General features: G+C 45.3%; 1 protein-coding gene and 2 long non-coding RNA genes across 8 annotated transcripts in view; 1 reads left to right on the top strand and 2 right to left on the bottom strand.

Annotated features, from left to right (window-relative positions):
* Window positions 1–1027: 1027 nt before the first annotated feature.
* Window positions 1028–29324, top strand: LBP (lipopolysaccharide binding protein; the record flags this gene model as incomplete). Its single annotated transcript, XM_079944912.1, has 15 exons — window positions 1028–1151; window positions 5094–5208; window positions 6357–6485; window positions 9196–9351; window positions 9946–10009; window positions 13741–13804; window positions 16090–16181; window positions 17556–17732; window positions 19331–19390; window positions 21595–21762; window positions 23146–23213; window positions 23751–23793; window positions 25969–26032; window positions 26802–26878; window positions 28908–29324. 15 exons carry the CDS (start codon window positions 1028–1030, stop codon window positions 28950–28952), a joined length of 1446 nt encoding a protein of 481 aa, XP_079801038.1. The 3' UTR covers window positions 28953–29324.
* Window positions 29325–46846: 17522 nt separating this feature from the next.
* Window positions 46847–54289, bottom strand: LOC307198241. Its single transcript, XR_013831591.1, has 5 exons — window positions 54203–54289; window positions 53490–53650; window positions 52092–52208; window positions 49531–49604; window positions 46847–48891 (listed from the first exon to the last, which is right to left on the bottom strand). It is a non-coding gene; the product is annotated as an uncharacterized lncRNA (long non-coding RNA).
* A 1988-nt stretch (window positions 54290–56277) lies between these two features.
* The window catches only part of LOC307198239, a 14618-nt gene continuing 9947 nt past the window's right edge, over window positions 56278–60948 (bottom strand). For all 6 annotated transcript variants that reach the window (XR_013831585.1, XR_013831586.1, XR_013831587.1 and 3 more), the window contains one exon: window positions 56278–60948. This exon is cut by the window's right edge and continues 3246 nt beyond it. This is a non-coding gene — a long non-coding RNA (uncharacterized lncRNA).

The following is a 60948-nucleotide window of genomic DNA, read 5'->3' as shown; positions in this document are numbered from 1 at the left end:
TACAAATTAAGCACAATCCCTACTATAAATTTTGTTTCCCAAAATAAAATTTTATTTTCTCTACTTACTGCAAATACAATATATCCCAAGAAAATAAAAATTGAAATACCAGCAAACAAAAAGTTTTTCAAAACACTCATAATCCTGCCCATCCAACCAGAAACAATCCCTCGTAACTCCTTGCTAAGAATTTTCCAGATTGGCAAACGTGAGAATAGAACAAAGAAATAGAACCTCACCCTATGATGCCATTGGCAATGGGCCCCTCATAAGCATCTTTCTGAAGTATCAAGAAATACATTTATTTCTACAGTCTCACTTTAAATGTATGAGAGTTAGTATACCCAGTGCGCTTTTGTTGAACGCCTTAGGGTCCCACTCTGACCTTGCCGATGTCACACGGAGCAGCAAAGGGCATCCTACTGCTGTGACATATTTCCACACTGACTTAATTATGTACTTAGAGTCAAGTTCCAGCAGTAGAATTACTGGGTCACTGGGCATGCAGGTGTTTAAGGATTTGCCAAGTTGCCTTCCAGAAGATTTTACCACTAGCAAGGCTTGAGAAGCCTGTTTTCCCATAGGGGATGGGAAGCAGGGGTGTGGGGCGGAGATTTCTTTTTCACATAAACAGGTGAGTATATAACTCAGCTGGCTTGGACTCCCAGCTCTGCCACCTGCCGGGTGTGTGAGCTTGAGCCGGTGACCTGGCCCCTCTGAGCCTCTATAAAACCAGGCCTTCCTGGAAATGAACGTGGGGTCTTTTTGTGGGAAGAGGGGACAAACAGTGTCACCTGGGCCCAGGCCAACCCATCCTCTCACCCGGGGCGGCGACAACAGGCTTTTAAGTATGACCCATGACCCCAACAGTGTTGCAAGCAGGTTCCAGTCACTAGGCCTCCCCTTCCTGATTCCAGGAACCCGCCTCACTCAGGAGCTGCCTCAGGGCTCAGGCCTCAGTTACTTAAGGGAGCTGGGCCCAGCCTGAGGCTGCGACAGACCTGGCCCAGCCCTCTGGGAGCCCAGGATGGGGACCTCGGCTGGGGCCCTGTCCTCCCTCCTGCTGGGAATACTGCTCACATCCACCCCGGGGGCCCTGGGTGCCAACCCTGGCCTGGTCGCCAGGATCACCGACAAGGGCCTGGAGTATGGTAAGGAGCTGTGGTTGTTGGCTGGACTTGGCTGACCCGCTTGGCCCCAGGCGGCGCTGGGTACGGCGGGGGACACAGAGGGGACTCTCTCCCTTGGGGTGGTGCAGGCTTCCCAGCCAGGCAAACCTGGCTCGGGTTCTGGCCTCGTCACCCAACCCCTGGGCCACTTGGGCACGTTACTAGTCTTAGCTGGGTTCCCCACTAGCCAACAGAGATAAAAATTTGGGTGCGAGTAGTTGATTTGGGAGATGATTCCGGGAAACACTGTAAGAGAGTAGTGATGTGAGATGAGAAAGGCAAGGTGGCCAGGAGAGGCGTATCATTAAACCAGCTACCGCCTCAGTGATGGGAACAGTTCCGCTGGAAAATTTTTGCTTGAGTTTGAAAACATATGCCTTAAAACTAGATGTCAAGGACTTCCCTGGCAGTCCAGTGGTTAAGACTCTGCACTTCCAGTGCAGGGGGCACAGGTTTGATCCCTGGTCGGGGAACTAAGATCCCACATGCTGTGCAGCACAGCCAAAAAATAAACAAAAAACAAAAATATATATATTAAAAAAAAAAGAAAACTAGGGGCTTCCCTGGGGGAGCAGTGGTTAAGAATCCGCCTGCCAATGCAGGGACATGGGTTCGAGCCCTGGTCCAGCAAGATCCCACATGCTGCGGAGCAACTAAGCCTGTGTGCCACAACTACTGAGCCCGCGTGCCACAACTACTGAAGCCCGCACGCCTAGAGCCCGTGCTCCGCAGCAAGAGAAGCCACCGCAATGAGAAGCCCGCCTACTGAAACGAAGAGTAGCCCCCGCTCGCGGCAACTAGAGAAAGCCCAAGTGCAGCAACGAAGACCCAACGCAGCCAATAAATAAATAAATTTTAAAAATTGATGTCAGAATGGTGGTTACCACCCGGAAGGGGCACAGGGAGCCTGCAGGGGTGCTGGGAATGAATGCCCTGCATCTTGCTCTGGGCGGTGGCTACATGGGTGCATAAACATGTAAAAATTACCTGGCAATACCTTTAAGATTAGTGCCCTTTAGGTTACACCTCTACGGATGTTATACCTCAGTTTTAAAGAATTGGAATATAGTTGATTTACAATATTGTGTTAGTTTCAGGGATACAGCAAACTGATTCAGGCTTTTTTTTTTTTTGGCAGATTATATTCCATTATAGGTTACTACAAGATACTGAATATAGTTCCCTGTGCTATACAGTAGATCCTTGTGTATCTATGTTATGTGCAGCAGTTTGTATCTGTTAATCCCATACTCCTAATTTGTCCCTCCCCCACACCTTTCATAACCATGCTGTTTTCTATGTCTGTTTGTTTCTGTTTTGTATATAGATTCATTTGTAGTATTTTTTTAAAAGATGCTAAAACAAAGCCTCAGAAATAAACTGTCCAAGGGGCAAGGGATCTAGGGTATTTATATACTGCTCCCCTCAGCACTGGATGGGGGGCTGCTCCCCACATTTATGGAGGTTCGATTGCCTTATCTGTTCACTGGGGTCATAACATTCCCTCAGGTAGAGCTGTTGGGAGCCCAGATTGGCTGGGGACAGAGAGAGGGAAATCAAGGAAGGGTTCTTGGAGGAGGTGAGGTAGAAAAGATACATTAACCAGGGACAAGAGATAGCATTTTCGCAGAGACCGGCTCATGCATTTGCTGGAGGGAGGACTGCAACGTGGTATGAGGCAGAGTCGGGGAGACCACTGGTCATCTGTGTATACACACCCTCCCTGAGGGCAGAATCCTGGGTCTCACATACCTCAGATAAACAGAAGGTCCTACTGAATGCTGTTTATACTGAAACGCTAGATCAGGCAAAATTTGCCTTTTGCTCCTTTCCGCTGTGTAAATGTAACCAGTCCTCCAGAGTTGGACATTTTGGTCCTTTCTATATACATATATATATTTTTTTTTTTTTTTTTCTTTTTTTTTTTTTCGGTACGCAGGCCTCTCACTGTTGTGGCCTCTCCCGTTGCGGAGCACAGGCTCTGGACGCGCAGGCTCAGCGGCCATGGCTCACGGGCCCAGCCGCTCCGTGGCATGTGGGATCTTCCCGGACCAGGGCATGAACCGCTGCCCCACCAGGGAAGCCCCTTTCCATACTTTCAATGACACAAACCCTGCATTTACTGAGTACCTGATGTGTCAGGCACCAAGCAAGGGTGCTTTTTTAAATAAATTAAATTTAATTAATTAATTTATTTTTTAACATCTTTACTGGAGTATAGTTGCTTTACATTGCTGTGTTAATTTCTGCTGTATAACAAAGTGAATCAGCTATACATATACATATATCTCCACATCCCCTCTCTCTTGTGTCTCCCTCTCTCCCACCCTCCCTATCCCACCCCTCTAGGTGGACACAAAGCACGAGCTGATCTCCCTGTGCTATGCGGCTGTTTCCCACTAGCTAGCTATTTTACATTTGGTAGTGTATATATGTCACTGCTACTCTCGCACTTCATCAGAGCTTCCCCTTCGCCCCCTGTGTCCTCAAGTCTGTTCTCTATGTCTGTGTCTTTATTTCTGCCCTGCAGCTGGGTTCATCAGCACCATTTTTTTAGATTCCACATATGTGTGTTATTTGTTTTTCTCTTTCTGACTTACTTCACTCTGTATGACAGACTCTAGGTCCATCCACCTCACTACAAATAACTCAATTTCGTTTCTTTTTATGGCTCAGTAATATTCCAGAGTGTATATGTGCCACATCTTCTTTATCCATTCATCTGTTGTTGGACACTTAGGTTGCTTCCATGTCCTGGCTATTGTAAATAGTGCTGCAATGAACATTGTGGTACATGACTCTTTTTGAATTATGGTTTTCTCAGGGTATATGCCCAGTAGTGGGATTGCTGGGTCATATGGTGGCTCTATTTTTAGTTTTTTAAGGAACCTCCATACTGTTCTCTATAGTGGCTGTATCAACTTACATTCCCACCAACAGTGCAGGAGTGTTCCCTTTTCTCCACACCCTCTCCAGCATTTATTGTGTGTAGATTTTTTTTGATGATGGCCATTCTGACCAGTGTGAGGTGATACCTCATTGTAGTTTTGATTTGCATTTCTCTAATGATTAGTGATGTTGAGCATCCTTTCATGTGTTTGTTGGCAATCCGTATATCTGCTTTGAAGAACTGTCTGTTTAGGTCTTCTGCCCATTTTTGGACTGGGTTGTTTGTTTTTTTGATATTGAGCTGCATGAGATGCTTGTATATTTCAGAGATTAATCCTTTGTCCATTGCTTCATTTGCAAATATTTTCTCCCATTCTGAGGGTTGTCTTTTCATCTTGTTTATGGTTTCCTTTGCTGTGCAAAAGCTTTTAAGTTTCATTAGGTCCCATTTGTTTATTTTTGTTTTTATTTCCATTTCTCTAGGAGGTGGGTCAAAAAGGATAAGCAAGGGTGCTTTTTATCCTGTCAGCCCCTTTTTGCTTTGCAATGATCTCTTTTAATTAACCCTCATGCCATCCCAATGAGGAAAGTATTATTATCATTGCTATTTGACCGACAGAGAACACCGAGGTTGAAAACTTGCTCAAGGTCACCCACCTAGAAAGGTGCCAACACCAGAATCCTAGCCCTAAAATCCTTACAGTCTATTCTACACAGGCTAGATGCCATGAAGGACAGGAAAGAGGGCCACCCTCCAAGCACACAGCACTCCTCCCTCTCAGAGCTGCTGACAAAGACATTGTGTCCTCATCCATAACATGGGCATGAACATAACTACCCCACCAGAAATGCAGTGATGCCCCTGTGTGTTTCTCTTGCTACTTGGTGCTCTAGAGGGGCTCAATAACCTGCAACTGCAATTAATGCTAATCAGGAAGTAGACCTCTTTCCCCAGGGCAGGTGGGAGCCACTGAAGTGTTTAGAGGGAGGGAGGCAGGCTGACTACGCTGACTCCCAGCTTTTTCCCATCCACAGTGGCCCAAGAGGAGCTGGTGGCTCTGCAGAGTAAACTGCATGATGTCACACTGCCCGACTTCAGCGGGGACGCCAAGATCAAATACCTCGGCAATGCGCACTATGAATTCCACAGGTGGGGCTCTGAGGTGACTGGGCAGGGGCCGGGGGGTCCAGAGAGGAAGGGAGGGAGAGCCCCAGGACTGGCTCGGGACGTCTCTGGGGCAGATGGTGGGATGGTTCCTCGCAGAATTCAGAGGGAAGTTTTGGGAGGAACTTGGGCCCCTTCATTCATTCATACAACAAATATTAATGAAGACCCGCTAGCTGTGTGACCTGAGCCTCAGCTTCCTTATCTGTAAAATGGGGATAATTTGCTGCCTCTTTGGAGTGATAATCCAGGCTCTGGCCTGGCCACTGGATGTAGCCTGGAAGGGAAGCTAGACCTTAAACATTGTTTATTAAATTTTAGATGTAGTAGCCCTCTTAGCCCTGAGGTTGGCACATCTGGAGGAGTCAGCTAAAGTTTCCTGGATGCAGTGGCATTTGAGCTGAGTCTTCAAAGGATATTTAGACCTGAGCAGCTGATGCTTTTTTAAAAAAGGGCATCAAACACTTTTTGAAGGATTGACAATGGAACGGGGGCAATTGAGCCCACAGCTCATCACGCACCTCTCTGCTCGCCACTGATGGCTTCATTCAGTCCTTTTTTTATTCAGTCCATCAGTAAACATCTATTGGGCACCTACTGTGTACCGGGCAAAGAAGATGGAACTTGACCATTCTCTTCCCACTGTTGGCTCCACGATCCACGTCATCTTGGTTTGCTTCTCTCAGCCCTTTTTTGTCTCTTCTTGAGGCTGCCTTCGGCCTCTTCTGAATCCGATTCCCCCACCTGGAGGTGTGGAGGAAAGTGATGATGGGGTGCATCTATGCACCCTGCTCAGGATCCCAGCCAGGGGCACATGAGCTCTGATCCTGACTGTGCAGCTTTGGGCAAATGCATCCCTTCTGAGAGGTTCTATGTCCCCCTCTGTAAAAAGGGAACCTGAACAGTGCTGAACCCACCTGTGAGACAAACTGACATAATGCATGTAAAGTACTTGGCATGGCCGCCTGGTCAGCGCAGGGCACACAGCAGGTACGTGTTGGGAGCCAGAAGCCTGTCTGATGCAGGCTCAGCTGGTCTAGTCCCCGTAGGATGGGGGCGAGAGCAAGACCCCTGCTGAGGCTGGACCTGCCTCTGCCTCCGGGCTGATGCCGCTTCTGTGGGTCTCTCTCCAGCCTGAACATCCACAGCTGTGAGCTGCTCGGCTCTGCTCTGAAGCCCCTCCCCAGCCACGGCCTGCATTTCTCCATCTCCGACTCCTTCATCAGAGTCAAGGGCAAGTGGAAGGTGCGCAAGCGGATACTGTAAGTTGACTCTGCTTCCAGGCCCTCGGAACCTTGGCTTTGGCTTTCATTCCACCCTTCCTGGGTCCAAGGTGTTCCTAGCTTCCCCCACAGCAGACCCCAAGGCAAGAATTCAAGTGCAAGTACTTTATCTGGGGAGCGACCTAAGGAAACATAGAGGGGGTGTGCAGAAGTGAGGTGGGGAAGAAGGAGGTCAGCTTGGCGGCTACCGGAGCTCAACCCTCCCAGGGACCCCTGGGGACAGTGTAGGCAGAGCACACCTCTGAGGTTCCCCAACCTCCTGTTTGCCATTGGTCAAGGGTAGCTCTCAGGGGCACGACCTCTCCAGCACTTTGAACTGTTCTCTGACCTCTGAGGTCCTTGGATGGAAGGTGGGTGAGTCTCCTTGGGCTGCCATAATGAGATGTCACAGACTAGGGGGTTCAACCAACAGAAATTTATTTTCTCACACTTCTGGAGGCTGCAAGTCCAAGATCAAGATGTGGGCAGGTTTAGTTTCTTCTGAGACTTCTTTCCTGGGCTTGCAGATGCCTGCTCTGTTGCCATGTCCGCACGTGGTCATCCCTCCATGAGCCAGCACCCCTGGTGCTTCTCTGTGTGTCCAAATCTCCTCTCCTTAGAATGACAGATTGGACTCTAGCCCACCCTAATGGTCTCATTTTAACTGAATCACTTTCTCAAATACAGTCACATTCTGGTTACTGAGGGACCTTCAACATTTGAATCTAGGGGGACACAGTTCAGCCCATAACAGGAGGGCAACTATGGGTGACCTGACCATATAGACACTGGAGACCTGCCCTGTCCTACACAGTAGCCTCTGGCCACATGTCCTTACTGAATACATGAAAAGTGGCTGGAACAGATGGGGATCTGTCGTAAGTGTGAAACACCATATTTGAAGATTCAGCACAAAAAAGAACATAAGAAATCTCATTAATAATTTTTACATTGATCACATGTTGAAATGATAATCATATACTATTAAAATGATTCTCACCTTTTTCCTTTTTTTAATGTGGCTGCTAGAAAGTTTTAAATTACCCACGTAGTTCACATTATATTTCTGTTGCACAGCACTGCTTTAGAAAGATGCTCAGTATATAGGTCACCTATATTTGCATATTTATTCAATTTCCATGACAGGAATGAGGCCATACTCTTCAAGATCTCTTATATGAGCATACGAAAATCTACCTCATTCTTTTTTTTTAACTTTTTTTTAAGTTTTTTTTTTTTTTGATGTGGGCCATTTTTAAAGTCTTTATTGAATTTGTTACAATACTGCTTCTCTTTTATGTTTTGGTTTTTTGGCCACGAGGCATGTGGGATCTTAGCTCCCCGACCAGGGATCAAACCAGCACCCCCTGCACTGGAAGGGGAAGTCTTAACCACTGGACCACCAGGGAAGTCCCTGTAATATTTTCATTGAGGTGAAATTCACATAATATGAAATTAACCATTTTAAAGTATACAATTCAGTGGCATCTAGTACATTCACAACGTTGTGCAACCACCACCTCTACCTAGTCCCACAATATTTCCATCACCCCAAAAGATGCTCCACACCTATTAAGCACTAACTCCCCATTTCCCCCTCCCCCAGTCCTGGGCCACCACCAACCCGCCTCTGTCTCTATGGATTTGCCAATCCGGGACATATAAATGAAATCGTATAGTATGTGACATTTTGTTTCTGGCTTTTGTCATGTAGATAATATTTTTGAGGTTTATCCACACTACAGCATGCGTCAGTGCTTTATTCTTTTGTATGGATGGGTAATATTTCACTGTATAACTAGACCACATTTGGCTTCATTCTTTTTAAAGGCTGCATAGCATAGATGCCCACAACTTATGGAACCTATCCCAACTAGTTGACATTTAAGGTTGTCTCCTCATTTCTTGCTATTACCCATGATGCTTCAGTGAGCTGCCCCACACATACATCTTGACTGGACGAGCCACAGAGTAAAGACGTAGAAGTAAAATAACTGGGCCAAAGGTTTGTGGTTAAAATCAGGATAGATCCCACCAGCTTGTGTTCTAGATGTGCTTTCCCAACCGGTGTTTTGTTTTCCCATATCTTCACAAGCACTGGGTATGAAAACTTCTAAACTTTTTATCAACCTGTTAGGTGAAAACTGACATCATTGTTATTTTCACTTTTAATAACTTCTCATGTGCTTATTTGCAATTGAACTTCCTGTTCATATCTTTGATCCCTTGTTTTTCCTTTTGTCCTTTCCTTATTTCTTTGTATAGCCTTGTTCTTTGTGTATTAAGGAAATTAACTCATATATTAGCCCACATGTCATGGAAATTAGCTCTTTGCCTGGATCAAGAAGCAATTTTTTTTTTTACTTTGCGTATGGAATTTTTTTGTTGCTGTTCACTAAAGTTTTAATTTTCAGTGCTGGCAAGTTTATCCACCATTTCCTTTAGGGCTGCTGAGACTTAGATCTAACCTAGAAAGGCTTTTGCCCATCCCTGACCATAAGTAAATGAACCCAAGCTTTCTTCTTGATCTTTTATGGTCTTATTTGTAATAAATCTTTGCTTTGTAATAAATATTTGTAATAATTTTTGTAATTAAATTTTTACTGCAGCTTCACTTATTTGGGGGTAAGAATTGAGATTTATATTTTCCCCCCAAATGGTGGCCGACCCTAGTCTAGGAATCAATTACTACTTCTCTTATCTCCTCTAGGAAACTAGATGGCTCCTTTGATGTGACAGTCAAGGGCATCACCATTTCAGTCAATCTTCTCTTGGGCAGCGACCCCTCTGGGAGACCCAAGGTCGCTGTTTCTAGCTGCAGCAGCGACATCCGTGATGTGGATGTGCACATGTCGGGAGATTTGGGGTAGGTCACCATCGGGACACTCACCAGCTTGACCCCTGGCTGCAGCCAGAGGCCCATTTAGCCCAAGGCCTGGTCACCCATAAGCATGAGGGTCCAGGCGTAATGCATGGGTATATCACGTGCACTTGGAGGTAATTCTTTGGGGGACCTGCTGAAATTAACAGAAGCAGATTTAAGCTCGGAGTACTGGTGTGCCATTGCCACCAAAAGACAAACTTCACCACCAACAGGCAAGTGCAGTCTGGCTACTGAAGAAACACGAAGGCTTTTGGCCAAAGGAGAGTTTGTGGAAAATATATAAACCCTGGAGCAAGTCTTTTCAAGTCTCAGTTTTGTTGATTAGAAAAACATGGGTTCTCCAGCCCCTCCCCCAAATCTACTGACTTTGGGGCACAGCAGGGAGCTGGGATGCCAGATGCACTGAATCAGTGAGTGTGCTGGGAACTGGGACTGCATATTCATCCCATCCAGGGTTCTGGGACACAGCAGGGGACCAGAATGGGGTGGGGAGGGCTCCCTCGGGGACTGGCCTGGCTCTCCCTCCTGCCCCACTGTCCCTGCGTTCAGTGGCACACACTGTGTTTCTCTCCCCAGGTGGCTGCTGAATCTCTTCCACCATCAGATCGAGTCCAAGTTCCGAAGAGTATTGGAGAGCAAGGTAAGAACGTCCAAGCGGCTGGCGCTGCCGAGCCACTCGAGGGGCTGGGCCCAAGTCCTTCATGGGCTCTGGTCTCGAACAGCCCTAGGGGCTGGCCCAGGCACACTTGGGCTCAAGGCCCAGAGAGGACAAATCAAGGTCATGAAGCTGGTGTGCGGCAAAGCTGGGGGCAAAATGTAGGCCTCTGGACTCCGAGTCTATCCAGTTAGACAGAAAAGGGTTAGATGCTTGGCCAAGGGGCCAAATGGGGCTGCTTGGCTTTGCTCACTGCCCGCCCCGGCCCTGCAGGCCACAAACGCAAAAAAGAAAATCAACACCTAGGTGGCTTCAGAGACCAAGCAGGAACCTTTGGGAGTGTGTGGACCAGGTGGGAGTTCTGGTTCCTACCTGGGCGATGAGCACCTGCTTTGTACGCGGAAGCAGCAACAGAGTGTCAGTTCTTCCCGTTAAAAAAATTATGTGAAATGTCCAAATTTTGGAATCTCTGGCTCAAAGAAAGAGGTTTCATGTTAACTTTCAGTTCTCGCACTCACTCACTTCACCCCAAAATCCCATTTCTGGGGTATCATATACCTGGAGCTGTGTCTGTAGCAATGACTGTGCTTGGGAAGGAGAAAGTAACAGAGGAAAAAAACAGGCGCACACACCGCTCTTGGTACAACATCTGGTTTGGCTTTGAGTGCCTCCTGGTGGTTGAAGAGAGAATAGCATGCAGACCCCACAGATTGGATGTAGCAAGCTGCCTTCTGTTCCCTGTCTTATCCTGGTGTCCTGGGGTCTAGGTGAGCTTGGGAAATATGCCAGCCTCCTTCTCAAGCACCCCATTGCCATGTTGCCATGCCTTTCTGAGTGGGACATAATATTCTTCAGTGGTTTGGATTTATACTCCCCTGTTGATGATGGAGATAATAATGATTAATAATAATAATATATAAAAATAATATCATATTACAATTAATAATAATATAATAATTATCAGGGTAATAAGTTACCCTGATAATTATTATTTTGATAAATTAATATAATTAATGTTATACAGAATGTGTCACTCTATATAACTATTCTTATTTATAATAATAATGGTGGTTATTTGTTGAGCCTGTGGTTTGGCTAAGAATAATGTACTAATCACTTCACATAGGCAATGCCGCTGGATCTTAACCACAGCCTCTGAAGGAGATACCGTTTCCCACGTTTGAGGGAGAAGGCTCTGAGCGTGGAGTAACTTGTTCGGTGGTCACCTTGTTGACAGGAGGCTAGGTCAGGATTTGAATTTCCTGGAGCTGGGAGCAGCTTGTACCAAAGGCCTTGTGGGGGCTGGTGTCTCAGGAAAGATGGAGATCTCTCTCCCCTGACCCCTGATCTTTTTTTCTTAAATTTATTTAGTTATTTATTTTGGCTGCGTTGGGTCTTTGTTGCTGTGCGTGGGCTTTCTCTAGTTGCGGTGAGCGGGAGCTACTCTTCGTTGTGGTGCGCGGGCTTCTCGTTGCAGTGGTTTCACTTGTTGCAGAGCACGGGCTCTAGGCGCACGGGCTTCAGTAGTTGTGGCACGTGGGCTCACTAGTTGTGGCTCGCGGGCTCTAGAGCGCAGGCTCGGTAGTTGTGGCACACGGGCTTAGTTGCTCAGCCGCATGTGGGATCTTCCCGGACCAGGGCTCAAACCCGTGTCCCCTGCATTGGCAGGCGGATTCTTAACCACTGCGCCACCAGGGAAGTCCTAACCCCTGATCTTTATAGGGCTTCAGAAATCTTTCTCCCGGGGCAACTAAGAGCCTGGTGCAGGACCGTTCGGCTTCCCCATTCAGGGAGGGATGTGGTATCTGACTAGCAGGGCTAAGAATAATGAGTCCTTGCTGAGTGCTTACTCTCTGGGACATACACACTCCTCTTCTTATAACCTCACCCCACCCCCGCCAAACACCCTGGAAAGCACTGGGCCTTGTCACTGTATCCTGAGGTGAGGACCCCAAAGCAGAGAGAGATTCTGCAAAGGTCACACATCCAGTGGAGGCTTGGCAGGATTTGAACCCAGGTTTTCAGACTTCCCTACTACACCCTTAACCACTGCCCCAACCTGCCTCTCTGGGAGACCTTACTGCGTGTCTGGAGCCGAAGCACCTGAAGGCCTCCCTTCCCCCATTGGGTGAGGTCGACAGAGTTTCCTGGCTCCTTTGAAACCAACCATGAAGGTTCCTCACCACCTCTTTCCTTTATTTCTGGCAGCTCCCCACTACCAAACTCTTCTCCCAGAAACTAGGCCAGCTGCAAAGGGAGGTAAAGATTTCACCCCTTGTCTGCCCAACCCCCAGCCTAGTCCTTCCCCACAACCCTGTGCCTGATTTATGCCTGCTCACCCTTTAGCTTGCCCTTCAAATGCCACCTCTTCAAGGGAGCCATCGGTGACTCCCTCACTAGGCCAGGGACCCATCCATGCTCTTGGACCCCCCTGCCCACGTGCCCCTCCCTCCACTGTATCTGTGCATCCGTTTGCACCACAGGTGATAGCTGGTTAATCAAAAGAGCTGTTTAAAGTGAGGACTCACTCATACACACCTGAACAAAGAAAATATTTACATATGAATCCAATGTTTTAAGATACAGTAAATGTAAATGCAGTTGACCCAGGCCCAGAACTGTTCTTTGCAAACAGTCTCTTGATTGGCATTGCACTGTCCTTCTTTCATTCAACAGGCATCTGCTACAAATTCCAGCTCAGATTTCTTTAACCACAATGAGAATCTAAAGACATTTGCAAAGCAATCCCAATGCAGAATCCTTCTAGATTTTTATGATTGTCTTCCTTGTAAGCTTTTCTGGTCCACACCAATTTACCAGCATTTTCTTTAAGCAACTCACCTTTCCAAAACACTTACCATAGGTTTTTGGGAATTCCCTGGTGGTCCAGTGGTTAGAACTCCGCGCTTTCACTGCCGAGGGTGTAGATTTGATCCCTGGTCAGGGCACTAAGATTCCTCAAGCCCTGAGGCATGGCCAAAAAAAAAAAAAAAAAAAGAAGAAGAAGAAGGAAAGAAAATGTAGGTTTTCATAGAAACGACTCTTGTCTCAGTCGTATTTCATGGGTTTACATAAGAAATAATTTGAGAGATTGCAATAACAAGGAAAGCAAACAGGTTAGAGAACACACATTTCCTTTTCTTGAGACGCACGCCGTTCAACTGGGGCAAAAAATTCTGAGTGCTTAGTGTGTGCGGTAGTCCGCTGGATGGGAGGGTTCAGTCTTCCATGGGCAGCAGGGGAAGTGGGGACTATTGATCAATCCAGCTAACCTGTTAAGTGATGACATTTAAGAAGTATCTGCATTAAGTATACACTTATTTGTGTGGCCATTGCTACTTATTGTCTAGTTCTGCTATTTCAACTCTAGACCCTGGGAGACCAGGGCATCCCAAAGGCAAAGGTCCTTCATGATGGAGTTTCAGGCAGTGCCTCTAGCCATGTCCCCTCATCCGCTGCGTAGGTGACTACCTAGCTCCGATTTCCAGTCCTGGGATGGACTTTGACAGGACCAGCTGGACCCTATTGGGGTCGACATGGGGGCCGACATGTTTTTGATCATTTCTACTTTCTCAGTACATCATAAGCACTTATACATTTTTGTAGAATCAATGACCAGTTAGCAAATAAGTGAAATAATGGAACTAAGGCAATTAGCACAGGGCCAGACCAAAGCCAGGGAACTCACTCAGGCTTTCTCTTCCCATATTTTTCAGATTTGCAAAATAATCCAGAACTCGGTGACCTCTGACCTACAGCCTTACCTCCAAACTCTGCCAGGTAGGACACCCCACCCATCCCTGGGATACTTGATTTTTACTAATTTTTATAAGTGCATACAGGTACCTTATAAAACCTTACATGGAAGAGAAGTGTTGAAAGTTAAAATTAAAATCCCCTTTTCTCCCCAAATTTTCTTCCAAGAGGTAACCTATTTCCTTTGAATGTTCAAATATAAATATACACATACATAAGCATATGACTATACATTCACATATGTATTCCTTTTGTTCATGAATATATGTGAATATGCATAATTATGAATATATATGTTAGTCTATAATAATAGAGACATTGTTCTTTTGTAACTTGTATACTTTGGAGATCTTTCTACATCAGCACATATAAATTGATCTCATTTTTTAAAACTTTTGTGTAGAAGTTAATACGGAGAGAAAAGTGCTCAAATCATAAGTGAAGAGTTTTTAGAAACTTTTCACGAACTGATCACATGCACGTACCAGCTTCCAGATCAATATACAGAACACGACTGGCCTTTCAGAGTCCTCCCGTGTCTCCTTCTGACACTGCCCACCCCTCAGGGTGACCAGTAACCCAGCTTCTGCTAGCAAAGATTAGCTTTGCACTTTGTACATCAATGGAACCATACAGTAGAGTCTTTTATCAAGAGCTGGAGGCTTTCTCTATTCAACTTTCTTTTTAAAGGATACACATTTTATTTATTTATTTATTTTATTTATTTATTTTTGGCTGCGTTGGATCTTTGTTGCTGCGCGCAGGCTTTCTCTAGTTGCAGCGAGCAGGGGCTACTCTTCGTTGCGGTGCACGGGTTTCTCATTTCGGTGGCTCCTCTTGTTGCGGAGCACGGGCTCTAGGCGTGTGGGTTTCAATAGTTGTGGCACGCGGGCTCAGCAGTTGTGCCGCACGGGCTTAGTTGCTCTGCGACATGTGGGATCTTCTCAGACCAGGGATCGAACCCATGTCCTCTGCACTGGCAGGCAGATTCTTAACCACTGTGCCACCAGGGAAGCCCTATTCGACTTTAAAATATGAGGTCAATCCATATTGTTGCATATCGTGAGTTCATTCTCCTTCTGTGTAATCCACCGTGTCCATGTCCCTCCATTTATTTATCTATTGTACTATTGAAGCCCATTTGGGTAGTTTCAGTTTTAGACCACTGTGGGTAGGTGCTGTGAACATTCTAGCTCCTGTGGATGCATGTCTTTGGGTATATACCCAGGAGAGAAATTACAGGTTCTTGTGGTGCACATAGGTTCAGCCTTAGCAGATCCTGCCAAACAGTTTTCCAAAGTGGTTTTAATAGACCTCTTTTTTTTTTTTCCCTTTGGCCACGCCACGTGGCTTGCAGGATCTTAGTTCCCTGACCAGGGATTGAACCTGTGCCCCCTGCAGTGTAAGCACAGAGTCCTAACTACTGGACCATGGGGAATTCATTTTAACAGCTGCACAGTGTTCTATCTTAACGGATGTCTCCATTTATTTAATAAGTCCCCAGCTGCTGGATAGGTAGGTTTGTTGCCATCCTTTGCTATTGCCAACAGTGGGGCAGGGAGCGCCTCACACCACCTCTTCCCCTTCAAATGTAGCAAGTGGAGGCCCCGGATCTCGGCTACACACATAAAGTTGGCAGAAACAGGCCCTGGCAAATTGTTGAGGTGTTCTCTCATGCCTTGGCCCCCACGTCCTCCACACTCACCTGTTGACATTCCCCTTCAGCAGAGACCCAGGCAGGCACAGACACCCAAGTGCTTGGGACAGAAAACTCCCGTCCCTCCAGGGCCTTGGAGGGGAGTCTCTGGGCCCTTTGGACATGGCCCAGCCTTCCTGGTTATTTGGTTCGTACTGGTAGGAGGCTGGTTTTCTGGAAGATCAAGGTCTCGGTTGTAAGCTTGGGGAGCAATAGCTTTGGCTGGAGAGTTTTTCCTATTGTGTGGCTTCCTAGGTGTGGAAGGGCTGCCAGACCTGGGTTCCTCCTGCCCTCAGGGTATGTGTGTGTGTGTGTCTATGTGTCTGTGTGTGTGTGTGTGACTGTGTGTCTGAATATGTGAGACTCTGGAAACTGCTCAGGCTCTGGGCTAAGCATACCAGCCCCCTTGTGGCTAAATCACCAGTGGAAGCGAAGAACCCATGTCAACTCTTTCTTGGCAAAGGAGTTCTTTGCCCCCAGCACTGGGCTGGGTGGAGGGTCTTAAGGTGGAAGGGCAGGGGGCTCTGAAGAAAGTCACAGAGAGTGTGGGTCAGCCAGAGCCCTCACCCCTTCTCACTCGTCTGCCTCCTAATTCTGCCCTTCCCCCGTTCAGTCACCATGGAGATGGACATTTTCGCTGGGATTGATTACAGCTTAATGGAGGCCCCTCAGGCAACAGCGGAAATACTGGACGTGATGCTTAAGGTAAAAGGGTCTGGGGCGGGGGGGCTTGGGCGGGTCCAGGCCCAGTGCGGGGTCGCCTCAGGGTCAGCCCTTCCTGGGGCCTCTTGTTCTCCTGGCTTCAGATCTGTCCTCATCTCCCTGTTGTTCCCAGATTGCTGCGGGGTGTTCCCAGAGCCAGGATCCTCCCACGGTGTCTTTTTTTGTTTTTTTAAGCTTTTTTTTTTTTTTTTTTTGTCTGTGCCTGTAGCTGTGGCGCACGGGCTTAGTTGCTCCGCGACGTGTGGGATGTTCCCGGACCAGGGCTCGAACCTGTGTCCCCTCCATTGGCAGGCGGATTCTTAACCACTGCGCCACAAAGGAAGCCCCTCCCACGCTGTCTTACATCACTTAGGCCTTGAAACTTCCCTTCCCCCTTCCTCCCCTCTTTCACCTTTCCCACCAAGCAGGTGAGGTCAATCAGAGCTGGCCCTCAGTGGTGTAGAGGAGCTGGCCAGGAGGTCCTATAGGTTAATAGACCAAAGCTTCTGCAGATCGTTTCATTAAGGGATTCTGGATACACACTTTGATCCAAAGGAAAACATCCTTTTCATTTTTTAATTTTTATTGGATTATAGTTGATTTACAATGTTGTGTTAGTTTCAGGTATACAGCAAAGTGTATCAGTTATACATATACATATATCCTCTTTTTTTTTTATGTTGGGGGTAGGAGTTTTATTAATTAATTTATTTATTTTTGCTGTGTTGGGTCTTCGTTTCTGTGCGAGGGCTTTCTCTAGTTGTGGCAAGCGGGGGCCGCTCTTCATCACGGTGCGCGGGCCTCTCACTATCACGGCCTCTTGTTGCGGAGCACAGGCTCCAGACGCGCAGGCTCAGTAGTTGTGGCTCACGGGCCCAGTTGCTCCGCGGCGTGTGCGATCTTCCCAGACCAGGGCTCGAACCCATGTCCCCTGCATTAGCAGGCAGATTCTCAACCACTGCGCCACCAGGGAAGCCCCCTTTTTTTTCTTTTTTTAAGATTCTTTTCCCATATAGGTCATTACAGAGCACTGAGTAGAGTTCCCTGTGCTATACAGCAGGTTCTTATTAGTTATCTCTTTTATATATAGTAGTGTGTATATGTCGGTCCCAATCTCTCAATTTATACCTCCTTCCCTTATCCCTTGGTAACCATAAGTTTGTTTCCTACATCTGTGACTCTACTTCTGTTTTGTAAATAAGTTCATTTGTACCCTTTTTTTTTAGATTCCAAGGAAAACTTATTTAATGGTGGAGTTTCAGGCAGTGCCTCCAGTCCATGTTCCCTCATCAGACTCTGTAGGCAACTACTTAGCTCAGATGTCCAGCCCTGGGATAGACTTAGAAAAGTTCAAATGGATTCTATCTCTCTCTCCAGGGTGAAATTTTTAGCCGTGATCACCGCTCCCCGGTTGCCTTCCTTGCGCCTGTCATGAGCCTTCCAGAAGAACACAGCCGAATGGTCTACTTTGCCATCTCTAATTATGTCTTCAACACCGCCAGCCTAGTTTATCACAAAGTGGGATACCTGAACTTTTCCATCACAGATGACATGGTGAGAATCATAGCACAATATCTCCCACAAATGACACTGTCTCCTTCCTTCTTTCCTTTCCACACATTTACATCAGTGAAATAGTAAATTATGACTAAGAAGAAATATCAAGAGCAGGAAAATATAAGTTAGTACGATTTCCCTTTTCACTTTGGCTGCCAGAGAGCTCAAAGTCAAAGTTCTTTCTCCCCTAGAACAATTGTGGAAGACTTTGTGGCTTGCTTGTCTGTCTTTTACTTTTCCCTCCAGACTCGATCTGTTATTCTAATTCATACTTTCTTTCATCCTGATGGTCTGTGGAGGTTTTAAAAAAGATTTTAGTGAATGGGGCAGGACAATAGATACACTGATAAATGCAAAAGTTACATAGAATAGAAAATAAAGACCAAGTTAAAAGTAAAGCACAATTTTATAAAGACACTGGGCCCCCAAATTGATTTTTTTTAATATCACGAATCTGTGCAGGAGCTTCCTGTAGCCAAAATGGAAAGGGTACATGATTTAGTGATTCACAGCAAAAAGGAGAGACAAAGTCTTCCGAGCACTTAGCGCTGAAATAACTGTCTCTTTGTATAAAGAGATGTGGCTTTGTATGAAGGTTACTGAATTTTAGAGTGGATCACGTGGTTAATATTTCTTTCCGTTTCTTTAATATCTCTGGGGTTTAGATGGATGTTTCTTGTAGCTCTTTGTAAAAGCTGAGGCCTCGTGAACGATGTAGGGAGGGTGGGGGAAACACAGTGCAGTCCAAACTGGATGGTCCAGCCTACCCTGGTAATAAATTGAGGACCAGCAGTGACGGATGGAGTGACATGTGTCCTTTGACTCCCCCACACCCAGGCCTTTTACTTCCATGGCCATGTTTGAGTCACCCTTCCCACCTGTGGTACAGTCCTTTCTTTCAGTGGGTGGGATCACGGTAGCTGTGTTTTACTGAGCGCTCACTGTGTGCTAAGCCTTGGGCTAGATGCTTTGTACCCACCATTTCCCTTAGCCCTCACAGTGACCCAACAAGTGGGGACTATAATTATCTCCATCTTATAGGTGAGGAAGTTGGGGCTCAGAGAGGTAAAGGCACTCACCTGACATCACATAGTCACGAAGCCAAGAGTCAAACCTAGATCTGCGTGATTGAAAATCTCACCTTGTGGATCCTCTGATTGAGTCGTGAGTGTCACTTATGGCCCAAGGAGAGCAGGCAGGATCCCAAGGACTCGTGTGCTCATGGTGGATGCAGAACAGGCGTCTCGCCGTTGCCATGGTAACCCGGAGCAGTCAAGAAGCTACATTATTGGGCTTCCCTGGTGGCGCAGTGATTGAGAGTCCGCCTGCCGATGTAGGGGACACGGGTTCGTGCCCCTGTCCGGGAAGATCCCACGTGCCGCGGAGTGGCTGGGCCCGTGAGCCATGGCCGCTGAGCCTGCGCGTCTGGAGCCTGTGCTCCGCAACGGGAGAGGCCACAACAGTGAGAGGCCCACGTACCGCAAAAAAAAAAAAAAGAAGCTACATGATTGAATATCCCCCCACTTCCCCAACTCTCTTCAGACCTTCGGCTCCGGCCGGAGCACCTAAAACTTCTTTGTGTCCCTTTGCCGCAGGTTCCGCCTACTTCTCACATCCGACTGACCACCAAGTCCTTCCGCGCCTTCTGCCCCCGGGTAAGGCTTCCCTCAGCCCTCAGGGTGCAGGCTGAGCCCCCAATACTTCAGGGGTTTTCTTTAAAACCTCCACACTCCTCTCAGCTTGACCGAGAGTCAGAAGGCCAGCCGTGGGGCCCCCAGTGAAGGCCGTGGTGCTACAGGTTTGGGGACTCCCTTCCCTTCAAGGCCCAGATAACAGAGACCTGAGCCCTGTGTCTCGTGGGACCCCAGGCTGCCCAGTCTTTCGTTGATGATCTCTGACAATACCAAGGAATGCCGACATGTCCCACAAAATGTATCCTAATTAATAACACCAAGCAATTACAGAGGGCGTACTAGGGGTCAGGCACTGTTCTTGGCACTTGAAAAAATTATTTTTTGAATGGATAATAAATTCTCACTGTTCAAGATTCAGAAGACATAGAAGGTTATAGAGTGGAAAGTCCCATCCACTCCTGTCCCCTAAACATCCAGTTCACACCCTGAGTCTATCAATATTGTCAGATCGTACACATCTTTCTGGGGCTATTCTAGTATATGTGAACAAATGTATGTCTTTCCTCCATTTTTTTACACAAATGGAGGTATATTTTACACTCCATTTTGTACCTTACTTTTCCCCTTAGTATACCAGGAGATGATTCCATGTAGGTAGATAAAGAGCTTCCTCACTCTTGTTTTCTTGGGAATCCAGTCTGCCATTGTATTATGGATGGACCATAGTTTGGGTAATCAGTCCCCCATGGAAGGACATTTACGTTGTTTCCAGTCTTTTGCTACATCAGTGTTGCAGTGAATAACCCTGTAGCTTGGTCTTTGCTGGACTAAGCTCTTCATGTTCCATATCTCATTTAATCCCACAGAAATCCACCTGTCCTGTTGCCTCTCCCCTACCTTCTGAGTCCCCCCAAGACACAGCTCAGACAGGTTGTAGTGTTTAAAGTTCCTTGCAGAAGGCTTGATGATGGCTGAGAGGAATTATAACGGTGGGAAAATGGTTGAACTTTAAATGCTGCGGTACCTGGGTCATGTCCTTCCATAACATACCCTCACAGCAGGCCCTTTCTCTCCCTAGAGCCCCACAAAAGCCCAACCTGCCACCATGTTGTCGGCGCTAGCGTTAGAGGGACCTTGGCTTCATCCTGGTTCCAACATCCCTTTTGCCCAAAAAGAGGAGGAAACTCTCCCTCTCCCTTCCTGCTCACATCATAATCAACCTGACACAGAAGCAGCTCGGGTCACCTTCTTAGTCAAGTGGTTTACCTCCTCAACCTTCTAAAGATCTCCCTTTTACAACTGAATGTAGATTTTATATTTGCATAACCAAAAGGCTCATGGGACTGTCGTTCCTCCACCAACTTCCCCCGTAAAAGGAATAGTCTTGACCCCAAAATAAATTCTAATTAAAAGGAAAATTGCCAGCTCTTTGAAATGGTGGGATCTAGGCGTGCTGTGCTTCAGAAACAGGGGTGTCTGGGCTTTGCATGTGCAGTTACCTGAGTGTGATGGGGGTATAGAGAAAAAAAGAGCTCTCACCCATTGCCCAGGGAGGGGTGTGGAGTGAAAAAGACATCAGCCTAATCTTTCTGGAGGACAGCTTGGCAATCAATAACTGGCAGAAGCTTTAAAAATATCCCTGCCTGGGGCTTCCCTGGTGGCGCAGTGGTTGAGAGTCCGCCTGCCGATGCAGGGGACGCGGGTTCGTGCCCCGGTCCGGGAAGATCCCACATGCCGCGGAGCGGCTGGGCCCGTGAGCCATGGCCACTGAGCCTGCGCGTCCGGAGCCTGCGCTCCGCAACGGGAGAAGCCACAACAGTGAGAGGCCCGCGTACCGCCAAAAAAAAAAAAAAAAATCCCTGCCCTTGGACTCAGCAATTCCATGTCTAGGAATGTATCCCCCAAAATAATAGCCAAGGGTACACAGGAGAGTGGTCTTTAAAATGGCAAAACCTTGGAGACAACTTGATGTGCAATAATGTTAGATCAATTGCAGTACCCATGCACAGTGGAATACAATGCATCCATGAGATAAATGACACAGACTCCGTATGTCTGACGTGGAAGGATGTCCAGTTATACCTTCAAGAGAAAAAGGCACAGAGCATTTTGTGGAAATTAAACCAACCAAGAAGTGTCCTCAGCTTGATCTGACTCCCTCAAGGTTCTTCCAGCAAACCTGCATGTTTCCTTCTCTTGCCATAATTTCTTCATTCTGCCCTCAGTTAGCCAGACTGTACCCCAACATGAACTTAACGCTCCAAGGCACAGTGGTCTCTGCCCCGTTCCTGAACTTCAGCCCTGGGAATCTGTCCTCAGCTGCCCAGATGGAGATTGAGGCCTCTGTGCTCCTGCCCAACTCCGTCAAGGAGCCCGTCTTCCGGCTTGGTGTGGTAAGGTTCAAAGGCTTGGCAAACATTGCTCCCTTTTCCTACATGCTTTTTCCCCCACTCTGCACCTGGCTAATTCTTTAAGATAGATCTCAGCTTAAGTATCACTTCCTCAGATAGGCCTTTCTTGGTTGCCCTTACCCCTGATCTACCTTAGGCCCCTTGTCATTTTTTTTTCCTTGTGGCACCCTATTATTTTTCCTCATAGGAGTTATTGTAAAGATACCAATGTAGCTGTTTGCAGGTTTATTTGCTTAATGTATGTTTGCCCAACTAAGTGAGTCTGGGCTATTGTGGGGAGGAAGGCAGAGGGGATCTTTGACCTGTTGCTCTGCTCTGTATCTATATCTGACCCCTGAAGACTACATTTCCCAGGCTTCCTTGCACTGACTTCCAGCTAGGTCAGCCAATGGAAGACACTGTCAGGAGAACAGAGGGTGGGAGGAAGGAAGAAGCCAGAGTATTTCTTCTCTCTTTTTCTTGGACAGAGACTCAGGCACTGACTGTGTCTCCTCCATGGTGCCTCCCCAATTCCTCCCTCTGTTCCTCCAGTCCTGGGGTGGAAGCAGCTTCCCACCTCTGCTAATCTCTGAGTTGCCTCTCCAACTCTTTTTTAACTTCTCAGCAATTCCATCATTTGTATAACCAATCCCCTGTATGAAATTCCCTCTTGGTTAAATATTGAGAGTTGTGTCTCCCTTCTCAATGGACCCTGTCAAACAGAGAAGGGATTCTGAGTTTTTTGGGGGTGCTGCTCACAGGATGGAGAACTTTGCTCTCTTGTTCCAGGTTTGAAACTCAGCAAGACAAATTTCTAGAAGAGTAATTGCTCCCAGATGTTATATCTGCAATTTGATATTGTTGTTATTGTTATCAAAATTGTTGTCAATATATTTTATTTTATTATTTTTTATTTTTATTATTTTGGTAAAGCAGAAAAGGATAGCTTTATTGCTTTGCCAGGCAAAGGGGAACACACCAGACTTCTGCCCTGAAAAACTACGTGTCCCCAATATATTTTAAATTAAAACATAAGCTATTATTATTACTATTATTATTTACTCAGGCTGAACCTTGGCCCTGAGATAGCTAGACATGGTCCCTTTAGAGATCTCCAGGCATAGGCCTCTATACCTTCTCTTGGTAGTATGTTCAAAGTTTCATTGCTATCATAGTCAGCAATTTCAAGTAAAAATATTCAAGTCCAAGTTCAAATGTTTATTGCGCACCCATGATGAGCTTCCTGGGAGTCTAATCTAGTGGGCAAGTTCCTGCTTTAACTCAGTGAGATGTTTGCTTAGAGGAGACAGCAGGTCCTCATAGTTATCCGTTCTGTACATGACAACCTCCTTATTTAGACCAGTTTCTTTCTACTGGAATTACCAGGCCACTAATGTGTCTGTCATGTTGACCTTCAACACCAGCAAGATCACTGGATTCCTGAAGCCAGAAAAGTAAGTCAGCCTCGTGACTTACATGGGGGGCGCTCAACTGGGCTCCATCTGACGCTTCAGCTGATTCCCTGTAGCTGGAGGTGGGATGTAACCAGATCCCCCTGTCAAACCGTGGGGCCCACGGTTTGGGAAGGAAAGTTAAATTTTACCCCAGTTGGCCCAATTCCTTTGGCCAACTGGATCTGCCTCCATAAACTTCCTTTTCACCTAACCCCCATTACTTCCAAATTTCTAAAGAATTTACTAATACTGCTTTTTTTCTTAATCTATGAATTTTAGACATCAGCAATATTGACTTCCTGAAATTATAGAGACTGAGTTCTTTTATGCTACACACTTCCCCTCTGCAAGTCTTCCGAATAAGCTTGTATCATTGTTTTTGTTTCCTCAATCACCTTTTTCACTCTCACTGCTACCACACCCTTGGCCCTGTGCCTTCTCAAGCTGGTGTCTCCTCCTTTCTGGGGATCCCTACATTGCTTAGGTTTCCCTTGAACATAATGCCCACATCTCTGAATCTTCTCTGATTTGTTATAGGATACAAGTGGAACTGAAAGAATCTAAAGTTGGAGTATTCAATGTAAGTTATTATTGTTTTTATTTATGAAATGATTAGGGTAATAATTAATTTAGAGTATTTACTAAACAATGCTTTGGCACCTATAATAGAAAATAGAAAAGGAGAAGAGTTACTCTCTGCCCTAGAAAAGCATAGAAGTTCTTGAAGACAGGAACCATAGGGCAGAGGAACAGTTACCTCCCAATATAAGACAGTATAATTAAATCATCCATTGGACAGAATTCTTTTAACTGCAAAGAATAGAAAGCCAACTAAAAGTGTCTTAAGCAAACAGAAGGAATGTATAGGATCATAACCAAAAAACAAAAACAAAAAAGCTAAGGCTAGAGGTTTCAGGCATAGCTGGATCCAGGTGTTCAAATTAGTACATCAAGAATCTCCAAGGGAAGGGGAGAGGGGCGATATAGGGATGGGGGAAAACGGTTATTAAGGGATTATATAAAATCATGTGTGTGAAGCTTTTAAAAATTGTAGAGCACTACAGAATTTAAAGAATCTTTCATTCAATTTTTTAGAAAGAAAAAATATATATATTCCAAAAAAAAAAAAAGAATATCTCTCCATTCTGCTTTCATCTGTGTTGGCTTCATTCTCCGGCAGGTTCTTCCCACTGGTGGAAAACTCACAAATTTCCTGTAGTTTCTTTTTTTTTTAACCCACAAAAAAAAAAAAAAAAAAAAAAAGCCCTCGTTGGATTAATCTTGGTCATGTGCCCATTCTTTAGCCAGTCACGTGGTCGGAAATTGGACAAGGTCAGTTGGCTGAGCTTGGGTTTAATCTACACTCCCCAAGCCAGGATTTGCAGTCCCAAACCACACGGACTGAGACTGGAAAGGAGGATTGCCCAGGAGAAAATAGGGACTATTATTAAAACAAAAGGAATTGAGTGCTGGGCAGGCAAAACCAAAAGATGATTTCCACAAAGAGGAAAAAGAATGGGAAGTTTTACGTGGGCTGAAACAGTCGAGGAGAGATTTCTGAAAAGAGGGAAGGTAGGGTGATGGCAGCCGCTCGCAAGCCAAGGAGGAGATGGAAAGACTTTCATCTACAGTAGTTGGCTTCCTTCTTACCATCCTATGGATACTGGTTCCCTCTGACCACACTTTACCTGCCCCCCACTTCCCAGACTTTCCCTCAAGTAGAAGTGGAAAAAATACATCAAGTGTGGGGAGAAACATTGCCCACAGGGACCCTGAAGGATGACTCCTTTCAGAGAACAAAGGCTAAAGTCAATAATGACACACTAATATTGTATCTGTGCATGGCATGTAAAAATGTTCTATGAAGTAAATTATTCATATGTAAAGAGTCACAAAAAGACATCCTATCATGTTTTCAGAACATCGACTGTAAAAAATAAGACCTGTAGGGCTTCCCTGGTGGCGCAGTGGTTGAGAGTCTGCCTGCCGATGCAGGGGATACGGGTTCGTGCCCCGGTCTGGGAGGATCCCACACGTCGCGGAGCGGATGGGCCCGTGAGCCATGGCCGCTGAGCCTGCGCATCCGGAGCCTGTGCTCCGCAACGGGAGAGGCCACAACAGTGAGAGGCCCGCATACCGCAAAAAATAAAATAAAATAAAATAAGACCTGTAGAATCAGGTAAATCTGGATTCAAATTCAGACCCTGCTGCCCGATTTCTAGCAAGTCACTTTCATTCTGTGGGCCTCAGTTTTCTTATCTGTGAAATGGAGACATTAATATTAACTTCGAAGTGTTCTAGTGAAAATTGAATCAGGTGTAGATGTAATGCTCTGAGCCCTATACGTGGCACATAGCGAGTGTTAAAAGTTGGGTTTCATAATTTTTGTTTTGACTTAAAAATCTTTTGTATTATATAAGTAACTTGGGAAAACATTTCCACTGTAAAAAGAAAAATTAACTACTAAAGATAAGGCTAAGTCAAACCTTGATGTTCTTCCTGGAGGATAGATAGTTGGGTGTGTAGTCTTCCAAATTTTTCTATCCCTTTGTACACGTATAAATGTGCATCTCAAAATAGTTTTATAAAGTAGTAGCATGATGTAGGTATCTACCTGAAATTTGCTTTTTTTTCAAGCCTTTTGCCATGTCAGCACATACAAAACCACCCCACCCACGGGGTGGCCTCTCTGGAGGTTTGTTGGTGGGCAAGATGGTACATGTGGTTATGGTGTACCTCTCCTATTCTCCACCAGGTGGAGCTGTTGGAGGCGCTGCTCAATTACTACCTTCTCAGCACTCTCTACCCCAAGGTCAATGGTAAGTATCACTATGGATTTTTCCAAGTCAAGAGTGGACACTGCTCTTTCGGGGAAAGAAAGCTGGGACCAGGGCTCTCCTGCAGGCTGTGTGACCTTGGGCGAGTCACTTCTCTTCTCTGAGCTTCAGTGGCCTGTCTGTGAGACGGGAGTGTTGAAGTCGGCCTCACCTCATTCCAGGCCTCTAAGGAGGGTTGAGGATAGGGGCAGTTTTTGGAACACAGTAAACCTCCTCCTAAGAGAGAAAGAGGGGCTCACAGAAGTGCACACACACACCCTGAAGTGACAGGTGAGACTGAGAACCAAGTTAATATACAGGGTACAAGGCAGCCCACCTCTAAAATCACATTCCCCAGTTAGTTGCCATCTCCCTGGTCAAAAAATAAAGCTTAAAGAGACCCTGCTTCATTTGCAGGTGGGGGGCAGAGAGCAAATGCCCACTGGATTCTTATCATGAGTAGACGCTGCCCCATCCCTGCCACTGTCTCCACAGAGCACCATGGCTGAGGGCTCAGGCTCCTCTGTCAGTCTGTCTGGTATCAAATCCCAGTTCTTCCACTTTCTAGCTATGGAACCTAGGACAGGTTACTTGGCCACTCTATGCCTCAATTTCCTTATCTGTAACATGGGAATAATAATCCCAATCTTTGGTGGTAATTAAATGGGAATATACCATGTATAGGGTTTGCAGAGAGGAACTTCTTGGTGTAAAATTTTCTCTGTAATTATTTATTAACAAATCTCTCTCGATGTTCTGCTGCAACCTCCAGATAAGTTGGCAGAAGGCTTCCCGCTCCCTCTGCTAAAGCGTATTCAGCTCTATGACCCTGTTCTCCAGATCCACAAGGTCAGTGGGTTCAGCAGGGTTCTGAGGAACTGGGGAGGGGGGTTGGTTAGCTTTCCTGGTTTGCAGGCTATAACTCAGTGGGTGGGACCCAGCCCAGCCCTGCAGCTGGGAAAGCCTCCACTGGGGTGGGATGGTTCAGGGTCAGCTGGATGCCATGAAGCCGTCCACGTGTCCTTTAGAAGTGGCACCTCTATGGGGGCAGGAGGGATTTGACACAACCTGTGTCACAACTTTCCACCCCCCGCCGCCCCGCCCCCCGGCCGTGGGTGACCTGGGAGAACCTCAAGACCAGCTCGTTTTAAAAATACAGCAATCCTAGCCATGCCAACAGCTCAGGTTCTGAAAGCCATTTGTAAGTTTTTAAAATTTCTTCTAATTTCTTGGGAATTCTCTGGTGGCCCAGTGGTTAGGACTCAGCACTTTCATTGCTGAAGGCCCGGGTTCAATCCCTGGTCTGGGAACTGAGATCCCACAAGCCGTGTGGTGAGGCCAAAATTAATTAATTAATTAATTAAAATAAAATTTCTTCTAATTTCTTAAGTGGAAGAGCTTTGATGTATTAATAGATACATGTTTGGTGTGCCGTCCCTCAGAGACCCATTGCCCCACCACACTCATAGCTTGACTTCTGGTGTACTTCCTTCCAGCCTTTTGTCTCCTCCAAGCATTTTTTGAAATTGTTTTCTTGTTATGGATAGTTGCCTTGCTAGCGCTCAGACCTGTTTTCTTTCGGTTGCAGTCTAGTCTCCCTTCCCCCCACCAATGTTAAATTCTGTCCCAAGCATGCAAGGGACCATAATTTACTTAACTATTTGAATACCAAGGAATATGTCTGATTCTTCACCAGACTGTCCACTCTTCTGACCAAGCATTTTATGCGCATCTGTGCCCCACGGTTCAGGTTATCTTTCTAGAAGAGCATCCGTAAGGTGGGATGACTGGGTTGGCAGGCTTGTGAGCATTAAAGGAGATGCTGCTTTGTGCCTGGTACATAGTCAACATCCAGCAAACAACAGCTACTAAAGAGAGGGACAGATAGCAGAGTGATCAGGAACATTGAAACAGAGATCAACTGAGACATTTGAAAAACAAATATCCCGAGCCCTTTTGTGTCCAGAGATACTCAACATCCAACTATTGTTGAGAGTTTATAAGGAGTGAGACAGATCATTGTTCAAAGCAAGGACTGAGTGACGATTCATGCAGCTGGCCTCAGTTTTCTCCTGTGTAAAGTGGGGTGTAGCCCAGACCTCACTGGGCAGTTATGAAGATTAGAGCTTCTAGCTCAGTTTGGCACCATGGAAGTCATTAGAAATTTGTTAGATTGACCCTTGAACAACACGGGTTTGAATGGCCCCATGTCCGTGTATACGCAGGTTTTTTTCAATAATAAATACAATACTATGGTACTACACCATCTCTGCAGTTGGTTGAATCTGTGTATGAGGAACTGCGGCCGCGAGGAACCGCGGATACGGAGGGCTGACTCTAAATTATATGTGGATTTTCCCACCCATCGGTGCCCCTAACCCCGCAGTTGTTCAGCGGTCAACTGTATATACTATCATATCCAATAAAAATTTGAGGTCAGCTCTGCCCATGTGTTTGACCCCCAAAGGCAGGGGATGGTTGCTGTGGGAAAGAATTGGATTTTGCTCTGAGTTCAGAATTCGCACCCCTTTGGTGATGGAAACTTATGAGGAAGTAGGAGAATAAACCCCAGCAGTTCACAGTTTTGTCTTATTCACCAAGGAGAGAGAATTTAGGTGACACAGGGGACATTTATGAGGTCTGCCAGGAAGCAGCAGCTTGGGAGATGACAGATTAATTGCCATCTTAGAGAAGGTAGCTGGCAAAAGCTGTGCTTTATGGAGACCTTGGGAACACAGGCACACGCTCGTTTTACGCACTGACCTGCTTTCTGGCAGAGCTTGTGCTTCCCCAGACGTGGGTGTCCTTTTAAATCAGAGATGCATCTTTTCGGAGTAGAGGATGCTTTTACCATCCTGTCCTGTCTTGTCTCTCCTAGGACTTCCTGTTTTTGGGCACCAACGTCCGGTACCTGAGAGTTTGAGGACAGGGCGAAAGACAGGGCTTGGGGGCCACAGCTGGATTGCCAAGTTGCATTTCCAGATGTGCAGCGTATTCCTGGAGATTCTGGGAGGATGAAGACCATTTCTGTTGTCAGCTCTGGGGAACTGGCCTCTGTCCCCACACTCCTCCTTTTCAGCACGTACACCCACACCCCCTCTAACTCCGGATTTTACTTTCCCACCGGGATGGACCGTCCTCCCCCGCTAGCCTGTACTATCTTCAAGGGCAGGTCTTTTTTATTCACCATCGGATCCCTGTGCCTAGCAGAGTGCTTACACTTAGTAGGTCCTCAATAAATGTTTATTGAATGGCTCAGTGAAGGAACCATCTGGTACTCTAGCTGAACCCCCCTACTGCCAACCCTCTCTTATTTAAGGGGTCTTTGGATGGTCAGCTCCATCTGTGGTCTTCAAGGATGAACCCTGACCACATTCCCATTTCTCAGCGCTGCTGCTGTGGGAACCTCAATGAGAGAACATGGGATTCCACTCCCTGCTCAGCCCTGGACCTGGTGCTGATGCTGGCTCTCTAAGACAACTGTCCATCTCAGTTTGGGGGCAGTTCATGGGCTCATTTCAGTACGTGCTCCCTCTCTCCCTCCCTCTCTGTCTGCTGCAGACACAGGAGCCAGAGGGTCTCCGGGAGCAAAAACTCAGCCTCCTGCTGCCCTCCCCATTGAAACGGGTGTAAATTAGGAGGCAATGGATCTGTCTAGGTTTTGGGTCTGACCCGAATAAAAGACTCATCCAACTGTTGTTTATGAGCCCCAGGCTTGGAGGAAGAGGCCGTGATTTCTAATTACTGAACAACCGGCCTTTGATCAGACTTTACCGAACAGTCATTTCCAAGTTATGCGGTTGGGCCCCCGGGGACTGGGAATCAGAAGGCTCGTTGGATGCTTTCTTAATTGTGTAAATGAGCAGGTGGATGGAGCTGCCGGCTAGCAGATAATTCACAGGGAATAGACCCATTTACCCTGTGTGTGACAGAGATGCATTCCAAGATGGGACGATGCACTGTCACCCAACTGGAGGCGGGGTGAGCCATGGCTTCGCCTCGTCCCTTTTGTTCACTTGTCTGCCACCATCATCCATCCTGTGATGGACTGTGAAGGGCTCAGCTTCATCCAGCACTGGCCACGTGGCCTTGGACCGGTCCCTTTCCCCCTTTCCCCCACTTTATCCTATGAAATAAGGATGATAATAATAGTAGCCATGTCCTAGGACTCTTATAATGATGATATTAGGTAATCCACGTAAAAGGATCTATTTAACCCTAGTGGGGATTCAATATTTATTGGCTGGACGTGCTTACTGAACATCCTTCTGTTTGCAGGCACTGAATTGGTCAGCACAGGGGAACTAGAGGCAGCACAGACCCAGTTCCTATGTCTGTTTTTCAGGACATTGCCTCACCGTGGAAAGAGCCAGTCCTGACTCCAACTTATTTGTTTTGGGCCTTGGGGAAAGGCCTCTCTAAAGCCTGTGTCCTCCCCTGTCAAATTTGCTGGGAATACCTCCTTGCAGGGTGACTAGGGACTCAGTGGGTTCACGTCCAGCTTCTGGGGGTGAGGGGAGGATAGGGCATAACCAGGTCCTGGTAAACAGCTGATGCGATTATCACCTGCCTTCCTTTGGGCTCCCCAGAAGCAGACTCTGAAACAAGGAGGAGGGTACAAGTAGTTTACTGGGAAGAGGATCCCAGGGAAATAACCAGTAGAGGAGAGAAAATGTGCTTGGGGTGGGGGTGGGCTTCCCTGGTGGCGCAGTTGTTGAGAATCTGCCTGCCAATGCAGGGGACACGGGTTCGAACCCTGGCTGGGAAGATCCCACATGCCGCGGAGCAACTGGGCCCGTGAGCCACAATTACTGAGCCTGTGCGTGCGATGAAGAGTGGCCCCCGCTTGCCACAACTAGAGAAAGCCCTTGCACAGAAACGAAGACCCAACACAGCCATAAATAAATTAATTAATTAATTTTAAAAAATTTGTAAAAAAAAAAATGTGATGGGGAAGGGAAGGCAGCCTTTAAAGTGTTCATGATCAAACCAATTACCACCTTAATCCCACTCGGGAAACTCTGGGAGCCAGTGTAGAACACTCAGAGTATCCACCCAAGGGCTGAGATTGCCGGGATGCTCGTACATCGTCTCCCATCAACCACTGTTTGAGGGCAGCTCCTGGGGACATCAGTTCTCGGGTTCTTCTAGTCTGGGCAGGGCGGGCTCTAGCAGCTGTAGAAACCTCTCAGGCAAAGAAACGCAAGTGCCAGCAAGTGGAACTCAGGTTGGCGTGTGACTGGTAAGGTGGATGGGGCCCGCGCGTGGCTGTACAATAGGGTAGGATTTCACCAGCTCGGAATCCTGGATGCGATATGAGACTGTTGGCCACATTGCCTGGAAAAGCTGTGGGTTGGTCTCCTCTGCATATTTGTAAGAAACTCAGCCTAGTTTTCAAGCAAGCCTTCATTTCAGAGCATTCTAGAACGCTCCAGGACATTCCAGGGGATGGCCCCAAGAAAGGACTCCGGGAAGCCCAGGCACGTACTTGATGAGTACGGGGCAGCCAGGTTTGCTATGAAACGGGGGAAAAAAACAATTCTTTGTGAAAGAACAAAATATTTCTCATTCACAAAGCAAGGAAAGGACATTCCTACCCCATGAGACTAAACACATTCATTCAGTAACAGAGCCTCAAGTTAGTGTCATCATATCTTGCTGGGGTAGCTCCAGGACAACCACTGCTGGCCCTGGGGTCCCCTAGCAGGTTCTGACACCCTGAAATCCGACTATAGACATGCAAGTATCCTCAACAGCTCAGACCTCATAGGAGGACTGGCCTTGGGACAGCACATTCTGATATTAATGATCAGAACTCTGGGCTATCAAAGAACCATCGAGAGACTATAGAAGAACCATTGATAGTTATGCTGCCATAGAGCTCACGCCCACACAAACTAAGACGCCACCCTGGAGATGCTGCACCTCCTGGTTACAAACTGCCTCCCCCTCTGCGCTTCACTAACTTCCCAAGAGCCCTCCTACAGCTACACACTGTTCCACGCTTGTGGACATACAAGACAGCTTCCTCTTTCTTAGAGATTAATCGGATTTCCTGGTGGGGATGGACCACAATTTTTTTAACCAACCCCCTACTAATGGGTCCTTAGGCTGTTTCTGATATTTGGCTTTTATGAATGAGAAGTCCAGCTCCTTATTTTAACTGAAGTCCAGCATTTTAACCAAAATCTTACGTGTGATTTCTGGGGCCTGACCATAGGCAATTACAAAGGCTTTACCTGACAGGCCTCGTGGAGGAAAGCTACCCTCCTCATCCCAGTCTCGGTGCCCAGACAATGCACTGTGGTCTCTGAGGGGAGTTGCAGTCAAGGACTCAGGCACCCTGGACAGTTATGCTCTTTGCATATTTGCATTCCTAGCCCAGAAGCCTTTGTTCCTAAGTTTGGGGGTTTTTAAAATAAATTTATTTTATTTACTTTTATTTTTGGCTGCATCGGGTCTTCGTTGCTGCACACGGGCTTTCTCTAGTTGCAGTGAGCGGGGGCTACTCTTTGTTGCGGTGCACGGGCTTCTCATTGCAGTGGCTTCTCTTGTTGTGGATCATGGGCTCTAGGTGCACGGGCTTCAGTAGTTGCAGCACGCGGGCTAATAGTTGTGGTGCACAGGCTCTAGAGCACAGGCTCAGTAGTTGTGGCAGACGGGCTTAGTTGCTCCGCGGCATGTGGGATCTTCCCAAACCAGGGCTCGAACCCGTGTCCCCTGCATTGGCAGGCATATTCTTCACCACTGCACCACCAGGGAAGCCCTCGTTCCTAAGTCTCTTTACCTGAAACCTTAGGCAGAGGTTTTCAGAGGCCTTTGCCAAGGACTCTGTCAGGGAAAGGAGGGGGAACCTTGAAGATATTTTCCCCATAATGACTCACACTCAGTACTTTTCCACTCCCAGCCCTTCCCCCCTTCCCTCCCCCTGCCTCCCTGGCTCAGGGTCCAGGAACCTGACAGAGGTTTCTTTTTGGGGATCCTCATCAGTGAGACGATCCCAACACTTGCACCGAAACCCCTGATCCACCTGCACATTGTCCCATGGGGGAAATGGAACAGGGGTGTCGGTGCTTTCTCTGGTTTGAGCCGCTCGCTTGTGCTATTGGAGTGAGTGACTGAAGGTTTCACTGTGGCTTTCATTTTGGCTTGTTGTTGCTTTAGTCAACTCCTCCGACGCTTGGCAGCCCAGCTCTCTCCAGTTCAGCTGAACTCTTGACAATAAATAGTGCTTCCGTGAAAAACTTTACCCATACATCATTTCTTATTCATGCATCCAAGGAAACATAGGAGCACGTACATCTGTGAAATAAATGTCCAGAAATGGAATCCAACCATTTAAAGAGACCTTCCATCAATTTAGCAATGGTGTGTTTGCTCTCAGTCTCTCCTCTTTCACCCTCCCCCCTCCTCCTGAGTATGCAGGGGAGGGGACTCACATGGGCTCACAGTGGCGTGGGGGGAGGGTTATGTAATAAAGAATTCACCTTGGCTCAGAGAGGGGGCTGGTCTTTGCCCTCAGCCCCTGAGAAGTCATCTCTAGGCCCTTGGGAAGTCCTGCCTGATCAGAGTGTCTTGTCTAGCTGGGGGCACTGGACATGCCCGACAGTTAACGGTGTGATCTATGGTGGGGACTTTGGGTGACATGGTACCATCTGCACCTCCAAAGGGGCTGCAGATGGGGTCAACCACGTGGGTAGTCAACCATGTCTACAGATGGAGCCCCAGTAAAGACTGGACACCAAGGCTTGGGTGAGCTTCCCCAGTTGGCAACACTGTGCATATTGTCACACTGTGATGCTGAGAAAGTAAGGCCATCCACGGATCCACAGGGAAGGGCCAACTGGAAGCTCAGTGTTCGCAACTTCCCTGGATTCTGTTCTCTGCCCCTCTTCCACTGGCTGACTTTAATTGGTATCCTTTCCCTTTAACAAACTGTAACCAGGAGTGTAACCGATTTCCGTGAGTTCTAGAGTCCTTTTAGCCAATTATAGAACTTATGGGTTGTCTTGGGGACCCTCAAACTTGCAATTGATATCAGAAGTGAGGGTGGTCTTGTGACTGTGCTACCTCTAACTTCACAAGGGGTCTTGTATTCTCCGGCTCCGAAACACTGCTGGCCTCAGACTCTGAGCTCAAGGCCAGTGACACTGATATCTGTTCTCTGTGGTCTGACCAGGCCTGGAGGGCCCTCATCTCCTGCCCCCCTGACTCATCCCCAGCTCTGTTCTTTTTGGTGCTACAAGTCCTGTACTGGTCAGGATCCCTAACTTCAAACTTCAGAATCCACTCTGGTTAATATAAGCAAGAAGGAGGTTTCAGTCTCCAAGGATTTGAAGACCATCAGTGGTTGCCGTGAGCCCCGAGTATATGCCTTTGGTCCAGGCCTCTCTTCTGAGATCCCCACCTGTCCCATAACTATAGGCTTGACATTCACCTCCAGCTGACTGGATTAGGGCGCTGCACCTGGCTCATGTGACAAAGGAACCTGTCAAGGTATCCCGAGGATTTCCCTTGGAGTCAGGTACATAACTTCCCTCACAGCACATCTACGTGGGCCTCCAGCCCACAGAGGATTAAAACACAGCAGAATAGATGTCTGCTTTATGGCCACTAAAGAACCCAGAGCTGGATTCTCTCCATCCCTTAGAGAAGGCTCTCCTCCCACCTCAAGTGATCTCATGGTACCCTTAGTGCAGACCTATCATCACAAACCCCAGGGACAGGTAGGCTGTTTTTGAAAGGATGCTCTCACCGCTGCCCCCTCATCTTGGGGTGCAGGGCTAGTCCCAGAGCTATCACTGGCATCCCCCAGACCCAATCAAGCCCAGCTTTCTTTCAGCCCTACCCCTCCACCCCCAGCTAGCTTTCTAGGACCTGCGGTTCAATCAAAAGTGCCTCTCTAAGAACGCCCCCTGACAAAATCCAGGTGTTATCAGGAATGTGGAGTAACTGGAACACTTGTCCACTGCTGGTGGGAATGTAAATTGGTACAACCATTGGAAGGATCTGCTACAGTTGAACATGGATGTGCCCCATCACCCAGCAGTCAGACACCCAACTGAAATGCCCACCTATGTTCACCAAAGACGCATACTGGTGTGTTCATATACACTCTTCATCATAACCCCCAACTGAAAATAACCCAAATGTCCATCAGTAGTGGATGGATGCGTGGTGGAATATTTGCACAACAGAATATTAAGCAGCAGTGAGCACAAAAGAACTTCAACTGCGTACAGTAACATGGATACCTCCCACAAACAGAGCGCCGAGTTAAAGAAATCTGACACAAAAGAGTACCTGCTGTATGAGTCCACTGACACAAAGTTCAAAAGCAGGTGAATCTAATTCATGGAAGCAGAGGTCAGGAGAGTGCTCATGCTGCCTGGGAGGAGGACTGACCAGAAGAGGACATGAAGAGCTCCTAAGGGGGTTTGATAGTGTTCTACTTCTTGATCTGTGTGCTGGTTACATGGGTGAGTTCACTCTGTGAACATGAATCTACCTGCACACTTATTATTTGTACACTTTTCTGCATGTATTCAAAGAAGTATACAAAACATGCGTCAGTCTGTATTTATGAGACTTCTTATAGTGTCCTTTGTTATGTAGGCTCCCTAGAAACAAAGTTCGATTTTTCTGGGTTTATTCATCTACTATACCAGAGCTGCATGGGCTGTTTATTGTGGCATTGCTTGTGATAGCAAAACAATAACCAAACCCAACAAAACAAAAACCGAAGGCAACCCATGTGGCCCTCGATAAAGACTAACAGATAAATTGTGGTGCGTCCACACAGAAGAATACTATGCAGTCACTGAGAAGAATGGTTATATATGCAGACATGAAAAGACGTCAAGGCGTTATTAAGTAGAAAGTGTAAACTATAGAACAGTAGGTACAGTATCATCTCCTTTTATTTAAGATGATATAGACATATGAATGCTTATATGTACACAGGAAATTTCTAGGAGGTTACCCGTTACTGGAAACAGAGGTTACCTCTGAAGAGTGGAAATAAAGGGTTCATTAGGTTGGGAAGTTTTCATTTTCCTTGTTGTGCCATTTTGTAGTTTGGATTTTTTTTACACAAGCGAATATTATTTTTTAAAAATAAAAATTGTAAGATGTCAATCAAAGCAATTTAGGCACATGCTTTAAAAAAAAATCAATGTACAAAATGGATAATCAACAAGGACCTACTGTATAGCACAGGGAACTCTACTCAGTATTCTGTAATAGGGACTTCCCTGGTGATCCAGCGGCTAGGGCTCCCCGCTCCCAACTCAGGGGGCCCCGGTTTGATCGCTGGTCAGGGAACTAGATCCCACATGCCGCAGCTAAGAAGTCCGCATGCCACAACTAAAGATCCTGCATGTGGCAACGAAGATCCCGCATGCATCAACTGAGACCCGGCACAGCCAAATAAATAAATAAATATTAAAAAAATATAGTCTCTAATAACCTATATGAGAAAAGAATCTGAAAAAGAATGGATATATGTATATGTATAACTGAAGCACTTTGCTGTACACTTGAAATTAACACAACATTGTAAATCAACTATACTCCAACATAAAATAAAAATTAAAGTAAAAAAAGAACAAAAACATCAATGTACAAAAGGGTCCATGATAAGCAGCAATGGTCTCAGAGGGAACAACTTTTAATTCCTTAAACGTTTCTGTTTTTAGTTCTGGATACCTCCAAATATTAAATAATGTTCCTGTTTCTCTCTCTCTCTCTCTCTCTCTCTTTTTATTCACCAATATTAAACAAAATTACTGACTTCATTAACCCACCCCATTTACAGTTCCTCTCTCAAAATAGTTATGTAACTTCATATTTTTGGCTTCTCTGTCGGTCAGTTTATAATTTCAGATACTATGTTCGCACATTTGTTTTTTGCTCCATCAACTATATATAGCTGGGGTCTCTCAATTTCTCTACCCACTGTGACCTAGCACCTCTCTGAGCCTAAGTTCCCTCACCTGAAAAAGAGCAGGTATGAAAGAGTCTGACTAGATAGCTAGTCACAAAACCATTTCTCTTTCTTCCTGGGCTCACAGCTGTTTCCCAGCCTTCCTTGCAGTTAGATGTGACCATGTAGCTGAGCTTTGGCAAGTGGAATGTGGGCAGAAGTGATGTGTGCCACTCTGGGTGTATGTAGCCCATAAACACCCCTATTTGAGTCTCATTCTCTCTCTCTCTCTCTCTCTCTCTTTCTCTCCCCTCCCACATCCAGATTTGACACCCAAGGTAACTTGAGATAAATGTACTGATGATGACAGAGCCTCCAGCAGCCTGGATTCCTGAATCATTCTGTATCACGGACTTCCAGTACTATGTTGAATAGAAGTGATAATAGTGGGCATCTTTGCCTTATTCCTAATCTTAGAGGAATAGCTTTCAATGTTTCACTAATGAGTATGATGTTTGTGGTGGGCTTGTCACATATGGACTTTGTTAGGTTGAGGTCATTTCCTTCCTCTCCTAGTTTGTTGAGCGTTTTTATCATGAAAGGGTGTTGAATTTTGTCAGATGCTTTTTCTGCATGTATTGAGATGATCATGTGATTTTTATCTTTCATTCTGTTAATGTGGTGTGTAATTTGCATATGTTGAACCGTCCTTGCCCCACACAGGTAAATCCCACTTGGTCATGTTGTATGATAATTTTAATGTGCCGTTGAATTTGATTTGCTAGTATTTTGTTGAGGATTTTTACATCTATAGTCATCAGAGACATTGGCCTGTAGTTTGCTTTTCTTGTACTGACTTTGGTTTTGACATCGGGGTAACACTGGCCTTATAAAAGGAGTTTGGAAGTATCCCCTCCTCTTTCGTATTTTGGAAGAGTTTGAGAGGTATTGGCATTAATTCTTCTTTAAATGTTTGGTAGAATTCTCAGTGAATCCATCTGGTCCTGGGCTTTTCTTTTGGGGGAGATTTTTGATTACTGATTCAATCTCTTACTAGTTACACGTCTGCTCAGATTTTCTCCTTCTTCATGATTCAACCTTGCTTGGTTGTATGTTTCTAGGAATGTTTCCATTTCTTCTGGCTTTTACCCAATTGTTTATAGTAGTCTCTTATCATCCTTTTATTTCTGTGTCATCAGTTGTAATGGCTCCTCTTTCATTTCTGATTTTATTTGGATCTTCTTTTTTTTTTAAGCCTAGCTAAAAGTTTATCAATTTCATTGATCTCTGTGAAAAAGCAGCTCTTAGTTTCATTGATTTGCCCTGCTCAGTTAACCCTTCGTTTCCCCCCAGCAAGAAAATATGCAGCCTATCTAGACCATAAATAACCAGATAATCTCTCCTGGTTCCGAATTCTAAAAGCTTGTCATCAGCTCTACAGTTCACTTAGCAAATGATTGTGTGGCACTGTGAATTGCTATTTAAATATTTTGTTATCTTACGTCTCCTGAGTTTTATGTCTAACCTCTGTAAGTAGATTATACTTTCCTTGAGGGCAGGAAACAGATATTATATGTCTTTGTATCACCCATGCCTCATTGCAGTACTGAGTTGGGCACTTAATATGTATCTGGTGATTTGATTTGAAGTCTCTTGTCACTTAACCTAATTTTCCAATCTTTTCCCCAGCTATGGGCTGCCCCAGGCCCTTTTCACATAGCTCCTCCAATTTAGAGTCTGCTGTTAATTGTCTCTATACCTTTGTCTATGCTGTGCTGCACATGCCCAGTGCCCCTGTGTTTGACTTTCATATCACTCCTGTTCAGATCACAGAGCTCCCCAAAGGATATCTCACCCGGTTCTCGCTCTTTCCGACGGGTCTAAGCCCTCTGTTGGGGCTCCAGAGGATATTCGGGAGGTAGATGAGCCATGAAATGTTAAGTCAGGAGGGTGGAAACCCAGGTCAGTAGGAAACAAGAGAGGATCTGAGAGGCCTACATTTTAAAGGGTCATCAAGGGTTGCAGGGATTAGCATAGTTAATATTTTGGTGAATTTCCTTGGTGACTTTCCATTTTAGGAGAGCCTGGGCATGGTTAAGGCCATGCAGAGAGGAACTATAGAGTGGGGTGGCTTCATAGAAAAAGTCCCTTTTAGATCTAATACTCCATAATTCAAAATTACTTACCGTTATGTGTTGAATTGTGTCCTCCAAAACAGATACGATGAAGTCCGAACCCCCAGCACTTCAAAATGTGATTTTATTTGTAAATAGGATCTTGATAGAGATAATCAAGTTAAAATGAGGTCATTCAGGTGGTCCCTAATCCAATATGACTGGTGTCCTTATAGATTTGGACATAGAGACAGACACTCACAGAGAGACAAGATGATGACAGAGGCAGAGATCAGACATGCAGTTTCAAGTCAAAAAATGCTTGAGGCTACCAGAAGCTAAGAAGAGGTAAAGAAGGATTCTACCCAGAATCTCTGAGGAAGCATTGCCCCATGGATATCTTGATTTCAGAATTCTGGCCTCCAGAACTGTGAGACAATAAATTTCTGTTGTTTTAAGCCACCCAGTTTGTGGTACTTTTTTGCAGCACCCCTAGGAAACTAACACACTTATCTTCTCCATGCTTCCTTCCCCCATCCATAAAATGGGCACCTAATGTCAACTTCACAAGAGTGGGAGGCTTTTTGCTGAGATAAAAATATCAGTGGATTTTTATTTTTTAAACATTTGTTTATTTATTTGACTGCACCGGGTCTTAGTTGCGGCACACGGGATCTTCGATCTTCATTGTGGCATGCGGGATCTTTAGTTGCGGCATGCGAACTCTTATTTAAGGCATGTGGGATCTAGTTCCCTGACCCGGGATCGAACCCAGGCCCCCTGCATTGGGAGTGCAGAGTCTTAGCCACTGGACCACCAGGGAAGTCCCACCAAAGGGTTTTTAATTAGTTATGCAAAGTCAGCTTCTCACTGAGTTTGCAAAATAAGCACAGCTGTTCCAAGTATGCTTTTTTTTTTTTTTTTTTGGCTGTGTTGGGTCTTCATTGCTGCGTGCGGGCTTTCTTTAGTTGTGGCGAGCAGGGACTACTCTTCCTTGCAGTGGGCTCTCACTGAGAGCCTCTCACTGAGGTTGCTTCTCTTGTTGCAGAGCACGGGCTCTAGGTGCGTGGGCTTCAGTAGTTGGAGCATGCAGGCTCAGTAGTTGTGGCTCATGGGCTTAGTTGCTCCACGGCATGTGGGATCTTCCTGGACCAGGGCTCAAACCCATGTCCCCTGCATTGGCAGGAGGATTCTTAACCACTGTGCCACCAGGGAAGTCCCTTGACTATAGTTCTTTATTCTTTAACTATATTACTAGATTCTACCTCTTAATCTTTCATGAAGAAGTTCTGCTTCAATATTCGTAGATTAAATTAGTCTGTGAATTTCTTTTTGTTGCTTTGTCAGGTTTCGGTATTTATCTTAGTCAACTCAGGCTGCTATAACAAAACACTGGGGTGGCTTTAACAACAGAAACTTATGTCTCACAGTTCTGGAGGCTGAGAAGTCTAAGATCAAAGTCCCACCAATTTGCTTTCTGGTTAGGGTCTGATTCCTGGCTTACAGATGGTCATCTTCTGGCTGTCTTAACATAGCAAAGAGAAAGGGAGATGTCTCTCAGGACACTTTTTATAAGGACACTAATCCCATCATGGGGGCTCCATCCTCATGACCTCATCCAAACCTAGCCACCTCCCAGTTGGAAGGCCCCACTTCCCAATACCATCACATTGGGAGCTAGGGCTTCAACATATGAATTTGGGGGGAGGACACAATACAATCTGTATCAATATTAATACCCTTCCAAAAAAAAAATCACTGGGCAGTTTCCTTCTTTCTTTTTTCTCTGGAAGAGTTTGATGAGCTTTGGAATTACCTGTCACTTGTAGATTTGAAAGAAACCATGGGGTTGTCTTGGACAACTTCCTCAGCTACTTCCATAGTTATTAGTCTGTTCAGGTTTTCTATTTCTTCTTAAGCCAGTCTTGGGAATTTTTATTTTTTTAATTTATTTTGGTTTTAAATCATCCAAATTTTCAAGAGGATTAACATTGCATTGTGTTAAATGGGCCTTCATCATTTCCCCCTTACCTTTATACTGTATAATATCATGCAACAATTAAAGAGAATAAAGTAGATCTATATATGCTGACATGGAAAGATCTATAAGATAGAATGGGGAAAAAAAGCAAGTCTCAGAAAAAGAGAGAATCCTTTTTTTTTTTTTTTGGCGGTACGCGGGCCTCTCACTGTTGTGGCCTCTCCCGTTGCAGAGCACAGGCTTCCGGACGCGCAGGCTCAGAGACCAGGGCTCACGGGCCCAGCCACTCCATGGCATGTGGGATCATCCCGGACCAGGGCACGAACCCGTGTCCCCTGCATCGGCAGGCGGACTCTCAACCACTGCGCCACCAGGGAAGCCCGAGAATCCATTTTTTAAAATAAGCTTTTATTTTGGAATTAGAATCTCCTTTTTATGTATTAAATGGATGTAAAATGGTCTAAAAAGATACCCACAAATATCTAGTTGTAGCAGTATTCCCCTTAGACCTGAGCAAGAGGGACCTCCCCGTCGGGCTTGCTCTTTAGAGGGGCTGCTCATCCTCCTTCCAGATGCATCACATCCGCAGAGGACATGCCCATCTAGAGTCTGAACCTTCCTTCTAGACCAGCCTTCCTATTCCTGGGACCCCAGCATTCCCTCCAGAGTCTGTGGGGACCTTGCCTCAGGTATGTCTTCCTGAGGATGGAGTGTACCACTGCTGTGACCACTGCTAGGTCCTGTTTGAGGGGTGTGTGGAGAAACCTGGATGTGCAGGTTGGAGTCTCCATCTGTGTATGCATGAGGCCCTGGTGGTGTAGACGGAGCCGGGCAAGGGAAGAGAAGGGAGGCCTTACACCACATTCTAGGAAGAAACTCTGGAGAGTCCAGGAATTCTAAATCCAAACGTGGTTTCTCAGGTCAATATGAAGGTGTATTTGTCCAGGTAGGAGGATAGAACGTTTCTATTTAACAGTTTGTTAGCTGGATTTACAAAAAGTATGTAGATTTATGGTATGTGGGCCTTGGTTTGACTCTTGTCCTGGGCCCCGCAAATGTCATGGGGTTAATCATATTACTTCTGGGAGAAACGTGGAACTTGAGGGGGGAAAAGAGAGAGAGTGTGTCACGGGCTGAACTGTGTCCCGCAAAATTCATATACTAAAGCCCCAAACCCCACCCCACCCCCTGTACCTAAGAATGTGACTCTGTTTGGAGATGGGGCCTTTTCATGTGTCGATGAACTTAAAATTAGGCTGGGCCCTAATCAAACTGACTGGTATCCTTCTAAGAAGAGGAAACTTGGACACACAAAGAGACACCAGAGGCTCATGTACAGAGGGGCGAACGTGTAAAGAGGGGAACTGTCTGCACCCCAAGGAGAGAGGCCTCAGAGGAAACCAACTGTGTGGGCACCTTGAGTTTGGACTTCCAGCCTCAGAACTATAAGAAAATAAATGTCTATTGTTTAAGCCACACCCAGTCTGTGGTATTCTGTTCCGGCAGCCTGAGCTGACTTTAACTTTTTACTCTCTCTTTTTCTTCTTCTTTGACTTTTATTTCTAATGCCTATGTATCCGTGCATTATTTATGTAATTAAAAAATACATATTAAAATGTTCTCTTATCATGCTTGTCTTTCATTTCTCATCCTAATTATGTGTTCTCTGTATGTGGTCTTTTTCCTCTTGATTAGGCTGGCTAGTGGCTTCTCTATTTTACTGTGTAGGGTTTTTTCCACAGTGAATCAACTCTTCCATTTACCAATTCTACCTTTGTTTCGTACTTTAATTCATTAATTTCTGCTTGTCTTCGTTCTGCCCTTCTTTCCTTAGATGTATTATTATTTTTTTTTTTTTGCGGTACGTGGGCCTCTCACTGTTGTGGCCTCTCCCACTGCAGAGCACAGGCTCCAGACGCGCAGGCTCAGTGGCCATGGCTCACGGGCCCAGCCGCTCCGCGGCATGTGGGATCTTCCCAGACCGGGGCACGAACCCGCGTCCCCTGCATCGGCAGGCGGACTCTCAACCACTGCGCCACCAGGGAAGCCGTTTCCTTAGATGTATTTTGTTGCTCATTTTGTATCTTCCAGCTTTGAATGCTTGATTCATTTATATTTGTCTTTTTTCTTTTTCAGAAATATAAGTGTTTAAGAAGAAATTTCCCTCTCATAATGTTTTTTTATTTTATTTTATTTACTTTTGTCTGCATTGGGTCTCCATTGCTGTGCGTGGGCTTTCTCTAGTTGAAGCGAGCAGGGGCTACTCTTTGTTCCAGTGTGTGGGCTTCTCATTGTGGTGGCTTCTCTTGTTGCAGAGAACCGGCTCTAAGCGCGCGGGCCTCAGTAGCTGCGGCTCAAGGGCTCTAGAGCACAGGCTCAGTAGTTGTGGCACACGGGCTTAGTTGCTCTGTGGCATGTGGGATCTTCCAGACCAGGGATCAAACCCATGTCCCCTGCATTGGCAAGCGGATTCTTATGCACTGGGCCACCAAGGAAGTCCCTCCCATAATGGTTTTAGCTGTATCTCATTGTTTTAGACACATAGTGTTTTCATCTTTGTTTCCCAATCTTGTTTGAACTTACAATTCTGACTTTCTTTTGTTCTCAAATGGAGTTTTAAAATTTGAGGAGGGGGTGCAACTAGAGATTATCATACTAAGTGAAGTAAGTCAGAAAGAGAAAGACAAAACTTATATGATATCACCTATAGGTGGAATCTAAAGTATGACACCAATGAACTTATCTATGAAACTGAAACAGAATCATGGACATAGAGAACAGACTGGTGGTTGCCAAGGGAAGGGGGTTGGGGGAGGGATGGAGTGGGAGGTTAGGGTTAGCAGATAAGCTTTTATATAGAGAATGGATAAACAACAAGGTCCTACTGTATAGCACAGAGAACTATAGTCAATATCCTATGTTAAACCATAATGGAAAAGAATATTTTTAAAAAGAATGTATATATGTGTATAACTGAATCATTTTGTTGTATAGCAGTAATAAACACAACACTGTAAATCAACTATACTTTGATTTTAAAATGAGTAAATAAATTTTCAGGAGGGTTTTTTAAAATATTTTATTTATTTATTTATTTGGTTGCACTGGGTCTTAGTTGCGGCATGCGGACCCCTTAGTTGCAGCTCCCTGGCTCCTTCGTGTGGCATGCAAACCCTTAGCTGCCACACGCATGTGGGATCTACTTCCCTGACCAGGGATCGAACCCAGACCCCCTGCATTGGGAGTGCAGAGTCTTAACCACTGCACCACCAGGGAAGTCCTGAGGAGGGGGTTTAATTTTTCCATATGGTTGGGTTTTTGTCTCATTTCTACTTTTTAATTTCTGGTTTTATTACTTGGTGGTCAAAGAAGTCTCTACTATTTCTACTTGGGGGAAAATTACTGATATTTTCTTTATAGCCATGGTCAAATTTTGTAACTCTTCTCACGGGTGTTTCAATGGGAGACATATTCGCTGTTTACATATCCATTTGTTTGCACGATGCCGTATTATCACTAATATCAACCTGATTCATTATTTGATTCGGATCCTCTGTATCCCTTTGTGACCTGTGGCTCTTGGTAAAGCCCTTTAGCCAGTGTGGTTGAGCTGATTCATCTCTGTTCAGCTGGCATTGTACAAGGGTGATATCAGAGTGTGATTCTCACCTCTCTCTCCTCACCTTGCCCTTAGCTTGTTGGCTTGATATAGGAGCCCAGCTCGGAGAATTACAAGGGTGGTAAAGTTACAGGGTCATCCTTACAGCACTGGTTCCCATCAACCCAGGGCGTGAAGACAGTCGCAAGGTGTGACCTTCCCTAACACTCTTGAGTCCTCTTTTGCTCTGAGTTCTCATCTTTCCAAGTAAAGATGTTGGCCAGACCCTTCCAGACCCTCTTACTTACTTTTAGGAAATCTGTACCTACTTAATATCCAGGAGATAGGCAGGGACTCTCCATGTCTTCCTTAAATGGGTTAGAGATATCTCTGTGCGTCTGGAAGGTACTCTTGCCAATTTGCTCAACTCTGCCACATTCATTTCAGATGACATGTGCTTCTGTTACTTGCTCCATCAATTTGTCTCTGCTGCTGCTGTTGTCCACCTGAAAGGTGCTGGAGAGGGTCAGCGGGGCTTTCACTCTGCCACCTTTTCCTCCTCATACCCATCAAAGCCAATTGCTTCTGTCTCTTGCCACGTTCTATGAAAGCCAATAGCTGGATCCTCACTAAATTGAGAGACTGTGTGCTGGTGTCTGACTCAAAATAAAAGCTATTAACTTTATGGATCCTTGGGGACACCTCAAAGGTCATTCTGAAACTAGAGTTCAGCGGGAAGCCCATGTGCTTGCTGATGAGGACAGACAAGGCATGTTAAGATGCCTTTGAGAGAGAGCACAATGGCTTCAATCATATGTCTTGAGGACAGAGAGATTCTCTCTATTGTGTCTCCCACAGGCAATTCGAAGTGGCTTCTACATAAGCAGAAATCAGGCTGCTCTGGTTTAATAATATTCCTCTTATTTTCCTGAGCAATACCAAGGAGTCAGTTGAGCTGTCTATAAACACAGTATTCTCAAATTATTTTTGCTTTTTCTTTACTATTTTACCTTTCTCTTTCTCCTTCCCATTTTGTTCTTTTTTCTTTCTTCTCCTGCTCCTGTAATAAATTTGAAAGCATCAGTGTTTCTAATGTCCAGGAAGTGTTTTTATGACTCTTTTTCTTTGCTTTAGAACTTATTGGCTCTTTCTTTAACCATAATTCTCACCTCCTCATAGTATTTTACAAAACAGGAAAGTTCTATTTACTGTAACTGGCAATTATTATATAAACATTCTTCATGTGTATTGGTCAGGTTTCAGCATGTTGTGCTGCAGAACAAACAACCCCAAGATCTTAGTGGCTGACCACCACAGTGGTTTATTTCTCACTCACGTGACATGTCAGTTGCAGCTCTGTGCCAAGTCCTCTTCATTCTGGATCCATGATGCAGGAAGAAAGGGAAGATCCAAGTGCAAAAGGGACAAACTAGCCAAATCGAATCCCTTTTAGAGGGCTTTTCCAGGAGCCCACCCTTTCCTGGTTCAGGTGGGTCACTCAGCAGCCTCCTACAGCACAGGCAGCTGCTCCAGCACCTGTTCCTAGTCTACAGCAGCCAGAAGCACTGAAAGGCCGGTAGCTTCCTCCAGCACCCCCACCTTTGGCAATTTTGTATTCAAGTGCTTCCATTGAGATACCTCAGTGGTATCAGGATAGCTTTCCCTTGTATGATAGAGGGCAGTTTTCTGGCAAGTTCCACTAGGGCAGACCTCAGTAACTTCTCTGCTGTTCAGTGAACCATAGCTGTGCCCAATCCAACAAAGTCTGGACCTCAGCACTGGGGGGAGGGCATAGGGGAGGGAAAGCTCTTTCTCAGCCCTGAGAGTCATGACTGCTCCTTATATCTGCTACTTCACCTGTATTCTTCAGAGTTCTCTTTACCTCTTACTAGGCAACCCCTCATTACTTCAATCCTCTGTTATAGTCAATAATTCTTTATATTACACTTTCCCTATTCAAATTACCATGTGGTTTTTCTCTCCTGATTGAATCCAGACTAATACACCAGCCCAGCTTTGTGGGCTCACATCTCATTAGCCAGGACTAGCTGTCAGTGCTGGGAAATGTAGCTCTTTAGCTGGGCAGGTGGCCACTTCAACTAATCCAGGGTTCTGCTAACAACAAAGAAGGAGAGTTGGGGTCTTGCATAAACAATGTGCAGCGTTGACCTCAACAGAGGTACATATTGATAAGGATGCCTTCCAGATCTCCAGTCAAACTTCTCTGCTTTCTAGGACATTTCCCTTGACCACACCCATTGGTGAAAATCCCCACCTTCCCACATCTCCAGGTGAACATTCTTACCTGTCCACGTCTCCAGGCTCATTTCACACCATCCTCTCCGATACCATGGATCCCTTCCCTTGAAAATCCCCTCAGTCCTCTTAGAAAAGGATTAAATAAGCGGAAACAAATTCAACAAGTATGATTTGCTCTATTATGAGCATTACACAGACTGAATGTCCCACAGTGTCCCCCTGAAACAGGTGGGAAGGGGGCAAGGCACAACCTTTAAAAGAATGACATAGCCTTTGGATGTGACATAAACTGGTTAGAACCAACTAGGTCCAAGATGGCAGAAGATTCGACTTCCAGTATACCTTGAGCTTCATTTTATGCTCACTGTAATACATTAGCATATGCTAAATGACACCAGGGCCATGACAGTTCTGAGACTAACCATAAAAGGCCAAAAAGTGGGCGGTGCCCCAATTCCTGGGAATCTCCACCCCTTCTCCAAGATAGTTGGAATAATCCTCCCACTCATTAGCCTATGAAATTACCCAGCCCATAAAAACTAACCACCCATATTTCAGGGCCTCTTGCCTTCTGAGATGGCCCACGCTCTGTCCGTGGAGGGTGTTTCTCCCAGGGCCACTCTCGCCTTTCGAGACACACCATACTCCATCTATGGAATGTGTACCCCTCTAAGTAAATCCACTTTTTACCTATTGCTTTGCCTCTCACTGAATTGCTGAGACATAAAGACCCTGAACTTCAGTAGGTCCTGAGACCAGATATGTGATTTTAATTAAAAGACAGTGGATTCAAGTCCCCGTCTGGGTTTTGGCCAGGTTCGAGTCCCGGCCCATGGGTTCAAATCCCAATCTGAGTTGTGCAGTTTCACCCCAGTCTTTGAAAGCCCCTCAGTCCCTCCAGCCTCTCAGAGTCTCTAGACAGCCTGCCCACTGGCCCTCTATGTGCTGTGACCCATGTCGTGTCTGCCTCCCTAAACAGTTGAAGCCCCCTTAACAGGGGGACTGACCCAGCATCTGTCCCTTGCAGCTCCCTGCCCAGTCACCCTGGCCCCCAAGGCAGGGAAGAGCATCCCCTCCTTTCTCAGGGCGCTCCCCAAGCTCTCAGAGCCTGGGTCTGAGACACAGACATTATTGCTCCCCGTCTGCAACTCTGACTCAAGCACAAGTTCCAGCCAAGACGGAAACAGGAGGTAGTGATGGGAACTTGCTGTGTGACTGTGGGAAGGTTAACAATCTCCTTCTCAGGGGCAGCTGTGAGAGTTAAATGAGAAGGTGAGAGTCTTGCTAGTCACACAGTAAGTTCTCAGTAAATGCTAGTTGGGGTATTATGATTTTTACAGTTGCTTGGCTAGCTCTTCAGAAAGAGGGGTCTCTCACCTCGAGGAGTTTAGGAACCTCCAAGTGAGTTCTGACCACTTTGAGGTCCTGGGGCATCAAGAGAAGTCACTCTGGGGCTTCCCTGGTGGCGCAGTGGTTGAGAGTCCGCCTGCCGATGCAGGGGATCCGGGTTCGTGCCCTGGTCCAGGAAGATCCCACATGCCGCGGAGCGGCTGGGCCCGTGAGCCATGGCTGCTGAGCCTGCGCGTCCGGAGCCTGTGCTCCGCAACGGGAGAGGCCACAGCAGTGAGAGGCCCGCGTACCGCAAAAAAAAAAGAGAAGTCACTCCGAAGGGACAGGAGGGGAGAGCAGCTTAAGCAGCCAAGCTCTCCTGGTGGATGTTAACTTGAATTCACAGGAAGTTTCACACGGAGATCTTTCCAGAAATGCAGAAGCTGCATTGAAAGTGCACACTGCACCGCCATCTACTGGCCATGTCTTGGAAGGAACGTAGACAAGTAGACAACTGGTCACACTGCTGCTGGTTAATCAAGTAGATTCCTGGCCCACACTCTCAGGGGTACTGGGGTGTCTGCATGTTTATCGAGTCCTTCAGTGGATTCTTGTGCAGGTGGTCCAGTGCCCCCCAGCTCTTCCCACGAGGGGACCCTATTTTAAGGCATGAACAAAAATATTCACAATGATGTGAGGCACTGAAATGCACTCTGGCCCAAAACACAACCTGAATCTAATTATGAGGAAACATCAGACAAACCTAAAGAGAGTGACTGGCCTATATATCCTCTTCAAAAATGTCAAGGTCATGAGAGACAAGAAGACTGGGAAACTGTTACCAGGAGACTGTTACAAGGAGACTAAAGAGAAAGGAAAACTGAATGTAATATATGATCCAAGAGTTTCATTCGTTATGTAGGATGTTATGGGACAGTTGACAAAATCTGAATATAGTCTGCTGAAAATAGTATTGTATAAGTGTCAGTTTCATGATTTTAATCATTGTACTATGACTATATAAGAGAATGTCCTTGCTTTTAGGGAATACACACTTAAGTGTTTAGGGGTAAAAGGCCAACGGGTTTGCATCTGACTTGCAAACAGTTCAGGAGGGAAATTTATGTATATATATGTATAATATTGATGAAGGGTGTTCAGGAATTCTTTGTACTCTTTTTGCAACTTTTTTAGCAGTCTGAAATTACACTAAAATAAGAAAAAAATTTTTCACAGCCCTACTGAGAAAATAGTGACATAATGCCACCATGAATCAGTTACACATTAAAACCTCACCTTTTTACAGAGCACTTAGTAGGTGCTGGACATGTGCTTTTCATGGTTTATCTCATTAAATGCTCACAGCAATCCTATAAGAGAAATGCTACTATTACCTTCCAATTTTCACAGGAAGAAAGCTTCACCTCAGAGAGGTGAAGTAATCTGCCCAAGATCACACAGCCAGTAGGTGATAGAACTGGGATGGGCTCTGTCAATCCAGAGTCATAAGAATCCAACTAGCAGCACGTAGGGTCCACAACACTAGAAGACACGGTTCTCATTATTGAAAGGACTGAGGACCACTCCTGCAGTTGCCAGATTGAACTCCACCATATCCTCCAAACATACCTGGGCCTTGACTCTGCCTCTGTGCAGACCATTGCTCCTGACTGCCTTTTTTGCTGTCTTTAGTGTCCCTCCCCTACATCCTCTTCTGGGCTGAGAAACCTCTTCCCCCATAGCTCCTTCTCAAGCCCTGTACCTAGGAGGGACCTGTCCCTGCTGTGCAGTCCCACAGCCCTATACTTGTCCTTCTCTCAGAGAATATCCTATTCTCCATCTCCCGCTATAATCCTTTGGCAGAGGCAGAAGAGGGAAGCTATTGCTGGCTCCAGCTCTGCACTCAGACAGACCTGGATTTGAAACTTGGCTCTGCCGTTTACTGGCTGTGTGATCTTGGGCAAGTCACTTCACCTCTCTGAGCATCTTATAAGTAAAACAGAGCTATGATAACCCAACTCATTATAAAGAGAAAGAAAGATGAGCTATATAAGACATTTCCTATAATATCTGGCAAGCAGCAAGTACTTAAAAATGTTAATTACTATTCCTGTGTCCTACCTCCATAATGACTGTTTTAAATTTTTTCAGATAAATTATTTATAAGCTTGTGACAAAGTTTTACTTTGATCATGCCACAAAGCCAAGTCAGAGTTCCCTTTTGTTAAGGACATTTCCCAGGAAAACAGAATGGTTGGATAAGCATTATTAAACTTGTATCTTGAATACAAGATAAAGAATGTCTGATAATCAGCTGAGTGTTTGGGTAGCTGATTTCTCCAAGGAGGTTTTAATCTTGTTAGAGTTTATCAGAAAATTGCTTAAACATTTATCAAGAATGCTAATTTCCTCCCAGAAGGAGATTGTGAATTGCATCAAGCAAGAGAGTTCTATACCAGATCGTGATGGGAACACTCTGCTCTTAATCAAACTCATAATAATCCAGGCTGACATTTCGTGGGGGTTCACTATACACCCAGCATGGAGCTGTGTCACAGGCCTAGCCTTGAAGCAGATCCTGGACGTATTTTGTCACTGTGCCCTGTTCTGACTTAGTTCAGTCAGACTATGCAGGAGGCTACAAAATGCTGGTGGAATGTGTGAACGGGAGCAGCGGCCATCACGTCCCAGGACTTTGCATGATGTGGGACACACACCCTCTCCTGTCCTGCACACCACCAAGATGGAAACAAACAGGTTTCTGAGAGTAGAGACCATCCACTGTTCCCCCAATATAATGGGATGTAAGTACATGACTTGGTTAGGCTTTCTGGTTCAATACTGTCAAGAAAGTCCTTTACCAGCTAGATGACAAAGTGCTTAATTCTGGCCACAGAGCCTGGCAGAGAGACCAAAGGCTCATTACCAAGCATGGATGCCTTTCCTCTGGCAGACAATAAAGAGCTGGATCCAAGCTGCTCATTAGTTTCTTTAGGGATTTGTTGGACATCTTGCTACTACGTGAACCAACAGATGGACTTGGCTGTTGGCCACAAGGATATTTAAGAAGGAACGGATCTGCCTACCCATTGTGAGAAGCAAAACACTGTGTCTGAAGGGGGTGCACTGCCTCCCATATGGTTTGGGGATGAAGTCAGTGGTCTTCAAAGTGGGGTCCCCTGACCGGCAGCATCAGTATCACCTGGGAATTTGTTAGAAATGCGAAGTCTTGGTCCCCACCCCAAACTTACTGAATCAGAAACTCTGAGGTGGGATCCAGCACTCTGTGCTTTAACAAGCCTTCTAGGTGATTTGGATGCAAGTTCAAGTTTGAGTTAAATTGGGTTAAGTTGTAATACGTTTTCCTCTGTCTTCTCTGGCTTCCCCACATCTTCTCTTCCTCCCCATCATCTCCCATCTTTCTCCTCTACAAACCAACACCTTCTCATAATCTCCTGGGATTGAATATAAGTACTCAGCTGGGTTGTGAGACCATCCGTGGATCACCAAGAAAGACGGAAGATTATCAAACTCCAGAAAATTGTCACATTCTCCCAGCTGAACGTTTGAGAACAGGCCTGCCTGGATGAGCTAGAAGACACCTTGATGGCGTCTGAGGCCACAGCACCACATGCTTCTGAGGCAGAAACAAGATCAGGCCAGAGTTTGGGGTCTGTGCTGTCCTGGAGCCAGCCATGGCTGCTCAGAGGATGTTCAGAGCAAAATAGCTCAGGGAAAGAACGGCCACTGGGAGAAGAGGTGAAGAAATGGCTGTAGGTGACCACAAAGAGGCCTGGCACAATGCAGCCATGCAGAGAAAAATGCAACAGCGACAGGATGGATCTATGGAAACACACCAGCATGTACTGGGCTCTTGAATGGATTTCCTGCAGGTCTGGGAGCTGATATTCAGTGGATGTTCAAGGAAAGGGTGACTCCTGAAGGCTGGAGAACTTGGGACACTCATGTGACACCTACAAAAAGAAGGCACAGTCAACTGATTCTTTTAATAAACATTTGCAATTCACCATGGCACATGCTGAATTTTAGGCAGAGGGCAGATCTGGTACCTCACTCTGGTACTGTGGTCCCTTCTAGCAAGCTCTCCATCCAGCTCCACAGCCATCTCTAGGTCTACTTAGACCACTTAGGATCCCAGGCAGCTCAGGGAAACTAAATTTCAAAGCCTCCTGCTATGGACAGAGTTATGTAACCCCAAAATTCGTATGTTGAAGCCTAACCCCCAGTGCGCCGGTATTTGGAGTAAGGAACTAATTAAGGTTAAATGAAGTCATAAAAGGGAAGCCCTAATCTGGTAAAATGAGTGTCCTTGTAAGAGACACCAGCCATAAAAAAGAATGAACTTTTGCCATTTGCAACATCATGGATGGACCTGGAGGGTATTATGCTAAGTGAAATAAGTTAGATAGAGAAAGTCAAATACTGTATGTTATCACTTATACGTGAAACCTAAAATATAAAACAGGTGAATGAATACAATAACAACAACAAAAAGAGACACCAGGGAGGCCACTCTCTGTCTCTGTCTGTCTCTGCTATGTGAGGACATGGTGAGAAGGCGGCCATCTGCAAGTCAGGAAGAGAGACCCCACGGGAAACCAAATTGGCTGGCACAATAATCTTAGACTTCCTGGCCTCCAGAACTGTGAGAAAGTAAATTATTTTATTTAAGCCACCCAGTCTATGGTATTTTGTTTTGACAGCCCAAGATAATGAAGATAGCTCCCTCTGCCTGACCTCACCAGGCTGTCCAGCTGTCCTGGATATACTACAGGGTAGGACAGGGGATAGTTCAAGAAGTGGCTTCTTTCAGATTGCTAAATGGGAAGCAGAGTAAATGATTTCCCTCCTGTCCTCAGTGTTCCCTCTAATGCACCTTTCCCCCTGTCCACAGAAGAGACACCTTGGACCCCTCAGCCCTCTGTCCAGGATCCAGTCTCCCTCACCAGTGGGCCAACACTAGCCTTGGGACATCCCAGATACTGCAGCCAGTTGTACCAGGAACTGGTCCCACCACCAACAGGCTGACACTAAATCTGAGACTCCCAGCCCCACAGTCACCCACTCCAGAACCCAGCCCTGCCCACCAGTGAGCCAGCACTAGCTCCAGAACCACCCCAGGATCACAAAGCCAGCAGCCCCATGACCCAGCCCTGCCAGCCAACCAGTGGCTGGCAGCCTCTACACAAGGTAGGGCCTGACAACAAACGAGACCAAGTGCCGGCCACACCTACCAGGTTGCCCACAGCAGTCAGTCTGCCACAACATGGAGCCCAATTAGTGGGCACCCCTAGAGCATATAGCTCTGGTGACCAGAGAGAGGAGTGTGCTGCTGAGATCCATAGGACGTCTCCTACAAAAGGCCACTTCTCCAAGGATGGGAAATGTAAACAACCTACCAGATACACAGAAATAAAAAGAGCAAATTAGGCAAAATGAGGTGACAGAGGAATATCTTCCAAATGAAAGATCAAGATAAAACCCCAGCAGAAGAACTAAGTGAAGCTGAGATAGGCCATCTACCCCACAGAGAGTTCAAGGTAATGATCATTAAAATGTTCAAAGAAGTTGGGAGAATATTGGATGAACAGAGTGAGAAGTCAGAATTTTTTAACAAGGTTAGAAAATATAAAGAAGAACCAGAGGTGAAGAATACAATAATTGAAATGAAAAATACCTAGAAGGAATTTCTAGAAAATTTCCTAGGAGGAGTCAACAGTAGACTAAATAATACAGAGGAATTGATCAGCAAGCTGGAAGACAGATTAGTGGAAACCAATGAAGTTGAAAGAAAAAAGAATAAAGATTAAAAAGAAATAAGGACAGTTTAAGAGATCTCTGAGACATCAAGCATATTAATATTCACATTATAGGGGTCCCAGAAGAAGAGAGAGAGAAAGGGGCAGAGAACATATTTGAAGATATAATAGCTGAAAATTTCCCTAACCCGGGAAAGGAAACTGACATCCAGGTCCAGGAAGCACATAGAGTCCCAAACAGGATCAACACTAAGAGGACCACACCAAGACACACTGTAATTAAAATGGAAAAAAATTAAAGGGAGAATATTTGAAGCAGCAAGAGAAAAACAACTAGTTACATACAGGGGAACTCCAATAAGAATACCAGCTGACTTTTCAGCAGAAACTCTGCAGGCCAGAAGGGAATGGCATGACATATTCAAAGTGATGAAAGGGGAAAGCCTACAACCAAAAATACTCTACCCAGCAAGGCTCTTTTCATTCAGACTTGATGGAGAGATCAAAAGTTTTACAGGCAGGCTGGGCTTCCCTGGTGACGCAGTGGTTAAGAATCCGCCTGCCAATGCAGGGGACGTGGGTTTGAGCCCTGGTCCGGGAAGATCCCACGTGCCACGGAACAACTAGGCCTGTGAAGCACAACTACTGAGCCTGTGTGTCTGGAGCCTGTGCTCGGCAACTAGAGAGGCCGCGATAGTGAGAGGCCCGCGCACCGCGATGAAGAGTGGCCCCCACTTGCCGCAACTAGAGAAAGCCCTCACACAGAAACGAGGCCCCAACACAGCCAAAAATAAATATAAAAATAAATTAATTAATTTTAAAAGAAAAGACCTAAAGAAGAAATACATGGCGAATATCTTTTAAAAAAAAATAGTTTTACAAGCAGGCAAAAGCTAAGAGTTCAGCACCACCAAACCAACCTTATGAGAAATGTTAAAGGGACTTCTCTAAGTGAAAAAGGAAGGACCACAACTAGAAACAAGAAAATTACAATGGGAAAAAATCTCATTGATAAAGGCAAATACACAATAAAGGTAAATTAGCAGTGTGTAAAGCTACTGTGAAGGTTGAAAGACGAAAGCAGTAAAATCATCTATGACTGCAATAAGTAGTTAAGCGATACACACAAAAAAAGATGTAAAATATGATGTTGAAAACAGTACATGTGGGAGTGGGGAAAGTAAAAAAAAAGGTGGGGAAAGTAAAAATGCAGGGTTGTAAAAATGTATTTGAACTTAAGAGATCAGGAACTCAAAATAATCACATATAGCCGCGGAGCGGCTAGGCCCGTGAGCCATGGCCGCTGAGTCTGCGCGTCCGGAGCCTGTGCTCCGCAACGGGAGAGGCCACAACAGTGAGAGGCCCGTGTACCGCAAAAAAAAAAAAAAAAAAAGAAAAAAAAATCACATATAGATTGCTATATACAGTGGGGGGAATATAGTAAATAACTATGCAGTATCTTTGTATGGTGACATATTGTAACTAGACTTATGGTGGTGATCATTTTGAAATGAATAGAAATACCAAATCACCATGTTATGTAACAGGAGCTAACATAGTGTTGTAGGTCAGTTATACTTCAAAAACAAACACATAAACAAACTCAGAGAAAAAGAGATCAGATTTGTGGTTATCAGAGGCAGAGGGTGAGGAAAGGGGGAACTGAATGAAGGCAGTCAAAAGGTACAAATTCTCCATTATAAGATGAATAAGTACTAGGGATGTCATGTACAACATGATAAATATAACGAACACTGCTGTACGGTATATATGAAAGTTGTTAAGAGAGCAAATTTTAAGAGTTCACATCACAAGAAAAACTTTTTTTCTATTTTTTTTTTTTGGCTGCATTGGGTCTTTGTTGCCACACACGGCTTTCTCTAGTTGCAGCGAGCGTTGACTACTCTTCATTGCAGTGTGCGGGCTTCTCATTGTGATGGCTTCTCTTGTTGCAGAGCACAGGCTCTAGGTGTGTGGGCTTCAGTAGTTGTGGCACGCAGGCTCAGTAGTTGTGGCTCGCGGGCTCTAGAGCACAGGCTCAGTGGTTGTGGTGCACGGGCTTAGTTGCTCCGTGGCATGTGGGATCTTCCCAAACCAGAGCTTGAACCTGTGTCCCCTGTGTTGGCAGGCGGATTCTTAACCACTGTGCAACCAGGGAAGTTCCTCTATTTCTTTAATTTTGCATCTATATGAGATAATGAATGTTCACTAAACTTATTGTGATAATCATTTCATGACGTATGTAAGTCAAATCATTAGGCTGTACACTTTAAACTTATATAGTGCTGTATGTCAATTATATCTCAATAAAACTGGAAGGAAATTAATAATAATAAAACATACATACTACACAAAGCAATCTACAGACTCAACGCAATTCCTATCAAAATTCCAATGGCATAATTCACAGAAATAGAACAAACAAGTCTAAAATTTATATGGAACCATAAAAGACCCCAAATAGCCAAAGCAATCTTGAGAAATAAGACCACAGCCAGAGGCATCACACATCCTGATTTCAAACTATATTACAAAGCTGTAGTTATCAAAACAGTGTGGTATTGGCATAAAATCAGAAACATAAATGAATGTAACAGAATAGAGAGCCCAGAAGTAAACCCACGTGTATAAGGTCAATTACTTTACAACAGAGGAGCCAAGAATACACAATGAGTAAAGAACAGTCTCTTTAATAAATGGTGTTGGGAAAACTGGAAATATACATGCAAAAGAATCAAACTGGACCCCACTCTTACTCCATACACAAAAATTAACTCAAAATGGATTAAAAACTTGAATGTAAAACCTGAAACCAGAAAACTTCTAGAAGAAAACATAGATGGTAACCTTGACATCAGTCTTGGCACTGATTTTTTGGATTTGACCTGAAAAGCAGAGGTAACAAAAGCAAAAATAAGCAAGTGGGACTACATCAAATTAAAAAGCTTCTGCACAGTGAAGGAAACTGTCAACTAAATGAAAACGCAACCTACTGAATGGGAGAAAATATTTGCAAATCATGTATCTGATAAGAGGTTAATAATCAAAATAGATAAAGAACTCATAAATTCAATGGAAAAAAAATCTGATTTTTAAATAGGCAAAGGATCTAAATAGATGTTTTCCAAAAGAAGATATATATACAGATGGCCAACAGGTACAGGAAAAGATACTCAACATCACTAATCATCAGGGAAATGCAAATGAAAACCACAATGAGATATCACCTCACACCTGTTGGAATTATTATCAAATAATATTTAATAATAGCTATTATCAAAAAGATAAGAAATAACAAGTTTCGGCTCGACATGGAGAAAAGGAAACCTTTGTGCATGCCCTGTTGGTGGGAATATAAATTGGTGCAGCCACTATGGAAAACAGCATGGAGTTTCCTCAAAAATTTAAAAATAGAACTACCATATGATTCAGCAATTTCACTTTTGGGTATTTATCCAAAGAAAACAAAACCACTAAAGTGAAAAGATATATGCACCATGTTCACTGCAATATTATTTATAAGATATAAAAACAACCTAATTGTCCATCAAAGGGCGAATGGATAAAGGAAATGTGGTATATATATTCAGCTATAAAAAAGAAGGACATCTTGCCAGTTGTGACAACATGGATGGACCTTGAGGGCATTATGATAAGTGAAATAAGTCAGACAGAGTAAGACAAATACTGTATGATGTCACTTATCTGTGGAATCTAAAGAAAGAAAGGACAAGCTCATAGATACAGAGAACAGATCAGTGATTGCCAGAAGTGGCGGGCAGGGAGTGGACAAAATGGATGAAGAGAGTCGAAAGGTACAAACTTCCAGTTATAAAATAGATAAGTCATGGGGATATAATGTACAGCATGGTAACTCTAGTTAATAATACTGCATTGCATTTTTTTTTTCTGCATTGCGTTTTTAAAAAGCAATTATTGTGTTGGCCAAAAAGTTCGTTCGGGTTTTGTATCATCTTACAGAAAGACCCAAACGAACTTTTTGGTCAACCCAATATCTCATACCATTTTCAGGAAGATGACTTAAGTTTCTTTTATGATGGTTGTCAGAGGCATTTTTAAGAAATAACCTAACTTAACTTTCACTTGTGTTCGTGAAATAAGCTGGATTTAGTTTTGCTTGTGTGCTTAAATGGTTTTGTCTGCTCAGGGAATTCTCAAGTCCAGTCTCCATTTTGTATTTAACACTTCTTTGAACCATTGTTTGTAATATGCAGTCCGATCTAAATTTAAATAATACAATGGCAATGAGACACATGGGGAAGTCTGCAGCGTCTGCAGTGGGGCTTCTGGGGAAGTTTTTCATTTCTAAGAAAGAGACACAAGGAAGAAACAGTGTTTCTGTTTTTCCTGTGGGTGCTGTCATGTCAGGATACACCAAAGCAAACTTGATACCCACCAGAGGATGGTAACACATGGCGATGAGCAGGTTCAAGAGAAACACGGGGAAGGAGAGCGAAACCAACAGCACGCTGTGCCTGCAGCCCAACTTAACACTGCACCTCTTGTCATGACAGATGATAGATTTTCTTATTGCCCAAGCCAGAGGGCATCATGGATTTTGATTCCTTGCTGCCAAAATCCTGATACCCACCCTACTAAAATGTAAGGTCCATAGGGTAGCAGCTCTGCCTGTTTTGTTCATGGCTTTATCCCCAGCATCTAAAAGACCACCCAGCACATGATAGATGCTCAATAAATCCTTGGTAAGGAATTAATGGATGAATTTGCTAAGTGGAAATAATGATATCCATTTGAGATAATAGACGTGAAAGTCCTTTGAGAAATGGAAAGCACCAGGCATAACAGCCCATTATTTACTATCACTGTTAACTGAAAAGAGCAGCAGCCACCATTCCCGACAGAGGGGTTGGCCTGAAGCTCTCTGGTCATGCTCAGCATCTACCGCTATCGCCCAGCACCTGCACGGTCCAGTGGGCCTCAAGTATCAGGCCCTCCCTCCCCACCTTCACAATTTTGCCTGAGCCAAAGACCATCTGTACCACTATGAACTATTTCATTAAGTCCGCTTTACATTAGCACGCTCTTTAAACTCAGTTTCCTCCTAAACAATAACATTCATGAAACCACAGTTTTGACACCCTGGTTATATTTTTTCCTCAAATAGACTAAAATAATTCTCTAACTATCAAAACTTAAAATATGCATTCAGGAATCATCTAAAGTGCATGTTGGCAAACATTTTCTATAAAGGACAGATAATATTTTCAGCATCATGGACTATATCTTCACAACTATTCGATTCTGTTGTAGTGTGAAAGCAGCCATAGGCAATGGGTAAATTCATTAGTGTGACTGTGTCCCAATAACATTTTATTCTCAAAAAAAGATGGTGGGGACTTCCCTGGTGGCACAGAGGTTAAGAATCCGTCTGCCAATGCAAGGGATACGGGTTTGGACCCTGGTCTGGGAAGACCCCACATGCCGCGGAGCAACAAAGCCCCTGTGCCACAATTACTGAGCCTGTGCTCTAGAGCCCGCGAGCCACAGCTACTGAAGCCCACGCACCACAACTACTGAAGCCCGTGCGCCTAGACCCCGTTCTCCAAAAGAATTGAAAGTAGGAACATAAATGGCTATTTGTACACTGATGTTCATAGCAGCATTATTCACAATAGCCAAAAGGTGGAAACCACACAAATGTCCATCAACAGATGAATGTATAAACAAGATGTGATAGATACAAACAATGGAATATTATTCAGTGAATACAACTGACATGCTATGTGAGATTTTTGGCAAGGATGGTGAAAGATAATGAACCAACGCCAAATATTATCCTGGAATGCTTGGTTAGTTAGCGAAGAAAGTTACGATTTTTCCTGCAGATTACTGTATCCAATCTACTGCTCTAATCATGGGCTATTTGAAAAAAACTTATTATAAAAACTTTCCAGTCTCCTTGGCCCCTCCTTCTCTGTTTCTGCATCTTTTGGCAGCAATAGGTTCCCCAGTTTCTCATGGGTTTTCCTGACCAAGGTCATTGGACAACCCTGCCTACTTTCCTGGATTTTCAGGGTAGAAGCATGTCCCCTCCAACCACAAAGGCCCACTTCACACACCACACACCACGCACACACACACACACACACTCTCTCTCTCTCTCTCTCTCTTCTCCCACTGGCAGGAGGCATGTCTGCTGTTTTATTTTTAATGTCAGCAGACACGTAGGTAGATTGACAAACAAGGCTGAGCCTGAGAACGGATCGTTGTCTGGAGGCTGGGAGTGACAGCTGACACACACTTATTTAAACGGATCAGCTGGTCCCCTTGCCTTCTGGACTTCTGTGTTAGCTAGGCCAGCACCACAAGCAGGCAAGTCTTCCTGAAGAAGTACACCACCTGCTGGGCCTCACGCCAGGGCCGGGCCCATCATAGGATACCCTAATAAGCATCATACCTGACAAGCTTAGAAAAAGAATCGATGATGCTTTGGATTATAGGTGACAGACACCCAGCTTGCCTGGGTTTATGCAGAATAATAGACTTGATCAGAAAGTTCTTGTAAGCAAAAGCCAACATTGGCGGGAAGATTTTAAAGGCCTGACCAATGTTTCTCATGCATGTCCTGTCTACAACCAAATTCCGACAAAACTGAGGACAGTCTGAAGCCAGAGCCCAGGGTCCCTTCAACCTCCTCCAAATGGACTGCATTCAATTGTCGCTTAACAATGGGACATATGTTTTGGTCATTATATGTCTATTCAAGAAAGGATCAAAAATTCCTCTTGTGAGAAAGTCACAGCTTTAACAGTGACCAAAAAAGTTTATGTTGCAACAGGCGAATAAATCTGACTTTATTGTTCCCTTGTGGTCTTTTATCAGATGGGTTTTATCAGACTATTCAAGTTTTCTTTCTCTTTGAGGCAACTTTTTTGGATGTTTTCTAGAAATG

The sequence above is a fragment of the Stenella coeruleoalba genome (genome assembly GCF_951394435.1).
Source record: "Stenella coeruleoalba genome assembly, chromosome: 15".
NCBI classification, from domain to species: Eukaryota; Metazoa; Chordata; class Mammalia; order Artiodactyla; family Delphinidae; genus Stenella; species Stenella coeruleoalba.
The sequence above is the reverse complement of the archived record's forward strand: the minus strand, read 5'-3'. Positions and strand labels throughout refer to the sequence as shown.